This window comes from Varroa destructor, unplaced genomic scaffold (assembly GCF_002443255.2).
Source record: "Varroa destructor unplaced genomic scaffold, Vdes_3.0 BEIS01000977.1, whole genome shotgun sequence".
Classification (NCBI taxonomy): Eukaryota; Metazoa; Arthropoda; class Arachnida; order Mesostigmata; family Varroidae; genus Varroa; species Varroa destructor.
The window spans coordinates 1-54,136 of record NW_019212430.1 but is presented as its reverse complement, the minus strand read 5'-3'; the positions used below and the strand labels follow the sequence as shown (position 1 = coordinate 54,136).

The 54,136-nt window shown below is 40.7% G+C and overlaps 2 protein-coding genes across 7 annotated transcripts; both read right to left on the bottom strand.

Moving 5' to 3' along the window:
* Nucleotides 1–2,416: 2,416 nt before the first annotated feature.
* LOC111255196 (uncharacterized) lies at nt 2,417–25,147 on the bottom strand. 6 transcript variants are annotated; one of them, XM_086976478.1, is made up of 10 exons: nt 25,007–25,147; nt 24,527–24,636; nt 19,225–19,388; nt 15,514–15,715; nt 15,164–15,340; nt 14,199–14,504; nt 8,523–8,781; nt 7,109–7,315; nt 6,719–6,890; nt 2,417–2,512 (listed from the first exon to the last, which is right to left on the bottom strand). In XM_086976478.1, exons 3-10 carry the CDS (start codon nt 19,258–19,260, stop codon nt 2,438–2,440), a joined length of 1,434 nt encoding a protein of 477 aa, XP_086832604.1. In that variant the 5' UTR covers nt 19,261–19,388; nt 24,527–24,636; nt 25,007–25,147; the 3' UTR covers nt 2,417–2,437. The 6 variants fall into 6 exon arrangements, with proteins under 6 accessions (XP_086832604.1, XP_086832606.1, XP_086832601.1 ...); XM_086976480.1 differs by lacking the exon at nt 2,417–2,512 and adding an exon at nt 2,563–4,055 and having other exon boundaries at nt 7,167–7,315; XM_086976475.1 differs by lacking the exon at nt 2,417–2,512 and adding an exon at nt 2,572–4,055.
* A 1,777-nt stretch (nt 25,148–26,924) lies between these two features.
* On the bottom strand, nt 26,925–36,411 carry twin (CCR4-NOT transcription complex subunit 6-like twin). The gene is made up of 7 exons (XM_022816890.2): nt 36,285–36,411; nt 35,138–35,392; nt 33,859–34,354; nt 33,488–33,654; nt 33,120–33,284; nt 32,323–32,999; nt 26,925–31,827 (listed from the first exon to the last, which is right to left on the bottom strand). Exons 2-7 carry the CDS (start codon nt 35,363–35,365, stop codon nt 31,647–31,649), a joined length of 1,914 nt encoding a protein of 637 aa, XP_022672625.1. The 5' UTR covers nt 35,366–35,392; nt 36,285–36,411; the 3' UTR covers nt 26,925–31,646.
* Nucleotides 36,412–54,136: the final 17,725 nt, after the last annotated feature.

Sequence of the window (54,136 nt, the reverse complement as noted above, 5' to 3'; positions counted from 1 at the left end):
TAGGTTGGTAACTGAGCTGCTGACAAGCTTTCAACCAACTAATCGAAAAAAAGCCACATTTCGCTCATGGCGTATCCTAGCGTTTGACATATCACGTGTAGTTTATCCACTGAATGCATGAATAAGCTACAGAGGGCGTCAAGTGATGTTCTAACATGAATATATAACATAGGTATAAGTCGTGATAAGAAAGGCTCCATGACACATAACGTTAAAATGTCAGCATTGAAATAGCTGGCACGACAATAAGAAGATATCAGAGACGACGGACACACCAGATCACCACGACGATAGCACAACCAGTTACAACCTTCGAATCAGAAGGGTCTATGGAATGGAAAATACATTTACCTCTTGTTTACCTAAACTATGGAAATTCCATCCTTTTTTTGACTCCCGAAAGAAATCTGAGAGAATGAAGTTCGCTTGCTAGAAATGCTGCGATCGTTTGCACTTAAATGAAGTATCGTTGGTATCGTGTTTCGGTGAGGCAGTTACGAATACGGCCATAATATGTATACATGATCCATCACACACGAATCGCTCATTTAGTAAACATCTTTTCAGCGACAGAATCGGCCAGAGAAAACAGATAAAGATCATTCCAGAAAAAAGTGAATCGTTGGCCTATTCGGTATTACGGTTTGGCCTTTAGGTGTCGTGACTGAGTGGTAAAAAGACGCAACTGCCTAGGCAGCTTCTATGTATATAGGGATATATAAAGTATATCTAAAAATGCACTACCATTAAATAATTGTTACGCAATTATTACAAGTGCCGATAGTATCATACGCTTCAAGGGCACTTAGTGTTTGTCGCAAACAAAATAGTAATAATAAGACAAATTATGTATCAGAGCCCTGCCTTCTATCGCTAATCGGATGCCTCACAGCATCCGATTAGCGATAGTAAAACAGGGTTATCTAGGTATGTTTATGCGTCCTAGATGTACTGTTAACTTGAAATTTCCAGCTAATAAGCACTTGTTCAGAGCGACAAATGCCCACGAAGAAAAGGGTTATATCACCTTACGGGGACGCTTGGGTCTTATGCTCTGGAAGTGTCCCCTTGCATTAAGTTCAAAGGAGCGCTGTCGTACAGCGGCAGTCAGTGAGTACTTAGTCGCAATCGTGCCGATTTATTTTGCTTTACAGTAGAACAACCTGAACAAAAAATGCGAGGGGATGTGAAGTTAAAGCGTAGCTCGTCATTATTATAGCAACCGCAAGGTAAAGTGTGACTGGAAAGGTAAGATCGACGACAGAACCACATTTCATTCATCCTGTATAACACTTAACAGCCAGGCGGCCGACGAAGTAATACACGGTTGCGGGTTTTACAACACAGCTTTCGCGTGTTAACCTCAATAAATGCACACTTCAACGGTTAGAGTTCAAATGGCTTCTGTGAAAAAGAGAAACGTATAGGAGGTGCGTTATCTGAATATTCATTCAGTTTCTATAGTTGTAAAAAGGCATCTACTTCCACGGGACACAAATCGCGCTGATGAAGACAAACATTTTTAAGAAGAAAACTAAACACACCGATTTTTAATAAAAGATATTAATACCCGTATCTAAAAAAATACATTTCTACAGGATGAGACACGCTGTGGCTCCTTGTCGCGTCGTGTACCCGATAAGCAGCTGACGTTATCGTCACTTATCAGATAGGCCGATTGCAGCCTCCAATACTGTAGCAGCAGCAGCAGTAACACCAAAGTAGTGTTCGTGCTTCAACGCCTACTGGCGGTAAGTAGGGCGATTTACCCATTCCCCGTTTTGCTCCGTTCCCCGTCGGTGAGACAGGTCGTACCCTGTCTAAAGTCCACCCTTAGCAGAACAAGGACTGTGAATGCAGGCATCCGCGTGTACACCACAGAATCATGCTCTTTTGCACTGCACATTTAATAAATCTTGCAGTAGCAGCATTAGCCAGGGTGGTTCGCTTCAGGGCTGCCGTATGCATTGCTTATTATTATGGGATGAATGCCACCAAGACGCATACACCAAGGTCGAACTAGCATTACACTTGTGCCGCGATTGTCAGTCATGAAAATTTATTTATATGAACTATATATAATATATTAACTATATTATAGCATATGCAGTTATAGAAGCTATGGCATAGCATAACAATACTCAGTAATCCACAACAAACGGCCCCCAGTCGCAACGATCGCGATGTAAAGGCATTTACTACCTACACAGAGACCTTTTCCACGAAGTAGCAAAGAAGCTAAGAAAAATATTGGCAACAATTGGATGATTTTGTTAGTAGAAACTTTTGCATGTAAGAGCTCATTATCAGTCTCTCGATATCTTATGTCAAAGCAAAAAAAAAACCCCGCCTTTCATATTACTGTTAAGCATTGCTTCAAAAAGCACAGACAGTTATGATCAGATAGTGATTAATACCTTGCTATCTGAGCACCAGACTATATATACGTGTAAACCACGAATGCAGCGTCCTTTCTGTAGGGCCGATATGAAGCACGACGCAGTACCTGTGGCTGAGAGAACGTTCAAACTAGAGCGGTTTATCGAGTGCAGACCCTAACGCAATATTAGAATCAATTCTGAAAGTACGGGGTCCAAGGTTCGGTAAATGAGACTCCCTTAGTACAAGACGATTATATTAGTAACAGACTCTGATCGTCCGCACAATGTATCAGCGGTTGGTCTTCTAAAAAAATACGCTTTAAGAGACTTTTACAGCATACAAGCGATGTAACGAGCTTGTAAGTACGCGCGACACCCTAAGCTAGACTATATATGGAAAATGTACCGAACACAATTCTATCCTCACAACTCCATATCAGGTCAATCAAATCAGGCCACCATTGATTTCTGGATCATTACGCAATATCAAAAATACTAAATAAAATTTGTCTAGCAATTAAAAACAATAGTTATAAACGGTGGCCCGCCACAGCCGAGAAAGAAATATAGTGTTGTATACCTATGAAATGAGTACATCTATCCAGAGAATAAGTTTTCTGCCGTCGTCTCAACGACCCGTGGAGCAGTCATCTTTATGACACTGAATAGTGAATGTGCTGGTGGTCAATGTGGTAGAACATAAACTGGGAATAATTATAGAATCTTGGATTGCTCGAGGGCAATGAACCTAGAGATAATGTGGCAGACAGCAATGATTCATTCAAAAGCTCACTGACATGTCCCAGCTGCGCTTCCAGGGGGGGTGTCGCTTTTTAGGTTGCCTACCACGTAACGCGTAATACGCGCTTAGATTGTGTGTATACGTGTGCGCGAAAACGCCGGCATTATCCGGAGGGCCAGGTTATTATTTTTTAACCGTTGACAGTGGATGTAACCATTGTCCTTAGTTGTGCGCTCGCTAATATACGGTTCTATGTGTACGCAACAGGGTAAAGGACAAGCCTTGAAGTGGGTTCTTTTGATTAGAAGTATCCGTCATTTGAGGCCACACTGGATTTCTAGTTGATAAACTCTCTCTACTCTAGTTGATAAAAGAAAACCGACGACTAACCACTACTAGTAACACCAATAAGAGGAACAGACTTGATCTTTTATGGCCATCAAAAGTAGGGAATAAGCAAGGATAAAACGGAAAGCAAGCGGTATTTGAGTCAAGTAATTGTTCTAATAAGTTTTAGGCTTGATATATTACAGCTGTAAATAGACATGAACCCATTGGAAAAAAGTAGGTGGTACGAACCCAGGTTGGATAGGCGAAAGGTCCATTCCTTTCTTGCTGAGAGGGCTCTGGGCCTTGCACAACATATTCTACGTTTTGTTTGGCACCGTCTGCTTTTTCATAATGTTGTACAGTTTTATAGCTACTCTTATTTTCCTTTTTTGAAGTAACTGGTGGAGGCGGTGCAGTCCGTTTAGGGCTTGATATAACCTGTCTTCTTCTGCGGACGGGCTTCTGGCCTTTAGCTCGTGTAAGTTCCACGTCGCGTCTTATGATTTTCTTAGCGGGCGGTTTCCCTTTACAAAATAATTTCTGCCATACGCCATACATACAGTCACCGCACATTTTCTGACCGCAGTTTCCCTACTCTTTGACTTTGTTGCAAAAAACAGTCAGCAGGTGGATAATATGAGTAAATATCAATTTCGTTAACATATATAGAAGATAAGTGTAAAGCAGTAACAGTTTTCGTAACAATTCTCTATATAGAGTTTGTTCCCTGTCAAGCTGACATCTAGAGTCTTAAAAATAAGTGTTGCTAAATCTTATTAACGCGCTATAGCTATTTTAGCACAGAAAAATCACGTTCTGATGCAGCACCGAACTACTAAAAGCAGGTGTATTTAGTAGTGGCATGGCCAAAAGGAACTTCCATCCGCGCAAATAGCGTTAAGCATAGAAAGAGACAGCCAGTCATTTTACAGATACAATAGCTTCGCTAAAGAAAGGAATGAAGGTGCTCTATTCCGACCAGTTGTTGATCAAGATGTAGAACTATCCGACGGTTGACTACCACAAAAGAACATAGGAATGCTGGTCCTCATTTACACTTGCGGAAAAATTCAAACGTCCAAACAGATCACGGCGGACGAACGGATGGATGGGTGGAGGAATAAACGAGTAAGCGATTGTTGTACCCTTGCCGGTCTCGTTCCACAGCTGCTGCCAGGGCAGTAGTACCCACGATTCGGGCTTTTGGCAAAACGCCGTTGCCTCTCTGATCCGACGGCGTTTGTCGACATTCACCCTTGCTGTGGCGTCCCGTAACGAACGGACAGATCCACCCGTTACGCTGTCACAGTCAGTAGCAGTATTCGGGGTTCACCGACAGACAAGCAGATGACGACTGTCGTCGTGGTGCTGATTATGACGGGGATGATGCAAGAGACAAGCTCTCCCCGTTCCACGCCTTCTCTCGCCTTTCCTATTCCCCTCCTTCCCGCCACACGATCCACTGCGACCACGAATGAATCACGGCAAAGCAAAGCAAAACCAGCGCAGGCGAACGCGGACCCAGCATGACACCACCTACGATAAGCTTAGCGAAACCAGCACAGGCTCCAGCGTCACCTGGCGGGATCGTATAGCATTTGTCCGAGTTGACATTGTGGATAGACAGGGAAGCGACGTCCATGAGCATTGACAGCAGAGACAGGCCTAATAATGGCACGACTATAAACATCTATGTAACATAAGTATGTCAAAACGTTGCATGTGACACGGCTTAGAGTGAAAATAAGTCCGCGACGAGGCTAGCAAAAGCTCGATTAATTGTCGTAGTCTCCACTCTGCAGTGAGTGGAATTGGTTGCGGGTATTGATCTAATACGAAGCGGTCAAGTAGGCGATACGAGCACAACATTTGAGTGCTATTGTAATTACAGAGGAACCCCGTTGTCACTGCTGCTCGCTGGAATAATTGTGGTATGATAGTCTATATATAGGCAGTTTTTTAAATATGTAAATAAGAATATTTGAATTTAAGAAGATTGAGTTACAAACGCACTGTTGATGACTGACCGTGCTCTCCGTCGAGTTCGATTAAGAATACGTGATGATTTTTTCGCGAAATTTACACGCGAGTCGCACGAAGCTCTTTTTACAGAAATTTAACAGCTGGCGCTCAAATAGTTTGTAGGGGTCAAAACCAAGCTTCCCCGATAAAACATTCGAAATACCGTATAGCGAGAATTGTATGGCCTGTTGCTCCTTATATTCTGGTTTACAAAAGGCTGAAAACGACATATATATATATATATATATATATATATATATATAACGTTGCACTTAGATCGTTTAAAAACGTGAAGTAGGAAAGGACACACGACAACATACGACAAAATGATCATTCTTGGAGTCCTGTAATGTCAAAACGGCCTTTCTATTTATGGTATATCCTAAACACGATTTCATTGAACGAAAATATAACGAAAAAAGCGGGGTTTACCTCGAGCTCCTAATGTACAGGTAATAATCGTATATCGATTATCGAATGCCTATATGGTAAATGAGACTACTGCGTTTTTCGTGTTATTTTGGCCGGCTCCGCGAAACCGAAAAGAGCAAGAGCTTCCCATCGGTAGAAGTATTTGTATATATTGAAACGCCTCTCGTTATGACCACATTATCTCGTTCTCGTACGAAATATAATAATAATGAAGTGCATATATGTGCGCGAAATAGGCATATGCTTATTGATCACTTGATCTGAAATATATTTTTGCTTACTATCTTAACTATAAATTGCTTGTTCTTTCGAGTTTGACATTGCTGGTCGCGTAAGCAATAATTTCACTTTACGGCAGGTATTTCATTGATATGGAACCCCTTTAAATTCAGTCCAGGCCAGCGTTTAGTAAATTACATATCAGCTTTTTAAGATGAAACTAAGGCGAAGCTCAGACAGATTCACAGAAACCAACCTTTTTACTAAAGGTCCGAAATGATACGAGTTAACGTTTACGACCACTAGACCACGACGTCTACCAGAATTTAAAGTTTCGTAAATAAAACAATTCACAAACTGGTATTCAGATTAGTTGCTTGATGAGCTAAACCACTGCCCCTGACGATTAACAATCAATGTTCAAATCACGGCAGCTGTCACAAGAAACTTTAGATAGATAAACTTACGTATCTCGGTATGTATGTTTCGCGATAAAACAACTATAGTCGATTAAGAAGGAATATACTGAAATATAACAATAATAGAAGAAACCTAAGCAGCAAAAAAAAACAGCGTAAAATAATATAATTACATTTACGTTGCAAAGATTAGTGCTCTGGTGTTTGTTTATTCCACCGCTCCTCCAGACATCCTGCAAACATTCCGGCTCCGAATCCTGCTGTGAGTCCTCGAGGGGCGTAAGTATCTCAAGCGCATTTTTACGCACAAGTCCTTCCTGATCGTCCAGTCGGCACATGTAGTACCTTTCAAAGGAATTAAAGCAGAAAAACATTACAGGGCTATCCGCAACTTGTCAGCCTCAGATGAGTAGGGTGATACATAATGTACGCTTCGACAATGTTCGCAAATGGAACAATATCGATACTTCTCAGCCTTCCGAGCGTATTTACCGAAAAGTGTGTCGCTAAACGTAAAACTAATAAGAAATGTGATGGAGTACGATCGGGAACAATTCGCACACCTGTCGTTGTGATCTGATACAAGCTCTATGAGGTCATATTGACTAAAGGCGAGTTCACCAGTAGCGGGTTGTTGGTGATCCTGTAGTGCCATTCCGCATGGGTTCGGGTGAACTACCGAAGTGTCATGAAGATGCAACTGAGGTGCCGGACCGCGAGGTGGTGGGGGTGATCCCGGTGGCACCGCGTTACTTTCCTCTCGGATTTGGCTTAAAACAAAAGGGAAGAACGATGGTGACCGGCTCACAGTTAAGTTGTAACTTGAACACAAAACTAAACTTAGATGGAGACTAAGTAGAATATTTTCAACGGCTAGATTAATTATGATCTCAATGACAAAATTAAGCATTCTGATAAAGGTCATAGCTTAACAAATTAAGTGCCGACTGAAATTGTTGCTTTAATGGCTATCAAGTTGGAACACTAGCCAACTTTCTAGGTATAAATAAATATCGCTTAGATATAATATAAATGATTTTGAATATTTTGGCAGAGATATGTACAGGGATATTCATCCGATCGGGAACGACTTGAAAATGACGTCAAAAAAGCAACTGAATGCACATACGTAGATCTTTTTACAAGAAGTTTTATACCTTTATGGTCTTACGTACGTACAATACCAATAAGGCGGTAAGTTATTCGCTTCATCAAGTTCTTGGCCACTCTTTCGCATACATCTGGTCTTATCCCTAGGAAAGCACACCGCTGTATATTTTTTATTTTGTCTACCGTCCGTGGACTATCGAGGTACATTATGTTTTTAACATACTACCATAAAACAAAGTCGAGCGAAATTACGTACGTAGTTTTGGGGGGCATTCGATATTGCCCCGTCGATAGTGCAGCCGCTTACTGAAATAAGCCTATAATACCGCGATAGTCATGTGGCGGAGTGGGACATATTTCGCTGAAAACACATGCCTTTGCAAACCCGTTTTTAGTAATACGGAACACAATAACCCTTGACATCATCTCTTAACAGCGAATAGCTTCGTCAAAAAGTACTAATGATCGGCCAACATGCGGCTGCACAGGTAGGCTAGTTTTTTTGGGAGACAGTCTTTTTGTAGATAGTTCTGTAGTTTCTCGGTCTCTTCCAAGCGTCTGTGACGTTTGTTCATACACCTCCCCACGGTAAATCGTGATTCGCTGCTGGACAGAATTTTTATGGTCGACGAAAGGCCCAAGAGGAGAAAAAAAAGTGGCTAAAAACTAGGTGAAGCGAAACACTTAAATACAAAAACTTTGTTTGTAGTAAAAAAAAAGGGATTTATGTAGGTATAATTGGTAGGAAATTGTTTTTGTTGGCGTCATTTGGAGGTTGCTCCCGACCAAACGGTTGTCTCTGTACATTGAAGTTAGAACCAGTGGTAGTTTGCAGTTATTATGATGTATACGCACACGCGCATTTACCTTATCCTCGACGACGTTCCATTGAACGGAAGAAGTGGTTGCACCAGACTTCCAGTGATCGCCGGTAGCGATAATTTGCGATTGAGTTGAGGCTGTTGTGCTTGCGATACAAATGGATCAAAGGGTGTGGAACCAAAATTATCGACTGACATAGAGGTTGATATAGTTGAAATCAGTGGCGGAATATCCATGTCGAGTAAACAACCTTCACTTGTATTTACAGGCTCGGGAAAGTCGACATCAAGCAGACTTTGTACATCTGAAATAAAGCATTTCTTACTATACATGTATGTTTTCAGATCGATCAATCTTCATAATGTGAATGATAATGTACGCGTTAAAATTGGTTATGGGACTATTAAAAAAATATTTAATCTGGACAAATCTCGAATCTGTTATAAATAAGGAACTAAAAAGAGCTTCGTGTCCATGTATCTCCTATTATCTATCTACTAGAGCTTCATATTAGTCTTATTAAGCATTAGCTTTATAAGGAGAGGCGTACAATTGCTTTGTTGTGGTACGGAGATCTGTTTCAGAGAAATTATTTAAGTGCTTTACATCAAACATTATCCATGAACAAGAAGTCGACGTTGAGCAAATGCCGCACATAATGCTGTGGCTTCCGGAACTTGGCAAATTCACTTAAATAGGACACCAATAATAGAAGATCGGACGTGAAACGCAAGCTGAGTCGTGTGTTTCGGTGCTGATCAGGCTTATCTTTCAAATAATATAATATGGTGAGAGTGGCAATTTGACAAACGAAGTTTCCCCTGTAAAAGGAGATACATTATGTTCTTTAGATAAGAAATATCCACCTGTATTTGTGTGAAAGCCACCTCCGATCTCACTCTATCCATATTGCTTATCAATTTCATATTTCTTTCGAACTAAGATGTAGAAGCCAGGTGAACTTGGGGATATAGATACTAATGAATATTAATTCGATAACGTGCTTTTTATGACACGTTTGTGACAAAACCATTTTGCTTGCAATCTGTTTATCCTAGGCCAAACGCAAGTTCTTGCAACATCTTCTGTAGTGTTTCTTTTTTAGTGGTAACCCACATAACAGCTTACTAACAGCGTTGACCTGATCAAATAAGCCAGGCACATTTCCTCCTCTCTGTAACGCTACGCCGCCGTTACTTTGACGTCTGCCAATGCAGCCGTGCGAACTGCTATTAGTACGACTAATGAAGTGAGTGAGCTCTCATGTTGAAACTAATTTCAAAAATCCGATCGCCAACAAACGTTTAGCTAGGAGTTCCGCTAAAGAGTTTTTTACCGGATCTTTCATCTGGTGTTCTGGATATGGGCATGTTTTAAATTCATTGTATCTAGTCAGCGAAAATGATTCTCATGGCCGAGCCAAAGTGTGCTCGAACCTGTTAAACTGGGTTTCGTCAGTGTTCTGTTATTATTAACTAGAACTATTAAGCAGAAATTACCACTCGTCGACAACACCTATCTCGACAGAACGGGAAGTATTTCACGATACCATTCATCTGTCGATATAACACCATCGACAGTATTGAAAAATTGCTCAACTCGATTAGAAACAAATCAGCCCGTAATTAGTTGTAGACGGAGTGGTTACAGTCTAGAAATGAAGAACGACAGCGCCAACGGTACAGTTTAACGTATAGGCATTATCAACGCTCCCAGTGGGACGAAGTATTAGCTAGACCGATTTGGACGACCTGGCGTATAGTTACTGATAGACTCCCTCTGGGTTTAGACTGCCTTGAAACTATCAGAGCCTACGACAAAAAACCGGTCTTCAGTAAAAATTAGCCAGTTATTTTTATAACTTCCGAGGTGAATGATAAACAACGTTTGAACGTTGAACAGTCTAGAATGAGGCTGGGTCAACGTGACGGTTCATGCAAACTTACGGATTGCTACAAACAAGTGCCGTTTCAACAAAAAAATGATACCTTAACATAAGGTCTAGTGGCGAAATATTGTACTACCATCTACTTTGGACAGATAAAGGAAATAATCATCTTATAAAACGCTAATAACCACTTAGAATTCCGTCGACCTGCACAGGTTGGCGAAAAGGTCCGCACCTTCGAAAAAACTACACGTTTACGTTATATCGAAGTTTGATTCCGTTAACTATTAGTAGAAGTGCAGGTTCTGTTAACAACGAATCGAAGTTTAGTCGTCCGATTGACAATAATAATAATAACGGTGTCTGCCTAAGCATCACCTGCAACGGTTTTCGCACGTTCGCTCTATAGGAAGGATATGTACTAGTTATCTGCTCGATAGACAGCCATCATTATGTCAACAAAAACCATAAAAATGAACGTTCGAGCTGAATGTTCACGCCGAATGACATAGGTCTACTAGGTGACTGTGGCATGCTGTCCACATGAGACTTTCAGAAACGTAGATCTACTCAGCAAGACAAGGTCTTAGACTTCACGCACAGTACCAGCCTGTGGTAAGGAACTGTCAACACCAGGTCTCTAAACATTGAGTACAATGGCTATCGAGACGTTACACCTATTTGTTCCATATACATACGTTGTGTCGAAATAGAACCGTCCAATCAACCAGTTTGGCCAAAACTTTTGCCAAATTTTACTTTTCTTTCCGAGAATTAGCAATTCTTTCTATTTTGAGAACATCACAAACGAACAAATCGGCGGAAAAGAAGTCAAGTTGGCCTCTCTCGTCGTATCTTGTAATCGAACAATAACCAGGTCTCGGCTGGACGGCGTTCGATCTACCCTTTTTGCCAAGTTAAACAATTTCAAGCCAAAGTTGTTGTAAAAATCAGTAAATATCCAGATCATTACGAACAAGTGCGTCAAGCTAACTGAATCATTATTATTATTTTCAATGGCGTAATACATTTGACATTAAAGTGTGCGCCAGTTATAGGGTCCGGCTGTCTGTGTCATCAAGATAATCCAGAGCGACTGCTGACTTCAGCTTCGTCCAAAATATTTGGCCGACGAGGAACTATAGCGTATAGAGACGACAATGTCCTGTTGGTAGTTATTGTCCCTGCAACTGGCCGGAACGCTCGAGCGATCCTAAGATTCGGATTTCCATTGACTACTGCGCAACCTCCGCCACCGCATTCGACTGACCGGCTCGCTCTTGTCCTATCGCGCCCGGCAGTCGTCGTTTTATTGTTTGACTCGGTCGTCGTCGTCGTGGTGGCGATGCCTCATCGTTGCTAATGTGAACACGTTGGGTCGTCTACCAACAGTAGCAACCGACTTTGAAGTTGACAAGTAGTAGAATCTGCTGTAGTAGAGGCTGAACTGGCATGGAAAGCAGAAGAAGGCGCACCATATACAACCTCGGCCACTCAGGAACAAATAGCAAAAGGTGTGACTATCTCCAAGACATGTGAACCACATAGCAGCATATTCCATTCAACAATACTCCGTTTAATGTAATAAGTATTGTGAAAGAACAATGAAAAACACCGCAATAAAGCTGAAAAGATCGCGATGTATTAAAGAGAGCCAATAAATTGAAGGGCAATACTAGATATTAACCTTTTTACCTGAGAAATTCTGTGTCTTCCAGGAAAATGCCCACCCGAACGACTTTCTCAATACAACAATTATTCATACATGAAAGGAAAAGGTGAACGGAATAACTTTATTTATAGCACCACGTAACACATTCTATCGTCAAGCAAATACATTACAAATAATATGTATATATATACACTTGTGTAATTGGCCTTGGTAATATTAAGGAGGCCTCTTTTTAAAAACTTGGTGCTATCGTTTAAGCAAAGATTAGCTAAGCTAAAAGTCCGCCGCCAGCAGGCTCATATATTTAAATCAATCCTGAAAAAAAGAACGCTTTATTACCAATTGAAGGGATGACATATATATCTGGCGAGTATATTTTAGGCAACTTTCCCGCTTTGATCGCGTAAAGTTCATATTGCTTTGAGAACCTCAACTTGTAAAGAGCAGGCTTGTATGCCTATTATGCGGCACGGTGATTTCGCGTCTAACCTGAAGCGGAGATCCGATTTGCCTAACGCTCTAGCATATCAACCCATTCATCAACGAGTAAGGGAACAACGTGGCAGATTTGGATCCAGCTTTCTTCAGCACTATTATTATGACACGAATCCTCATCAGGAAATTGATAAAATTGACTGGCACGTCAGGTTCATCAAGTTATCCATTTTAGGTCTGAAAGACGTATGGGTATGACTAACCAGCTAATACCGAGCCTGAGTATGGTAGTCGAAACACATTCTGTCCTGTCGGTCAGTGCCCCTCGTGTGCGCTCCTTGCGTAAATTGCTCCATCACGCTACCTACTATAAGTTGTGCTACTAACATCTGACAAGCTACTTAATATAAATTGTCCCACTTACTAATTTATAAAGCGCTAGATGCAACTCCATAAATAACGTCAAAAAAAAAGACAATCTCTTAGCTATTTAGAACGAGCGTTCTCACGTATTTGCCTAACCAAAATAGTTCAAAACTATAAGAAACGACATGGTATCTATATTAAACTTTTCAGAGGAACCTTCGTTATATCTTTTGAGATAAATGCAGATCACTTCGTCTAAGATCACAAATGAATTTCAAACAGGTAGATAGAGATCTTACGATAGTGATCTAAGAATCGAGCAGCATGTAAAGAAGCATCTATGCACTATGGATCTAAGTTTCGCACTCAGACGCCGAAAACCTGCTGCTTGGGTCGTTACGAATAACTTTAATACTACCTGGTATCGTTTTTTGCGTTCGGTTAAATCTACTATTTCCAATACCGTACAATGAAGCACACCCTAGTTGTTTGTTAAAAATTGAAGTTCCATAGTTTTCTAGGACATTTCTTCAGGAATGCAGTCCTTCAGTGACACAGTTGTGTTACTGAAGTACTGAATAAAGAAATATCGTAACGCTTATCACACGACGACAAACTCTTAATGTCACTCTTGACGTCTTGCAACGAGATTATTATTCTCAAGTCTTTTCTATTGTTCCTACATAAAATACGGAGGAGGCGCTTCACGTAAACGACCTATGCAATAATAGATGAAGTTCCTGCAACTATTTGTTTGGTTTACACATCCGAAGGACGACCACAGCATTGGTTAACTACTTTACATTGAGCACGAAGTTCAAGATGGTAATGACTCACAAACCCGGATATGGTCAATTAGTAGAGTGTGTAATTTTTGGGGCTCAAATTTATGAAGAAAGATTATTCAACTAAGGTTCATTTATGATGCAGCTCGGTCAAGGCTGTCCCACAGTTCGATATATTACGGTTCATTTTAGCAATTGGGAAATCTATCCTTATTCGGTATAGGTTAGTAAATTAAGTAAAACGAATTTCTCGGAGACTGACAACACTTATATTTTTAAAACTGCTCTTAAATGGCTTTCGTGTAACTGAAGCTGTTGAAAATAATCCATTTTCGGTATGCTTTATAACATTCTAATCCATAAATCTAAAAAGCCATAGAAAAGCGCAGGATAAGGAACCTAACTTCTATAACAACGCTATATTTTTAAGGCTCCGACTGCTCTGACTCCTGCGTTGACATCTCAGCAGATTTGAGCCAAAGTCTACCAGCATCAAGACCCGTCGCTAATTCTGTACCGGTGCATTTGGCCGCTTACGTGGAAACGATGATGAAAACTAATGACTAGAGACTTACTGTTCGATGCGATGTGGTTCTTTGATGCAGGTGCCTGGAGCAATAAGTCAGTACCAAATGCTCCTGGCGAGGATGGTGGAGTATCGAGGCTGATTAGTGTCCCCGTCGCTACGACATGGCTTCCTCCTCCAAAACCGTTCTGGCCGCGTGGAGGTAGCGGTGCCTGTTTCTTGCTGTTAGTTCGAGGTGGTTGCGACAAGGCCTGATTCGTATAACTACCGTAGCCCCCGCCGAGGCCTGACGTGACGAATTCGCTGTTCGCATTTGACGTTGATGATTTACTGCTTCCACCAGAAGTAGATTTACCTGTCGAAGAAAACATTCAAAATCGAAGATAGAAGACTTATGCATATAAGTGGCACGATGTCCAGAGTTCCAGAACATAATGTATTGCTTTGCTTTTAATTTTCACTGTGACATGTGTTGGATGCACTGGGACCAAGGAAAAACAAAAGGGAAAACGTACTCCGGTTCCATCCAACCAAACAGCGAGTAATCCTATTTTAGCAACCACTGAGCATCATAAAATATACATTCTAATTTGTAGGTTGCAATTTTCAAGTTCGTATCAATGAATATATAAAAAGGTTAGCTGTTCTTACAATTGCAATAGGACATATCAGTGTTTGCTTGACCGTAATCAGTGGACTCCCAGTACCTTGATCGGCAGTAACCTTCAGTCGCAGGAGAAAAATGTTTATCGTACGTCGATCGGACGCTTGACTTTATCGAAGCAACCATAAAATAGGACGAGTAGAACACTAGCTGACCTAAATCGGACAGTGGTAGTAATTTTATTGATAACTAACCAGCATTTATTTTTACGAGTTTCTTTTAGATTTTATCGACTGGAGATGTCTAGATCTTAAGCATAGTAAAGATGCTTCTTTAGGTAGAAGAAAACCTCTTTCTAACAAAGAGTGTTAAGAGAGATAAAGTAGTGAGTCTGCGTGTACAGTACTGACCGAAAATTTTAACCCTTCTCAAAGCTTTAGCTGTGTTGATATGTAAACCCTTGTGATTAGTATTTCCTTTCGACAGGGTTTTGTGCGCTGGAGGCGTGGGTACCGCCGGTGGAGGTCCTACAGATGTCTTCGATAGCGATGTTGTACGGGTAGGAACATAGTCGACCCTGGGCGGAGCTAGAGCAGATCCAAACAAAACAGACAACAGTTAGGCTGTTTTAATGCACTGCTGTCCTACCAGTCCGCATTGTAAGTGAGGTGCAATAAGGTTACACATGACGGAATCAATTCTATAGCCAAAAATAGTTGAAATTTCTCGTGTGCACAGATTTATGTGTGTACACACTTACGTGGTCTTGGAGGAGCTTTTTTTGTCGGTGTCTCGACCATTTTTGGCCGGATGACTGTGGGTATCTTCGCTGTAGCCGTACTCCGGTTATTGTTCCGATCCCCATTGAAATGGCTACGATTACTGTGATGATTGGCATTGGGCGCGTGACTAGGCACCGGAGGAGGTGGTGCCGCGCGGCTGGGCTTGCAGCTCGCGGACATCTACAAGACGACAGCAGCAAAAGCACGAAGTGACCTTGTTAGGCGGAGTAGTTTGAGTTAATTATATCAATAGTTTCGATTAATTTAACTTTCATAATTTAAAAAACTTATTTAGAAATAATTAATCAAGATTTCTCACAATTATACTGGTGAGAAAGTTTCTAACTAAAGTTTTTGGCAATTCGAGACGTATCTGTATTTAATAGAAATATAAGCACCACCGTTTTTAGTATTCTCAGTGTGGATTATACTAGTGCAAAAGGTAATGCTTAAAATCTTGGTTTAGTGTTGAATGCGGACAAGTATCCTAGGAAAGAGGATTTCACGAACTGCACACCTTGTACGCACTAAAACTTTGTACGGGGTATGCCGCCAAATTGGTCAGCCGGAGCACGGAGGCCATTTTATCGTGCTCATTACCCTCATAACGAACTTCTGATGTTATATATTATATACATATACAGCTTCGTAACCATTTGTCTAGCGTGTATATATACAACCTTCCGACATATGATAGATCGGATTGAAATTTTCATAGCGCATTGTTCATAACATGGGCAGCATATTTTGAGCACGTGCCATACGACCTACCGTTGGAAGGACAGCTTATGTGCCTAACAATAGCTGAACTTTGTTTATTTTTGTCAGAGACTATTGATGCAGTACACGCGACGTGTGGAGAAACTTTTATAGCAATAAAATTATCCCATACCGATGCCCAATAAATGTCTGCGGCTATTCTATTGCAGATCATCATAACAACTAAAAGTATTCGACCAACAGACAGCCGAACCACTGACATATAGATATCAATAGCTTTTAGACATACAAATAACATTCAATTCGGTTAATATCATAATGCAAAATCCCGCTAATTTAGACACCCAATTTTATGACAAGGTCAGATCAGCATTGGTCAGTTAGGAAATCTGCCGCGTGCCTTAAAAAAGTTAACCCTTTAGACCGATGACCTTTAGACTGAAACGGAGTATTTGAAGGTTTGTTTTCCGTTTTCGACTTTAGTAAATGGGACGGGGCATGTGATCATAGCGAATATTTAATTCAAACAAAGTCAGCATAATAATACACGAAACTATCCCGACCAGCTGACCAACACTTGAACAGACGCAGATACCTAGGTCGAAATATGGTGCACCAACCTTTTTTAAGGCCGCAAGTACACATCGATTAAATATATTTGCATCGTAAAATTCGTAACTTGTCTTAAAGCTAAGCCATTCCATGTGATCAATAGCAATAAAGGATCGAACGACTTTATATCGGCAACGTCTAAGAAATTCGTCGTTTCTATGCATGAGGAAGTCCTTTCCAAGTCGTCTGCTATTTCCTATTTACCCTCCGTACATAATCTAAATGTCATTTATTTTGAAAACGTAATTAGATCATGATCGATTCGCATAACGTTTCCATGCAATCCATATAACACTGCTGGGCTTTATGCTAGTTTAATGAGACCTTTTCACCGATGGATAGTTCGTAGCCAGTATGACATCGAATCAGATAGCAGACGGGATCAACATGTATGTTGATCGTCTCCGCTACCATTCTTCTACCATGAATACCCACATTCTTTAGTGTTTGCTTTTACAGCATACTTCTTCTACATCAACCCTGGCGGCATCCTCTTATGGTCTTCCGAGTATAACCGCTAGCTGCCTGTAAAGCGAATTGCTGATTCTCAACTTTACATCACTTTCACAGGGCTAACCACGTAAAAAACAGCATTCATCTTCTGTCCATACACTGTATAATTGTCGAGCACGAAATCAATTAGATAACTCACTATCTGTATTAGAGACTCAAATAGGGACCACTTAAAGATTCACTTGCCTACACATAAAACTTAGCCGTTACACAGGCCATCTTCTTTCATCCAAAACCTCATCCCACGCTGCTCTATAACCGCAATATCATTTATTCCGAGCAGAAGTTGAAAATTAGGCGAAACGATAACCATAATCTGCGCTGCCAGACAACGTAACGACACTAACGGCAGACCTTTAGCTTTGACGTCGCACGTTCTGGCGTAGCAGACATAAGACAATAACATCCTTAGGACCTGGCGGACTAATTAGCTGCACTAGAGATGCACGAACATCTTACTCACTAAGTACCAGGTAGTCATTGGTTCTTACCCATTGCAAACTTATTCCTTGTGCCTCATTGAACTTCAACGATGATGGCTTGCGACGATCATGATTATAATGATAATGATGACGACTGTTATATTGATGATACCGCACTACAAGCGCTTACATTCATCTCCACCACTACCACCACCATAGTACAATCTTTCTGTTATAGAATGATTGCAATCTCTATTAACCAATACTCTATTAAATTGAGCGTCTCAGTTGAGCTTCATGTTATTAAAAGCGGCGTCTGATGATAGACCCGCTAACAGTCGTTGCGTACAACATTTGAGCAGTGCATGCAGTACATATGAGTAGTTCTGCCTCTAGTCGACCGTAAACGAACATAATTGGGTAATAGATTATTAGGTAGCAAATTAACCATTACAGCTTAACTAATTTGACATGGGTCTTCAGCAGTTGCGAGTCGTGTACCAACGTATACCATACGTTGAGATCGAAGCTATTCTGCGGTCGTTACGAGGAGCAAGCGATGAGACGGTCTGATTATCCATGCGACTAACACTATTATCCTTCATGTTTCGACGAAGTTCACTGTACAACCTCTGCTACAACAAGGTGTCACGGAGGTGTCCTGGCTCTCCCTCTAAATTTATCTCGGTTCGGTTCACGGCCAGCCCCAAACCTAGCGGCGTGTAGAACTGGGCTAGACCTTGCTGTACTTAGAATTTGTTCAACCCATATGTTAGTAAGTCGTCTGCATCAAGATGATTTCAGCCACCTTTTTCGGCTTTTGTATTTGAGCAAGGATTAATCTATTCAGCAAAAGAAGCCTTCAAGACCAACCTTTGGAACCGAAAACACAGATTTGTGAAGATCGCTGAGAATCTCTTTGCTCCGGGCGCGATGAAGAACAAATTGAAAGAGACGAACCGGCAAAACAAGTATACCGTGACTCGCTTTGCCGTACCTAGGCAGGGAACCGGGTTTAAACGAACTTAATGATACATGTAGGTGCTCCAAACGCGCAAACACTTATATAGCTATATGTAGCAAATCTTAAGCTAGTTTATAAAACTATCCTAACACAAGTGGCTTAATTCGTAGAGCAATTTGACTCCAATGACTGAAAACACCGTTCGCAAATATGTAACTGAGCAATTTCGGCGACGTTGTAGTTACAGATTGGTTACAGCAGCTAAGTTTGAAAGCCGTAAACCGATCAGTTATAATGCAACCTCACTAAGGCTCAGTAACACTGTGCAGCCGTCTTCTCCTCCGTTTTTCACTCTTTGAAAAAAAATCTGCCAATAACAAAGTATAAGATACGGGAAAAATATTCTCGCGAATTTCATCACGAGGCACCTTCAATCAAATAAAATGTTATTGGCTCACCTCGTTGTTTTCCATTGAAAGCTTCATGCGTTCCATTTATTAGTACGATTGACCGTATGCGTTTACTCTCCATGAATGATGCTAGACGAAGTGATCTGCTTTCAAAGCTACAGGAAGGGATACCATGCCACACTCAGCAGTTGTCCAGAGAAGTATGATATCTACTAGAACGTGATTCAGAAGAAAAGTAGTCATTCAAAGACCGTTGCTGGTGGCTATCTATAGCCAATATCAAATCGCCATACGCCCCTTTTTACTCAATCCACTCATCCGCTTCCATCCGTTCTCGGTCGACACACTCTCCGTACTTTTCAGTGTTATGGCTACTAACAATGATGGTGACTCCGTAAAAGGACTAACATAGCGACTCATGATCGTAACAACAAACATCCGATCAATTTTTTTACCGTTATTAACGCCGTTCTAGCTCACTGTAGCTCATTGACCGCCTGACATAGCGCCAACATTCAAGCCACAGTAGAAGAACTGTTAGCTCGTTGAAAGATATAGAAACGAAGATTTAGCTGTCCCTTGTGGCAACTTAAAGACTAAGCGAATTTTTGTGACGATACGAACGAAAAAAATGAGAAAGCATTATTTGTATACACTCCGAGCGTGTTATCGTGTACCTACACATATACGTATGATCTTTAACTTGTGTTGTTAGTCATCAGGTGAGTCAGCAATGAGTTAATGGCACGACGGAATCTTTTTCCCGAATTAATAGAATTCGATCGGTACGACTTCAGCTTGATTTCTACTCTGATATGCATTTGAAGCAAGATGACGTTCGGCAGTTGCCGTAAACGCGCAGTGGACTATTCTAAAAAAAAATTGACAACACAATATTTTTGCTGGCACTAATAACTCACAATATAACCGCCCACACTTGATCATATCCATAATAATGTTTGCCCAAACACCATTAGCTGCTCGACCGCATTTCCTCGTACAACAAACAAGATCAGTCAGGCGTATGCTCAAACCCGACAATAGACAAATTTGGAGACGGAGGAACGTATCAGTTCTGCATTTTCAAAGCTGTCTACGATAAGAGCAAATATTATTTACTACAGTGGCCTGCTGCTGCATACGATTCTATCCGAATACCGGCAAGTTTGATACTAAGTAACTCTGATTGAGTCAAGAAAATATAGCCCATGAACCGGTTCAATGTTTTGTTAGTTCCGCTTGTGGATGGCTTTTACCTATCAGCCTTCGCTTCGTTGCGTTTATATCACTGAAAGGCAAGAACAAAACGGTAACCATGCGCAAAACTTAACTTGTTTAGCCGACTTTCATCCCAACTGTGAAAGCTAACGCGCAACAGCTGTTCTGCTTTTAAAACTTTAAACATAATTCGTAATGGGAATAGGTCGATAAAGTGCAAAAATTAACGAGGCGAAGTAATCGTTAAAATTAGTTTACCGGAAATAGCATAGTAAAGTAAACTTAGAAACCATGAAGTCGATGTAGCCATTACTCTCACGGTCATCCTATTTTCCCTACCACATTCAGGTGGTAATGACGGATACCGTATCAATAGAAGTGGCATTTGGCGCCTTAACAGCTAAATCGCTTATCAAATGAACGCGATTTAGAAGCTAAAGCTATTCTTTTTGTAATGCAAATTATCTGACCTAAGCTGGCCTTCAGCTATAGTTCCATTTTGCCAGGGCTTTGGTGATTACTTGGAAATCTTTTGGCCTTAAATATGATTTTTTTCAAGGGACAAATGAAACAGCAGGATCGCCATAGGAGCACGATGTTTTTTATTTGTTGTCGTTTTTTTTTTTATAAAGTCCTTTCACTTTGCAACGCTTAAGAGTGACTGACATCGTTGTTGTTGTTGTTGTTGTTATTCATGATTTCTATAGAAATGCACTTAAAAAGACGCGTATTAAACTCTCATATTGCTTTACCCTTTGATTTAGTGCCAAATCGCTCAAAAGACACAAGATTTACCACAAACTGAGAAGTTTCTTTCAACATTTTATTTTTGTAAAAGTGAACCCTAATATTTCAAACACAAAGCTTTATATATAATGAAATAGTTCACTTATGTTATTAACTAAGGCATTTTCTATGTTTGTAGAATTCCGCGTTTCACAATCTGCGCATGTCGATACCTACTATTCTTTTTATACCAGATGCTAGGTTGCGTATCTGCACGTTTGCCGGCATATCTCGCCCCCAATATCCGACTCATTTCTTTTGTCAATAATAGCTTTAGTGTCTGCTGACAATTCTGCATCTGAGAAAGCTTTTCACTCACAACCTAAAGTCTTCTTCAATAGCTCATTATTCTTTTCTTAGAAGGTTAACAGCGAGTGCATTATACGCCCCAAACTTCACTAGTACAATGTTATTATGTGGTACTCTAAAGCTTTTACCCATTAACTTGGTTTTTGCTTAGGTTCCTCATGCAGATATTTTGAATATTCCATCAGTCGATTACAGAGCGCTCGATGTACAAACTCAGCCCTCACTGTTACCTCAACAAGTGCTTGCTTCGAAATACCGCTCTCGATCTGATTAGTCTTAAGCTGCGCAATTCGATTCCATTCGTTTCAAATAACTCCTTGCAAAACTACAACAACCAGCTACTTATGCATCATAGATGAATACGACGACCAGCTCTTTTTCGGTTAGTTTCTATTGGTTTAATGTTAGAATTGTTTTTCTCTCATGCCACTTTCGCCAACTAGTCTAGATTTAAATAGTACTCTATCTATCTATCTTCTTAGCAGAAATATTCTTTAATATTAAAAAGTACGTGCAAAAAAATTCTGCTTTCACGCTTTGTCACCGACACTGACATGCCACAATAAAATACACTGAACATTTTCCAAAATTTTTAAGATCTCGGAAAGTATTAAAAAACTACAGCACTGGGCCGCAGACAGATCTTTAGATAACCAAAAAAATCATAACAATATTTATTATCTTATTAGGTTGTAACAGTATTTTCGTAGTCTGGTTTTAGTTTTTTGGGGGAAAATAATTTTTTCCGAACTGATTTCTTGACTGTTATTTAAATGCTAAATGCATATGCTATAATAACTTAAGCTGAACTTTTTCAAACGCAAAATTATTTAACTTTCTTTCGAACTATGATGTCACATCTTTGTTTTTCTTATTTCCTAATAGGTATCATGTGTTCACAGGGTACATCTTCTATGTGTCTGCTATACAACTAACAGGCGCATTATTATAAGCCCATTTGTTCTCCAATAGTGTCCAAAACTACATAATCCAGGCCACAGATTTAATACCACTGGCTACATTATCTCCTTACGCTTTCTCCTGTAAGTTCCTTTTCCTAGGCATAAACGCGCACTGCCGAATGATGATTAATCATTCGATGTATATATATATACATATACACATATATATATATACATTATATATATATATATATATCCAAGCCGTATTATTACAATTAAATATTTACAGCGGATAAGGTCAAGCAAAAGAATAAGGATCAGAGCGTATTGAGCTGCTGCTTTAGCATAGCAAGAGGAAATGGAATCACTTGCAGTACAGCATATTATACTAGTGCTGGAGCTCGTAGGACTTATGTTAGGAAGCGGTTTAAATTTACTTCACACACCAGCGCCCTGAAGTACACTGGAAAAATAAGCAAGAATACTGTAGCTTATATTCGACAAAGTTTGCTAAAAGCTTTGTTAACCCATACTTTATGTAAGTATAGGTCAAATGGAGTCTATGGAAAAATTATTCTTGACGGAAACCATCGCAGGAGGTGTTGCTTTTGCGGCACTAGATAAGTCGGACTTGTTGCTAACTGTTGCAAGTAAGTTATCACTTATTAACTGGGTACTGACAAAAGGAGGCTATATGTCTGTATATGCTTTGCTTTCCGCACCAACGGCAAACTTCCATGTTACAACGTACCAATTTAGACTTTTTTACTGCTTTTTTTTTCTATTTTTTCAGTGTTTTTCTTCTCGTTAGGCGATCTGAATGTCTTGCGTCCCATTCAATGCCAATACGTTTTAGTGAGTTGTCAATATCATTTATAGCTAATCTGTTAGCTGTAATCAGTAAGTACCGCTAGATGGCTACTCCAGCAACGGATAAATGTAGTGTCCAATTTAAATATTATTTTGAAATAGGTGCAGCATGAACTGCTTCGTGTGTGGACATTACTCACGAAGAATTAATCGATAGTTGGCATAGCACACCAATAATATGGCTTCTATCATATAACAGTACATCACCATTTCGCCTATAGGGACGCGTGCAGCATCAGCTGACACTCCATCAATATCGAGATGGCAAGCGATAACCAGCCACACGAAGGCTTGGGATGGAACAAACATGTATACGAGGAACAGCGCAACGCCACTAATGGCAATAGGAGAATTAGTGGTAACCGAACAATATCAAAGAAAAGTCCAAATGTCATCCGTTACCCCCACAAGGTCGCTCCCCCGTATTTATCCATAACGTCTGCTGGCTGCTGCTGCTGCTGATGATGAATAAATGAGCTGTTGCTTGCAACCGCTACCACTGTCTGTGTTATAGTCGATAGAGACGTTCTTGTCCGCTTACGACTATAGCCTTTTCAGTCTGTAGTCTGGCAACAGAGGCCGCCATCATTAGCATCACAGTCAGCCTTTTAATCTCACACAATCGCCCTGAAGCCTTTCTTTTACTAGCCCACTAGAAACAGTTGAGCGACGGCCAAATGGCCAAAGCGCACGTTTACATTCACATATGTAGGCACTAGTCAATAATGATTTCGACTAACGAGAGACTGTGTCGAAGTCCACTGCGTAAAAAGTGCAGCCGTGCATAATGGTAAAAACCTAGTAATACGATTCGAATTCTGTATTCAAATCTAACAACCAACTCAGCAACGCCGTTTTATCGGAATCCGTATATTGGTGGATCAGAGCACTTATATATATACATGATGCTTAATAGCTGAAATAACTAGTAAGTTGAGCTAGTCAGGGGAGGGTGGCGCTCGTCACTATAATACGGTAATTTTTTCTAATTTTACCAGAGAATCATCGAGTCCCACTTCTGATCGTTTTTGAAACATGGTAGGAATATGCGTGCATTGCTAGAAGCTATCTGCCGCCCTTTAGCCATTAATTGTATATGGTTTTTCTATGTAAGCGCGTACATTAATCTGGAAAACGCCGAACGCCATTCAATGGACGGGCAAAGGTGCACCTGTCCACGATGGCTTTACTCAATTTATAAACTAAAGTTGTAGTTGCGTATTTATATGTATATATGTGTGATTCTATCTCTATTTACAACTTACCTCGAGCACTGAGTGTCGTCAGTAGCACAAGTTTTTCTTAGTTTTGTGCGGGTCGGCACGGAAGACAGAAGACCTCCTCTCTCTGTTCCCGTCGTAACTCTATATGATATCTAATAATAACAATAACAACTGGTTATTATTAATCCCTGAATGTAGCGAACACAAGTGCAACACTGCTCTACACCACACTTCACTCCTATATTACATCGTTAAGGGAAACCTAACCCCGATACTCTCAACAACTGTTGCTGCTGTTGCCCTTACAGCTGCTCAGACCTGGAAGATCGCCTACAGCCAGCAGCTGGCCAACGAACAACAGCAGCAGCATCAGCAGCAGCAGCAGCTAAAAACAACACTTTGTTTGTCCGTCCATCGCCAGCAGCAGCACCAGCGACGACTGCTGCTGCTGCTTCCATCATCAGTAGTAGCAATGCAAAAACTGTTCACCGCCGCCCTTCTGCTGGAACCCGACTACACTACCGTTAGCAGCGTCGCGACGAGCGTCACCACTTTTCACATGGGACCGCGACAAACAGCAGCGACAGTACAGGCACAGCAACCCGCATCAACCGTCGCATATTGTCAGCAGTTGTCGTCACAATCTTCTTTTGTCAAACCCATTTGACGACGGAAGGGGCGGCCTGGCTTTGCTTTACTTCTGTCGTCTGCGCCAGCGGCAGCATAGGAACGGCCACCATCAGAAACAGAACAGAACACCACCCGACGTTTTGCCTCGTAGCTAACCTATCAACCATCCATCCGTTCCTCCGTTTCAGCTGCTGTTCTCTGTTTCTCGACGGCTGTCTAGATTTATCCGTTCACCGACGAACACAAAGTAGCAGACGACGCACTGTCGGACAGACGCAAAACCATTTATAGTAACTTTTTCCCCACACGGAACTTGTGTAACTGGTCCAAAGTTACTAGACGGTTGTTGATTGTCTTCGTGGTGGTGCGGTGATAGCGTATTGCTCTAAGGATACATAGTGGTCTAAGTCCTAACCTTGAGTAGACACAGTTCGTACCGGATGCCAGCCGCCTACGGTAGAGTAGGGCAAAGGACTCGAAAAGAAAAAAACCAGCTGTAATTTATCAATTACATGTTACTCGCCAGCACTGTGCCCGTCTTTCTCTTAAGAGTAACACTATGGTGTGAAAGCTGGACACTACCACGGCAAGAGTCTGTGGTTCAGCCCAAGCGGTGTGTTTTCTTGGGGGTGCCCTTGAATGGATTCTATAGAAAATAGAGAACTGCGTTTTTTTTTTCTTTTCTTTATATTGCGTAATTTAAAAATGACTTCTAAAATGTTCGCTCCAGATGTTCGGAGTAGTTTCGGACAAATGAAACGTTAAATCAAACAATGCGACTGTTGATAAATGAAAACGTGTTGTAATTTCTTAAGATAGGTAGTCAGATGAGACTGTGAAGTTTTGCTGAAAGTGCAAGCACAACTTAATTTGAAAATATAGCACTTACTATTAAAACGTTGGTTACCTCAACAACTATTCTGGTTCTTGTTTCGCTACGTGTATTTGCAGGTTTGGCTGGTGCAGAGCGCTGATCTTTACGTAAGTTGTATCGAGCCAGCAGACACGCAATACCAATTCTAATGGTGTAGTTTAATAGACGGATTCTGTCAACTGTATGACACAGGTAGTTTATAAGGAAACAAATGAACGGTAGGATTTCTTAGAAGAGATATTTATTCGATTTCCAGGCGAGAACAATCGCTATATTAAGCGCTTTAGCCAACTTTGGCTAAAGAACGCATAAACTTTTTAGACAAAACACTTTATACGTTCAGAGCAAACACGTACATCATCTCGGAAATTATCTTTGTTTTCATCTATAAAGATGTGCAGTGTATGGGTGTCGGGCCACTTTTCGATGCTGACTACGTCATACCGTTACAAACATATTTATACTAAGTGGGTGTGAAGATCTATAATGAAAGTGCGGCTTGCATTTGTAGGTACTGAAAAATAAATTTTGACAAAATGCCGCTTCCCATTGTCATCATCACCAGTAATCAGCAATTTATAGGATATACACTAAATAGGCGCAAGGCAAAGGTCTTAGAATTTTTATCATAAAAAATAAATTGGAAGAACAATGGACTCATAGTTACCTATCAATAGTGGAAAAATAATTGTATATGTTTTATACCCATCCCCGTATCTAAGGGACGTCGTTTGACGGTTGCATAGAAATGGAAGCGGAAGTAGCTTTCCATTGAAAAAAAAAAGTGCCCTTTTGCCTAAATCCAATTTCACGGTTATTCAAGTTTATGTGAAACATCGCCCGTATACAACAGTATAGTGTATGCTGTGGGTATGAACTGTGTGTAGATCAAGATATGATTGTAAACGGTTTACGTACAAAAATAACTCCACTGAATTTATTTATGTAATAGACAATGTTTGTGTTTTTTATTTATTTTACTATGTTTTTAATAAACAATACATATGCTTTTTTGTTTTTTGTCTTTCTCTTTTTGCCCATCCACCATTTCTCTCCTCCTTTATAATTCCCCTGCCTCTTGCGTTAATTGTCACCGTCTTTATTAAAATTTTTTCGCCAAGCTCGAGTTATATCTTTTAATAGCTTTTCTAGATTTCTTATTATTGAAATTAGCTCGTTTTCGAGCGTTGTTGTTTTGTGTCGAGAACGCGGGCAAAAATTGATGTCCTTATTTTGTCGGATCTTAGTTAACAATAAGAACTGTTCTCGTTTCCCAACGTCAGGTGGATCAGACTTTTTTCATTATATATCATTTTGGTTTCTTATGTCTGACCCGATCAATGCCACCCAGAGACCATTACAGGAAGTGCAGTTAGTGGTAACCTGAGCTCAATTATTGTTATTAACTTAGCGCTACAGATTTCAAGTACAACCCGTAAAGGAGCAGAGACAGTTAGCTAGTTACAGTTCCCCACTCTTGCCTTTTGAACTACTTTTCTTTGTATACGAATGGATGGTACACACATGCTAATAAATTTCGATGCAAAATAAGATGTGGCCAGGATTACGTCACTCCTTCTTTGATACTATTTCTATATTATTGACCTCTTGAATATATATATATATATATATATGTATATATATATTCAAGAGGTCAATTTTCTGTCTCGTTCACACAAATAAGGGACATTAGGCGAGCATCTATATGTTAGTTTTAGCGTATAAGAAAGCCACTTTTGTTCTGTCGCGTCTTATTTACTGCCACTACTCGTTTTTGATTATGATCACGTATAGTCATCTGTTTAAATATGAGAGAAGCAATTGGGAAACGTAATTGTTACACACAAGGGCTTATTTCAATGATAACATAAAAGCATTGTATACAGGTAAATACTAACGTAAGTGAACAGAGATTAAAATAGAAAAGTACCAAAGCTTACAGACAGCTAAAAAAAAAAAAGAGGGTATTCTACAAGTTTTTCGCGCATATCTAAAGTGGATAATTATTACTCAATAATCCAATCAAACCTATTGGTTAACTGGACTCGAATTTTAGAAAAATAAAGTTTCAGAAAAAAGGCTGATTTTCGGCAGGCCGACAATATTAGTAGATTATCTACACAGTTATATCACACTATTTGGCTGATAAATCTTTTACGTGTGGCAACAAAGACTGCATGGACGTTAATTTAAATCAGGCTTTGAAGTGTAGCAAGATGAGAGCAAATGGAATTTGTTCAGTGAGGTTTTTCATTGATATTTAAAATAATCCTATGGAGGGAGAGCTCACGCGGTATGGTGATAGAGATCCTATTTGACACAAATAGTACGGTACAGAATATGTTCTAGACGACAAAAACTAACAATGTTTCGTATGTATATAAGCAAATAAGTCACGTACATTCTTGCCTAGGAAAAAACCTAAGATTCTCATACTATGACCCATCTTTTTAACTGCGCTCATTAGCTATTTAATAATAAATGGTAAGAAAGGTACACTGTTATGGTATAACCGAAGACAAAAGTGTCATACAACTCGAGATCATCTCGCGGTACTGCGGGACTTCTACGCTATATGGAAGCGAAATTCAGGCCAAAATGAATTGTTTCAATACGCCAATTATACTACCGTGTGTATATTTCGTATTATAGAAATAATTTTGTTATAATATGCCGCTAAACATCTCTCGAATTGTAATTTTGACGCGTACTTCACTTTACCTTATGCTTATAATAACACATACATGTATTATTATCTATATGTACGACATTTTTGCTATCGGTATTTTAAGCCACCACGTACGTTCTCCTGCGATGCTTTCATCAGGAAATAAAGCGCAATCTCGGTCTTTTTTCAATACCAGTTCGATACCAAATCGAGCTCACCGAAAGAAGGTACAATATCGATTTTTGTGAGCGTCGGCGCCTCACATACAGATCAAGACGCGGTCATTGTTTCATTTTTTATAGATACAAAATTACATTACTATACGAGATGTACCGCTTAGTATAACATCGCTGGGGTGAACACGGCGAACGATTAAGCGACGTTAGGGTACGACTGCATATGTAATAATATACAACAACATATACCCTCCCCCACCCCGCCTCACAGACAGACAGACAGACAGACAGACAGACACGCGCGCGCTTTCTAACGTCAACTTTCCTTTTTTTCCGAAACAAAGGAAGAGAGTACATGCTTCGGTGATAGTTGATAAATAATGGGGCACAACAACGTTGAAAATGCTACATAGACATACACACTCCTCTATTCCAACTCCTTTCTCGCTAGTTTCTCTCTGCTCTGCTCTCTCAACAGGCGCAACTGCGGACGCTAGTCTCGCCCAACACCTACCTCCATGTCACTCGCTTTACGTACTCGAAAAGTCGTCTCGACGGGATTATAAAAACAAAGAAAACGAAAAGCATTCGAGAATAGAGCTAACATAATATTGGTATTACGGCATAGGGAATTGCGATGTGTCAATAGTCAATAACGTACGCCGTGTTTTTCTGGCGAAGCGCGCTTCATAATCGCAGTGAGTGACTACTCAACAAGTAGTTCGTCTTTGTAGCAACTCGATTAAATAGAGATCCTTGATTCAAGGCCACTGTTACATTATTCAAAGCCTTTATGGCCTTTAAAGCCTATTTCTGCTGCCGTTAGCCTTTTGTTGTCGGACGAACGTGGCTAGTCCTGAACATTCCTTCAATGCTCGTCTGCCATGCTAAAAGATGGTGGCTAAAATTGGATATAGTCGCGGTCACGACCATGGGATGGGGGATAAAATGAAGGGCAGTCTCTTTTATAGCTCCACATAGGCTGTGTTTTCCTTAATGTCCAAAACTTCCCGGTACATGTCTTTGACAGCACGAATATTTTTCCTTATGATGTACAAATCGTCATTTTAGCCTTATTTTACATTTTTCACACTCCGCTATCACTATGAGACCTGTTACACCGTCACGTAAAAGTATTTTTTAAAATTCACGCACTTTTGTTGATTTTTTTAGTATCTCTAATGTAATGGTGAATCTCAGGATCGTTTTCGGCGTTCGTTCTAGATTTTCCTATCGATTCGATCACTCGACTCATCACTAAAACGCACACTAGTAATAATCACAATAATACAACAATATATTGTACTACTACCTAAGTCATTAGTGTCAGTCACATTTTAGCTGGTCGTTTTGATGAGTCCAAGTGCATCGTTCCAGGAAGGTACAAGAACAAATTTCGAGGAATACGTAGTAAAGGAAATTGAAAAAAAAAAAACAAAAACAAAAAACTTACAATAACTGACAAACGTACCAAGTCATTTCCAACCAAAAGAGTAGCATCATTCTGATGGCTGCCGCAGAATCGCGTACATGGAAATGCGCATTAACGCATATAAACACAAAGAGATAATAATATACAACAATCAATTTTGAATTAAATTAAATTAAATCGCGCTTCAGTTAGTATGGGGAGCAACCGACAAATTTGTGTTCGTCATATTTCACTTAATTCGCTTCAGCTTATTCTGATGTTGTTGTTGTTGTTGTTGTTGTTGTTGGCGGCTCTTCTTGATCCTCATGACTTCTTCTTACTTAGAAAGGGGACTTTTTTGTGCATTAGATTAAGTGTTATGTTATGTTTACCCCTAATAGCCTCTGTAATAGCAGTCGTAGTAATTGATGATAGGTTGTATAAGTGTTAATTAGTTATTTGTTAGGTGATAATTCCCACAATTCGTCGGTCGCTAACACAGATGATATAAAGAACGCGAGTAGCCCATTATCTTTTCCTTCTTGCTTTCATCTGCTCTCCTCGCCGCAATCGTTTGCGTATTTCTATTTGTGTGCTTCATAGAAGCTTCACACACAGCCGCCGCTGCCGCCGCCGCCGCCGCTGCCGCTGCCGCCGCCGCCGCCGCCGCCGCCGCCGCCGCTCGGCTCTAACTGGTCTGCATCGCCATCATGACACTTACTGGATGTTCGCACTATGCCAATATCCCGCCACTCATCAAAAAGTTCTTACACGTGTTAACTTCTGATCTTCGCATTTTTTCGTCATCTTCAATCCATAAGCTCGTCTCGCCAAATTTAACAGGTCAAAGGTTCTGTTACAAATCAATTCTCTTTTGAGTAGAGCGCCACTTGCACCACACCTACAGAACATACCATTCCATGATTTGATGATGCTCGCCACTCAGTAGTAACACCATCAGAATTATTAGCAACGGGTAAAGTAATAGAATTCCCGTACTCATGCTAAACATTTGCGCAAACACATTTTCTTCCCTGATGGTCATTTCATGCCTCACACGGTCTGCAGTACGATGGATGGATCAATGGATGAATAAATGGAGGGTCGCGGTAACTTCACGACGATCGGCTTGTGTCGGCTATAAAGCGTGACGTGATATGCTGTGTAAAAGCGAATCCGTATCAACAGGGTAGATGCACGCAGACTGTTTTCCACCAAGCAATACATTGGCTACTGTAACGCGCTGCCCATGAGTGGCAGACACCGTCGATCGCAGTTCCTTTAATGGCTGTCACATGTTCACGTTAGATGATCTCGGATCGAATGCTTCATCACGTAGTTGTCCGTTACATTCCCTTGTTATTGTTTGTTGTTTTCGGATAATTTCTAAAAGGATGTATAGTCTACTTGAAGAGCTGCAGTTGCGCTACGAGCGGGATGTGGTCAGATGGGATCTCCTGATGCGGGCACCCAATCACCTTGTTTTCAGCGAGCCATTCGGGGTCGAGTGGGCCGAGGATACCTGCAACGGTAATCTGCTTCTTCGTGAAGAAAATGTAGTCAATCATTCCCTGAAAATCGTACCTGGAAACACAATACGTTCCTCTGTTAATTTCAGCAACAATTAGAATTACGGCAAAGGGCGAAATAGTGTCGTTGTAGGTCTGCATTGCATCGGTATTAATCAAATGAAAGTGGAGTGCTCGCTTTTGCATAAAATAATAGTGATCATGACCTATATTCAATATAATTTAGCGTTGGTGACAATTCAGTCATTCGTCCTCCCTGTATCGCTGACCAGGCGGCGACGCGCTATGGCGGTTTTTTACTTCCTTAAATAAAGTGATAAAATCGATCGTCAAATACGACTGTCGATTTTATCACTCAAATGCCCAGTAGTCGCAACTGTTGCCAACTACACAAAATCAAGGCCAGCAATGTCCTTCTACTACCAAGTACTAGACACTTTTTGTTTTCAATAAAAGCTAGTACCGAGAACCGGTACAACAGAACAATAGAACCGGTTGTTTGCAAAATCACTCTAATTAAACTGTTTTCGCTCTTTCGTAGTATACTCACGTGTAATTCGTGTAGGGCATGTCATTCTCAGTGTAGCCTTGTTCGAGCTGGAACGGATGCGTATAGGAATTCGCCCCAAGCTGACTGTTACTGTCTACGGTCATTTTTTTCAAACAGGACCGGTATGAGTTCAGTTCCTTAAAGTCCGGGTGGTCACAAGCAATGCGACCGTTTCGCAGGTACTCAATGACACCAGAATCTGGCAGTGAATTGAGATCCCCCGTAAGGATAATCGGTATATCAGTGGTCTTAGCAAGTGCCTTGCTCTTCTCGTGAATCGTCTGCAACTCGTTCATCAGCATCATCGTCTGAATGAGCTTGACGTCACAGTACTCCGGATCCCAATGGATGTGAGCAGTACACACAAGCACAGGCACATCGGGATGTTCCTTGAGCTGCAGCAGAACAGCCAACGAAATGTTGTCCTTCGTCATAACACGATTGAGCATATCGTCTGAGCCTTCTGCGTTGGCCATTGCTAACTGGTTGAACTCGATCAGGTGTTTATCGAGTACACTGAACTTGGATGTCTTATAAAATATGGCACAACCATCGACGTGCTTGCGATCCGTCTCCGGCATCGACTTAGCGCGCGACTTCGGTGAGAAAATGCCCTCCCATCCTTCATGCTTCAGCTCCGGCTCAAAATAGTTGTAGAATTGTTCGGTCTCAACCTCCTGTATAAGTAAGTACGGTATAGTGCAGTGCGAGAGAACAAATGGTACAAGCACACGTTAATCATATCCTAGTATAACATTATGAAAATATCGTAATATATATATACGCTGTTTAATGACCTGTAACGTGATGATATCAGCCGAATTGCTTCGAATCTCCTCCATGATGCCCTTTCGGCGATATTCCCAGGTGAGGGCCCACGATGGACAGTAACCATACATCGTCCGCGTAGCGTACTTATCACACAGCACGTTGTAACACATGACGGTCAGTTGGGTGAATACCTACAGGCCATTCCACATGCATACATTATATATAGAACAACAATGCAACAGTTTATAAACAAAAGTTTTTGTATAGACCGTTTTAAGGTTATCTTTATCCTTTGTAAGAAATGCGGCTCGTAGTTTCGTTGAAAACTTAATTTCATCACAGGTCTCCGTGTGTGCGGCCCAATCAGCTGATTCGCTTGATGCGTATACCTTACCGACTTTCCCTGCGGCGGGTCAACGGTCTTTCTAAGCCAATGTCGTGTTGGAGCGCCACTTTGCGACGCAGGAAGACTATCAAGGAGGTACGTCAGTAGCTTCTGCGTTCCGTTCGGCTCCGAATACAGCGAAAGAATGTCCGGTGACAGCGGATTTCCCTTTAGCCCTATACATAGAAAAACAAAAAAGGAGCAAAATTAAGCTCGACGGTTCAGGACCGCTTTTTACTGTTTGGCTGGTTTGCAGTTGTATGACGCACACAAAAGCATATTTTTGTATGTTTACATCAGAAATGCCTGACTACCCCACTGCGAAAATGAATAACCCCGCAGTTTTTCTGTTATGCTAAAGGCTCCCGATAAATACCAACCCAGTGTAATAAGCTGGAATAGTCGGCCTAGTTCATAGGGCAAGCTGTGCAGTAGATTGTTATTAAGTAGCAATTCGCGCAATTGCACGAGGTCACCTAGCTCATTGGGCAACGAACGAAGCTTGTTCGTGGAGACATCGAGAACGGCGAGGTGGACCAGACGACAAATGTCTACAGGCAGTCTCTGAAGTCCATTATCGTTGAGATAAAGTGCTGTAAGATGGGTGAATTGCCAGAGGGATGGTGAGATATTTCGAACAAAGCCCTTAATTTCCAGTTCGGTCCATTTGCTTTTTTTGCCTGATTGTAAATCGTCCGCCTGCATAAACGTGTGGTTTCGTCGCGGAAGCGAGACGCCTCCCGAGTCGAATTTGTTACCACCCGCCTGATTGTCCAGCTTGTTGTTACCAGGCCCATCCTTATCTCGCGCCAGATTCCGTCCGCCCATGCCCGACACCCCATAGAGGCGAGACATACGTTGATCGTCATGCACCACCTGCAAAAGTGCACGGATAGGAACCGTAAGGCATTAGACAGCAACTAAAGTTCGTTTCTCGTCACACTCGTATTCAATAGGCGATCTTGGACAGCCAGATCACTGCGGCCAGATTATTGTAGATGACGTTACGATCCACTGGTTTTATCTTAGCAGACGAAACTGAAGCGTTTTGGAATTTACTTACTAACTGCTCAAGAGCAAGCTTATCAGCCACTCTCGTGGATGTTCTGTTTATTTGCTTTATTTATCTGTAAGATAGTGAATATCCGCGGTAACTGTTAAAGGTGTGTCATTAATTCACACCTGTGTTTTATTGAACATCCTATTAAAACCGAATGCAAGTGTAGTCACCGAACTTCTCAATATTGTTCTTATTAGTAGAATATGTAACAAAACTTGGCTGGCTGGCAGCTCTCCCGTCCAGCTTTTACCCTATAATCATGTAAGCAAGCATAAACAGAACATCTGGTGGCAATTTTCATCGTTTATCTAATCAAATGGCTGGAAATGTCATTTCAGATCGAACTTCGCGCATGATGACCTATATTGGAAATCATGAAGTTCAGCCACGCGCACAGTTAACATTAGCCTTGTACTCGGAAAGATAGCTTGGATTCTGAATGTTTCATATTTGCGTGTAAATACTTGTGACGTTGCTGCTGCTGCTGTTGTTGTTGTTGTTGTTTGTTGTTTGTTGTTTGTTGTTGTTGTTGTTGTTGTTGTTGTATGAAATTAATGAGGAAAAACAGCAGCATCAGAATGGCTGCAGGCACAACGTACGGGTGCGGCCGGCGTTGAGGGAGGCGTTCCACGCGGTCGAGTAGAACTTTTTTTGCCCTTTTTTCGGCCTCCTCTAACGCTGACAGCATTGCGCTTAGGGAAGCTACGAACTGTCGACCCCATGTTTGTGAAAGGTTTCTGCTGCTGGTGATGATTCGGCGCCACATCGGCTTGCACCGGAGAACAAGCCACCACAGTCATTACACGTCGCTTACCACGATCCCTCATAGAATTCGTGAGACGTGCTTTTATTCCCTTGACGACCACGTGAAGTACAACAAGTTATTATTAACACTTTGATGAAATATACCTTGTTTTTGTGTAATCAAACGATTGCTATACGGTGACGGTATAGATAAAAGTGATTAGTTTCAGGTAGCGTTCCTCGTCGTGCACGCAGTTCACATCTGACGTAGGCCAGCCGTTCAGGTGTCAAACGTGTATTAGATATAAATGCAAGACTAGTCTATACCGAGTGGCTACCAAGCCAGTTCGTCTCTGACGAAGACCAGCAATGTATGGGAAGAATTGACGATTTTAGGGTTTGTATGGCAGACTCCGAACAGTGCGAACAGACAGGAAATGTAATGGGCTGGAAGCTAGCAAGATACACACAGGAGCATCTGCATAGTTATGTAATTATTATTAATATTACTATTATTATTATTCTGGAGGTGGAAGTGGCGATGACAATAATACTGGTTGAATGATGAAGATGATAGATATAATGAAATCTTAGCCCTGACGTGAGGACGATCGTCACTTTGTGGAAAAGTTCTTCGAGGCAGTCATAGCGGTTACGAGTACACAAAACAGATACATGTAGATGGTATAAGAAGAGGGCTCCAAAGGGTCAAAAGTTGTGATTCTTCTTATAGCTGGTACTTTGGAACTAGCGCGACCCCACTTCGTTTTGGTACGCTAGTGACGGTTTCGTTCTAAATTAGACATATTCTGCTCGCCCAATACAGAGGGGCCAATGGCAAGAACAACAACAAGTCTGTCTGCAAGTGATCTACCTGACGGCCAGAATATTAGTCTGGAATATGAGAAAACGTCAATATTGCATAACGATACATAGGCTCAGACGGATCACATTAGGTTCTGAATAAAGGCATAGAGAAAAACAGCAGAAAAAGCTACTTACGTCGAGCTGCTGCTTTCGATTAGTAAATTCAAAAATTTTGACACCAAACTGGACATGATCAAACTCTGTGACGACTGGCCCTTGCTTCGGTAGGTCTGGCAAGACACCTCTGATGGCTACAGGTCGTACAGCGTAGATCGAATTGAATGAATGAGTCAAGAGAACGAGCCGATGGTTTGTGGTAATGGTTTTCAGCTTTTGGCAGTGTTCGAATAACCATTCATTTTATGGGCATTTATTCCTTACAGGCGATATTTTTGTACCAAATAAACCTATAACTAAACTGGATTATGCAAAACCGTTCATGTTTTGCGTAATCTAGCTTAACGTGTAGAATAGATGCAAGCTTCTACTATATAATAGTTCTGAATCTAGACTGCCAGCTACTTAATTTTCTTGGTTGGTCACGTTAATATATATGGTTGGCTAGTTGGTAGACGATTATCAGTCACTCGACCAAGATTATACTGTCACCAAGGATGCGGGATGCTACTCCTCATCCTCAACCTAATCTATGATGTTTTTTTACATTAAATTTTTACACTAAATAACCTCGTTGAAGCAGGGATATCTATGACCTAGTAAAATATCGCATTTATTTGGTTAACTCAACGAGATACTACTTTAAAAATTCTAAATAGTTAGCATAGACAAAGTAGTTCGACAATGACTTGTGCACCATACAACTGCATTGTGTCTTTTTTACATTTAATGTGTATATTTTTATGTTTTATTATGTGCTCGAGGAGACTATGCTGTACCATTGGAACCAATAGCTTCTCATCAAGTCTCGCAATCAATGAGATGTGCCTTCAGTTCATTGGAGTATCATTACTATATGAATATTAAATAGCCCCATGCTTAAGTGCTTGCATTGAGCTATTGCCACCATCGAAATTATGTGACGGTATAATTATTGTTGTTATTATAGTTATTATTAAGACGTGCATTTGTTTCGCATGAAAAAAATCGATACATTCGATCGATATATACCCGATGGCGTAAGTCTGTTTTGTTTGGACCCTCATCATAGGATCTCTATTAATCATAGGATTTCTATTAATAGATAGTGAACACGCTTCTGATACGGCTTAGGCTGAGCTAATTATATACGACGGATTAGCAACTATTGCAGCGTCTGGCCACGCCTAAAATTTTACGTTTGCGTATTGTCTTTATGCGTTTCACACGACAGGATTAGTAAAGGAAATGCGCGGCGTACGAGTCAACAATACTCTATGTAATATCTGTGATGTGAAGATCTGTGCTTGTATACGTATTCGAGGAATACGACAAGTAAACCATACATAGCATTTCGACATAGGTCTGTTTTCTACTGCTGTGCCCTGATATAGAAAAGTTTTTATGGAAAGGAACAAAAGTCATGTATTTAGTCACATCGTTTAATCAAAAATCATTATTTAACTTCATACAATAATTAACTTAGTGAAAAGTTAATAATATATATATATATATATATATATATAAAAGTTAAAAAAGTTTTCCTTCTGGACAATTGAGATGTAAGGATTACGATCCAGCAAGTTTCTATTCCAGCAAGGATCTATTCAACTCAGAGGTGCTATGTTGGATTAGATTGGTTCAATTCATTCAGTTGGGATTTCATTAGATGATAGGATAATAATCACGATAAAAATAATGTCTACCTACCAATAAGGTGTAAATGATAAACATAGAACTATTACGGTGCGTTCCAATGATTTTTTTCTAACATACAAACGAGATTTTTCGTTTTTGGAACATGTTACAAATGGTTACAAGCGCCACTTAAAAACTACGAGGCACACACTTTAAGCACGTGCAGCACTAGTGCTTCACGTTCTATCGTCACATAATAGTCGCGATTTGTAGTGATCGCACTCGGGGCGAGGAAGTACTAGATTGTAGCGAACGAGGCGGTACATGCTTGTTTGATACGAAACTTTCGAACAGCTTACGCATGACGTTACGCAGACTGTAACAGATAAAAGTTTCCAAAATAGGCGATAAATTCGACGTTTGTTGCGAGAATCTGTCTCTTCTCCAATTTGTTTAATGACATTATAATTGCAGTCTTGGGGCAGTATTTTGGAGTAAATTCGAGCGACGAAGACAACGAGATGAAAGAGTAGAGGCTCGTGGAATAGTCTGCTCTATGTCTGTAGAAGATCCTAAAGAATCCTAGCAACGCCGTGGTGCAGATAACCATGCGTTATACCAGGAACTCTAGGAGAACAGCGTCATTATAAAAGCTGCGTCGATTATCAGAGATATTCTGGACACTTTCGATGCTTGAACGATGTCAGGCAATGGTCGGTGTTTGGGACGCAGGAAAAGGCAATTTGCGGAAATTGCTCCCTGGGGTAATTGGCAATACGCACACAGGGTTCTGAATTGTTTCGTTGCCCATTTGTCGTAAGACGTCGACTGCCGTATGCAGCCTCTGTCAGAGGCTGTTGGTCATAATGAATGGTGCTTTCCATTGTGCAAAGCACAAGTTCTCAACTGACGTGAACGCTCAAAAGCAGCACAGATTTCTTGCCTTATTGAATGTCATGTAGTTCTGGTAAGATATGACTATCTCGACAACGTGCTTTTTTTAATTGTATGTTTTGTTTGGGATTTTTTTTTTACTATAAAAACTCTATTTCGGCTAACCTAGAACGTTTTCTCTCATACAAAAATGTTCAAAGCAAAATCACCAATCCGTATATCATGGGGAGGAAGGAAGGAAGGAAGGAAGGAAGGAAGGAAGGGAAAAGCAGTTGTAACCGATGTAAGCTTGCTCTAATATACATGCGTGCTCAACGAAGCTTCTTGTGCTTCCAAGCTAACCCAAATACCGTTTAATACTGTACTGTATTGGAAGCTGTAGAGTTGAGCCATAACTGATGATTATTTGGTAGCTACCAAGCTAGCAATTAGCATTAAATATGTCTATTTCGTTTCCAATGTATTTATAGTTTTGCGCTGGCCTCTCGATTTATTCCAGTCATGGTTCACCTTATAAACTCTGGTAATCTATGCAATAATATATGTATACTAAGGTAAAAGTTATGCCCTTGCAAATGGCGAATTTGCCCTTCGGTGGTTTTGTTCATGTTAAACGAATTAAAGTCTTTGCTGGTTTTATTGGGGGAAAGCGTTGTCCGGTAAAAGTAACCTCCCACACGCTTTCGGATCTAATCAGGCTTGGCGTTCTAGTAGCATTAGAAGTTGTAAGACTAGAATAATTCAACTAGATCGGCGGTTTGAGAGCTGGGTTCGCGGATAGCTGGTAAGAGTAGAGATTTGCATAGGTTCCTGCATAGATCTGCAGGAACTGACAACATCACATGCGTCCCAATCGCCTTTGTTGTGGCCAGCCAGTAATTATTACATATATCATTCCAAATTTAATATTACTTATTAAACTTGTACGTGGCAGGAACCAAGTGCTCACGAAATATTTCTCGTCGTTATTGTTGACACTTTTATATTGAAAATTGCAGACGGGGAAGAGCGGCATTTGGGACGCGGTTACCTTAAACGCGGTTCCACCCAAATGAAGGCGATAGCAATTAAACATTTAGACAAAGACCAGATATTCTTGGGGCTTTTCTCTAATTTCGAATGCGTGATTTAGCCTCTGAAGAGGGGACTTCCATGTTTTTAGCAAAGCTGACAGACGATTTGTTTACAGTACGTGCACTTGGACATTGTTCGAGCAACGCGTCGACTGAAATTGATAATACATAGAATGTGGAGAGTAAAGGACAAAGTCACATGGTCATTTGCAGCCAACAGCAACAGATTAGAGCTAGCAGATAATACTGATTTAAGACGTCGATCTGAGGTGAAAGACCAAGCTTACAGAAATTAAGTTGACAAAAAATGACGGAACGTTTTACGGCGTCAATAAGAATCGAATTTTAAACACTGACTTCCTTTCAGGGTTGGAAGCGTACTTTTCGGAGAATCCATACTGCACTAATAACATATAGCCGTTTTAGCAGTAACTAGCCAGACGAACAAATAATCGTAAAAAAGACAATAGTAGAAGTTACGAAAGTAATAGATAGTAATCGTATAATGACTTACGAAGCTGCGGTTCCTCGCAGTGATGGGACTGCGGCCATGATAGTACTGGCTATGGTGATAACCCCCTGCAGACGACATCGTGGCGTCTCGATTTCGACGCTGTCTGCTAAAAAGGCCGCTCCAGAAGCTGACCCTCCTGAATTTGGCCCACGGTAAGTGTTGTAGTCCACGGCGGAGGATCCGTCCTCATAGGAGATTCTCTCAAGCTCAGTTGCACCTCCGCAGCTTTTCTTCTGTACAGTCGCACCTGCGTGCTGCTGCCACGCTCCTCCGCTGCACTTTTCAGACGCAGGTCGCTTAATTGCTCGTCTGATTAGACCTGCCTTCCTTGTCGTATCCTTGCGAGATATCCCCCTAGGCGATAGCCTATCTCCTATGCATGAAGTAGTAAATTTTGTAAGATCACTCTTTTCATCGTTCGCATTTGTATAAGCGTCAACTTGAGCAACTTAATCTTGGCGGAAGTAGGCTCGCGTTACTGTGATTATTCGCTCTTCACCAAGAAGCGTCGATAGTTAGTCAGCTTGCTTGTTATATGATAATACCTTCATAAGACATTTTATAAACCCGTGGTACTTTAACAGTTAAAAAATTTAGTCGAATTTTTCTATTCATGGTATTGAAGGTCGATAACTCCGTTCGGTTTGATTTCATTTTAGCTTGTGGAAACATATAATAGTTCGGCTTCTAATCTGTGAATGATTTATCCAACCTAACCCATAGACACCTAGGCTAAAGTGTCTTGAAAGTACTTGGAAAAAGACAGTTGAGCGTAACCAACAACGGCATGAAAACGAAGATCATCATGGTTTTTCTGCGTCTGTGAATATAGGTAATTAGTTCGGAATTGTCAGCCAGCGGATTTAAAAAGCCGTCATGCCCATACAACCAGAAACAAGAACAAGGACACGAGGCTGTACGCACAAGGAACTTCAAATCATTTTCATATTAATGACCGGTTCCGACCCCTAACACTCTTCGATAGCGCCACATGCGAATTTGGAAATGTTTACAACTTGAGAAGTTCAATGAAGAAGAGTGCATTCCTTGGTCAAGTCCAAATCCAAATACAAGCTATCTATCTATTTTCACGAAGCATACCGAATTACATAGAGGTTATACTCAAACACATACACACACAAAATGGAAGTTAACTAAAGCCATCGCTTGACACTGACGATTACTACAGAAGCACACGAACGATTGGTATATATTATACGATACTCACACGCATAAATAGGCTTCCATATTTTGCACTTACAGGTGTTGACCCACCAAACATCCACCCTGTCGTGGTAATAGTTAGGTCGCCGAAATTTATTACTCCAAACACTGTTTGACGCGTTCCTTATCTGCCTCACTATTGCACTGACTCGACCACTAACAGAGCCACATAAACTCATCACAACAACAACAACAACAACAATAACAACAACAACAGAATAGAATGTCCTCCTGGTGTTGTGTTTTAGTTTTTCTGCGTGCTTTCGAGGTCTTTTCATGCGTGTTTTTCTCTACAGTCACTCAGTAATTGCACAGTATCCCGGCCATCATGAGAATTTGTTAACACGTAGATTTAACAGAATATACAACGGCGCTTACAAAAACTAGAAGAGAACTGAACGGACACCTACCGGTGAACGGAGCCTTGGAGCTAAGCTTTAAACAATAACCGCAGCATCAATGAAACACTATATGCACAGATATAGAAGATTGATAAACGCTTGTGCACGAGTAAACACTGGCTTACGCAGACACAACTACTAGAAATGCACGGCGACGACGACCACACGGACTGCCCCCAACAGCAAACTCCGAATCCAACTCTTCACTATACGCACTCATGAACCGGGCCAGAGAACCTTCTCTTAGCTGCGCCATAACATACTGCTACTGGTTGTGGCAATAACTGCAGTAATAGCCAACCTCGTAAGCATAAGGACACATGGCGGTCTAGGTTCGGAAGCAGGTGCCAATATGGCTTTGCTTCGGACTGGGTCTCAGCCGTTTGGAGCAATAATTAACGACGGTATCCGACGTAAAGTTCGTAACATTTATTTTTTTTTTCTAATAGCAAACCTGTTCCCTTGACAGTGTAATGGTAACGCGTCTATTAAGAGTACACGGTGGTCAACGTGCGAAACGGCGCATAGACACGCTTCACATGCGCATAGAGACCTAAGTGTCTGAAGCAATGCTTAAGAAGAACGCAGTAGCGGACATAGAACTCCAAGAATGCTTTCCTTTGTTGTAGCTAGTACATGTTACTGCAATAGCAAGTTATTTTGTGCGGCAAGAAATGCCTGTAGAGATTTGCAAAAGGCCTACTTTTCCTTCTCTTGACTTTTCGTGCTTTTTACTGCTGTACGCGGCTATATCGGCCGATAGCTGTGGCGATGCCGCGTCCGCTGGTGTTGTCGTCATCGGCAGACGGGCGTACCAAAACTCACTTATGCCCCGCCGAGTTCTATTTAGCTGCAGTAGGCAGCGGCTCAGCAGATTTGGACGTAACGGTGAAATGATTTGTCGAATAGCGCTATTAGCACTCCTAACTGTACGAGTGTTGGACTGTTACTACTTGAAGAAATAGTCCATATTTGAATTCTAAGGTGCTGTACGTAAGTTTTTGAACAGTCGTTCGATCATCTGCGTAGCTGGTCGCTCTTTCTTTACGAGACGAACCTGATCCTTTTTTTATCCAGCATCTGCAAAGGGCTATCAAGTCCGAACAGCTTAGGGCACCTTAGTGATATTTGCTACTAATAGTCAGATCGCGAACCAACAAGGCTAGCTGACTAAAAAGCCCTACTGAAGCCGTCTTCGTATTACATCCTAGCAATGGTCTTTGCCGTGGAAAAGTCCCTGTTCATTAAGGCCCAGTCAAGTCCGAGCGATCGACGAAGTGCAGCGGCGAAAACAACAAAGTTAACGGAGCGGAAGATCGGGTGAGGGGGGTAAAGATGGATATAGAAGAAAAAGCGAGACAGAGAAATGAGGACCATGACGTTAAAGCGGAAGGAGAGGTGTATTGTGCTGATGATAAACAAGAACGATCCGCGGAAACCTTGCCTGCGCATAGTGATGTAGCAAGTGTTACAGGGTTGCCACGACATCCAATTGTTGCAAAAGCGAATGCAGACGCAACGAAAATGCTGCAACCGAGTGCCAAAATGACAGGCGGGCAGGAAGCCGAAAACCTTATCGGTACTTGCAATCATAGTCGCAGCAGCAGCAGCAGCAGCAGCACCCGCCATTGTATTGTTGTTGGTTGGTCCCGTAGTATCCATCTATAATACATATCTGTTGGCACACATACACCCAGACACACTCACAGCAATCACCACGCACAAATAGACGGCCAGAACCAGTCAACAGCCAGCATTCGACGTGTAATGATCATAACGTTTTCAACAACGATGCAGTTGCTTCTACAGTTGGTGTTGCGTGACACAACAAACAACCGAGAAAAGAAGAAGGAGGCGCACTGCCAGCCGGATTGCCAAAAAGGCAGGCGAGTGGCGGACTTGTGAAGATGATGGTCAACGCACTTGATGCATTTCAACAGTGGAAAAGTGGACAAAACCCATGAAATATTAGACAGACCCTGTTAGCTTTTGCCACATCAGCAATGCAGGACAGGCAGTAGCCAGGAAGGTACAAGATCCGGAACACTTGTGCTACTTTTACTATTAAAAACTTATTCCACCACTGCTACTTATGACGCTGACCGTGTTTACGGTGGCGCTGCAGAACGCATCGTGGCAGATACATATATACACATGTGCATATATAACATCAAATATAGAGCTATTGTTACCGCGAGCTGTTTCTCTTATTAGTTACTGACGTTTGTTCCATTTTCCTTTTAGAAAGATCTACCAATAAAACTGGCCATGACAGCTCAAAAATTGATGAAGGGAAAAGGAGGTGGGGGCGGGAAGGGGCAAGTGTGTTGTCTCTGTATTGTTAGTTACCTTGACATTTTGCAGTAGTAGTTATGATAGTAGTGGTAGTAATTGATACACCTACCCTAAATAATGTGGCAACATTTAGCCTATCTAGCTTTAGGCAAGCGTTCTGGAACTATAAAACATAATTTATGGCCAATAAATATGGTGTTGGAAGTGTTTTGTTGCTTTACCCCAAGGTAGCACAAAAAGTAAAGTACTTACTTACTTACGTTGTTGCGCAGGCACTCGTCTAAAGAATCTGTGTTTTAACTGACAAGTAGTTAATCGTTTAAGTACTATCCATTGTTTTCGTCGTTCCCTATATAGTGAAATAATGATGTGCTATACGCCTCACAAGAGCTTTTGTAATCGCATGCCGTACTCCTGCCGTTTCCATCAGCGTAACCAGTGATATGTCGTGTCCACACTTGCGGCGCTGTTGGGACAACGAGAGCACAGTTGGTGTCACATAGAGCGTTCAATTTAGACCCAGTTGGTCCAGCGTTAAATATTATCTTAGATTCCATGTGCGTCTACCCTGCACTTTTTGCCTCGTATCTTTTTGGACAAAGACTCACGTGAAAAGTATGTATAACGCATAACCAACGGAGGTCAATGCAACTTAATGGTGTCATTTTTAGATCCATAATCCGTCAGACACCAATAAAAAAGCAGGGCGAGTCAAAAAAGTACAGAATGGCGTAAAACGCTTACAAATCTGCCGCAAATAATGCATGCATAGCGAGCATGTATGCATGTTGGAAACGACTACAAAGGGTATCCGATGAGTTATTCGTAGTCCGATGAGTTACCAGTAGTCGCAGCAGGTGGATAGCCAAAGCTTCCAATCATTACTTTTTGGCACCTTTTCTGTTTGCTCATAACCAGCCAGTCCCATGTATAAGGCAACATTTTGTAGTTGACAGCAGTGCCTACGTATACTTGATATAACTACACGACAACTAGTGTTGACTAATGACGACGAACTTCAAAGTTTTTGCATGCGTTATGCAAATGCTCCTGATGCGCGTGACCGACTGACTAGCTTTTGTCTGTTTCTATTGTAAGTTAGTTATGCACTTTAAAATCAACTGCTGGAAGTTACTCTTTATAATTCATCATTCGGAACTGCTGCCAACTGGCGAGACGGTAAAAATGTGGCAGTAAAAATGGAGTTGAGTTTTCTTTTTATGTTGTCAACGGATGCAACGTTTACGTCGACCTCGACCCTTACCACAGACAAAGAAGTCTCGCCGCCACGAAAAGCTACAAAGAGAGCGATAAAACCAATCGTTTTTTTTTTTTTTTTTTTTTATTAACCTGTCAACTTTATCTCGAACTATGTTTGGGCAAAAATCTACATCTGGAGTACCTTCAACAGTTTGTGTCGCAGAGGTGTTTGTTTGCCTATGTCAGCAATTTCGCAAGATGACCGTCTCCATTCACAATCTTAAAATATTTCCTACATTAAAAAATAATAGCAAACGTTGACAGTGTCAGTACCCATAAGTAAGAGCGAGGGCTGACTTTTTCTATCTATTATACTATCGATTCGAAAGTGGACGAGAAAGCAGACTCCACTGTATTATTTATGTATTCATATAGCAAAATGTCATACAGTAGTAGCATCCCTGTATACAAACTATACCCTGGATTGTTTGCACAGTACCTAGTATAAAAAACATTTCAAGCTTTATGCCTGGAACTGTGTTACGGCTACGTTAGATAGCCAGCCCAACAGCATCGTGTGCTATCGATTTAGTATTCAAATGCGATTTTCTACCCTACATCTCTGGGCTATCCCAGTGATACACGAACGACCCTTAGCCTCTGCCCCTGGGGCTCGAGATGATGGCACGTAACGAAGAAATAGACCACTTACAAACTGCGAATCAGCAGCACGGGTACCGAATCAAGAAGATATTGAATAAGTTGAATTTTCTAACATGGGAAAATACTAACTAAACGATACGCTGATCTAGCGCAGCAGCTTTGCCGATATACGATAAACTTCTATGAAAACGTGGAACTGATTCTCACTTACTGCACTGAACGAAACTGTGATGATATTAACAGCAGGTGATACTTGCATACATGTGTTTAGATGCTAGACACGGTGGACTAATGTTATTGCCATTTCCATTGACCTCTACGACGAAAACAGTTAGTTTGTAATCAAATGGAAAAACAGACTCGGGCGTGACACGGCTGTCTTCACAGCATCAGCATAGACATTATAAAATGGTCATTTCAAAAAGTAAAGATGAAAGAAAACTAGGTGCTAGAAGCAGCTGCGGTGATTCGGAGACCGATTGATGAGCCCATCTTTAGAGAGACCCGTCTGGCTGTTTCGACGAGCCTGTGTAGTCATCGCCTTTGCTGAGACAACGGTCCTTTAGCTAAACATGACGTTTGTATCCCAATGCAGCCAGCGAGATTGATGATGTGACACAGTCTCCTTATCTTTCCTTGTTCACTTACATCCGGCAACGATTGTGTTGACAGGACACTCTTCGTCCTGCACCGACAAGCAGGACACTGACGCGATGCGAACTTGATGCAGTCAGCCCCGTTTGATAATGGCCACCATCAAGATCGGCAGATCTGCTTGATATATGGTCATCGGTCGAAACGAATGAAAACTTATCCCTGCAGGTTACGACGAATATTGCCGCCGCTGGACTACCTCTGCGACGTAACCCTAATGGCGTATAGTCTTCGCGAAAAGTATACCCTGGCCAATTTATTAGTTTCATTAATTCAATCAAAGTTTAATTTACAGAATCGTTACAATTATATTGAGGATAAAAGGCTACAATCTAATTCAGTCGAGGCTTGTTTAGGAGCGTTGAGCATGTTCCGACCTGTGAATGGACCCATTTTGGGTGCATAATTTGCATATAACTCTCATCATTAATGGGCTTATTGTAATACAGGTTAGATTCTTCGATTCATTCTGGGCTTCTCGTCTTTAATTCCAATTCAGGGGGAGCGTACTGATACATGTGGGAATCTAGAGTCAAAGGAAGGCCTCAATGTAAGCATGACTTAAATCTTTTCCAGCACAGACATATTGGTATCACTGCTTCCCTCGCTGGAACGCCATTAACAACAACCTGGAAAATATTAATTAATATATTATAGCGTCTAAATAACCATATTATACATATGGTAAAAATCTCTAGAAAGAGAATTGCGATCAGCATTAAGGAGCACAGATCCTATCGACGGCACCATACCAATTTTTGCCAACTGCCACCCGGAATGTCAAACACCTAGCGAATACGCTCATTCAACTCGAATCTTCAACATGGCGACCATTAACGTTTAACACAGCGCGTTGTCTCGCCCTTAACATGGCCAACATTTTCCATTAATCCATGCGCAATTATATCATCAGAATACTTTTTACCAAACATTTCAGACTACTTGTGTGCAATATGTGTCCTTCCTGCTGTTCCTGTCCAAATAGGGATAGGATGTCTAGTTCAGATATAGTCAATGCCATGCAATGATCATTTTTCATCGAGGGTCACCATAGGGGTTGCTTCTAAGAGATATATATGATTATACCCTAGTTCGATCACAAGGTGAACGTCAAGAGCTCCTTGCCACTTTAATTAGAATTTTGTTAGGTCAAGAAGGCTACATTACGCTTTCTCAGAATATCTTTATTAAGTTGAGGTAACCCTGAACTGAAAAACGTAGTTATATTTTGTGCCCCATAAGCTGCAAAATGTCATTTTGCTATAAATACAATCTCGTCTCGTACATTTAATGTTTCATTTGTTCGATTTCCTGATACAACTTCATCAATCTAATTACGCCTTGTTTTGGGTATACTTCTCACGGATTTCTATTAAATATATGTCAAGTTTATTTGTTAATATCGTCGCCACACCAACTAAAGTATGCTTTCTTTACTCAAGTAAGCTCATAGCCTACTCTGTAGCTGTGAATTGTCCCTCTCGCCTCTGCTAAAAGTACTGGTTTTGCAGGTTTATCCAGCACAAAATACCCTGTTAAAGGGTACGAATTAAACAGACTTTTACAGCCCGCTTGAGACGCTTCACGGAAAAAACTCCGCAAAAGATACAGACAACTGTCCTCTAGAAAAACATGTTTCTTTTCCCACAAAGCGGAATCATGCATACGAGCGATAAGCTCACCTATGATAAATAAACCGCCCAAACTGTACTGCGTCTCTCAGCCCAAGCTTTGCCGCGTAAACATTGTATTACGCACCTAATTTGTACGTGGGGCTGGTAACCGAATCGTCCGTGTGCCCGAACTGGGGCACGTAAAGGTTGTGTCACAAGAGTAAATGTGCTCAAATTAGGTTAGGTGAAATTTTCTGAGACTGCAACCTGATGCCTGTAAAGTTGTCCGTTTTCTTTTGGGCAGCACTGCCGATAAGGTGTGATATGAACCAAATAACAGTCACGTTCCGATAGGACACCAAAAATACCCATAAATGTGCTTGATATGGGTTAAGTAGTGTCGCAGGCATACAGAGTAGGAGCTTAACAGTTTTCAGTTTAGGAAACATTTCTAAACGCTTCATCATGTGGAGGAGTGTGTTTAACTTGTGCTGCCTTGATTACCTTATACACACACATATATTGTTTTGTATCTATCAAGATTACGGGTACATATAATAACCGTAGTAGAACGTGTATGGTGTCATATTTGCAGTTTCGAACCTGTTATTTCTTCCAGCAGAACGACATACTCTGTGAGCGGGTTGACAGATTACTTGCAATAAATATTAGTATGTATAATATGATATTAGTAATATATTTTAATAATAGAAAGTGGGATTACTCTACTAGGGTTGTCAATCACCCCCTGGACCAGGGCTAGAGATTAATAATAATACAAACAGGGTCACAAAATAATTGCGCCAAGATAACCGGGTTATTAACATATTAAACCAATTAAAGACGTAAGGTATCATAGATCGCCAGCATTATTACTGCAGCGGATTAGCTACATCAGAATTGGTGTCACGGGATTTCAGGGGAAATGCAACGGGTAGAACTTCATTTTACATTTAGCTCCCTATAGCAGGTGTTTGTCGTTTGTATATCGTTTATGTTGAGTGTAGAAGAGTAGTGCCTTCGGTGGAACCGTAACGGAGCAGTAGTTGGTGCGTACTTGAACCCGAGTTTAGGTTCGGCTCGATGAAATATGTAAGGTTCACATAAGTTATATCTGCGGTGAACCAAACGCGGAGCATAGCTGGTGAAATCGTTCATTAATTATGTGTAGCTATGAACACCGTCTATGTGTCGCCTCCAAACTGCCCCCGTAAAATGTTTTCTTTGAAACGGCTCTCCGCGAGTCGCCAGAGGATCATCCTTGGGTGACCCATACGTTGGTCGTCACCGCCCAAATCAGTTTGGTCAAACTGTCTTACAGGCGCCTTGCGTCTTTGCCATTGATAACACATGAGCAACATTTACTTGGCTGTATACTAATAACATTTAAAACATTTTCGAGATATATGCCGTACAGCAGCGGATTATTCTTATTTCGGCACCTACCTAGGCTGTTAAAGTGGTAAGTGGGTAACCAGTCTGTGATCTGTGATATTAAAGCAATTGCACTATTAACCCCCCACGTGTCTCCAAGGAATGTCCTCTATGTAGTAGGCAACGTCCTTTTAGCCTACCCGTATGTTTATCCGGTTCGCTTATGTGTTTGTCCGAGCCAAAGTTATTTCGTACCCATGGTCGAATTAAGCTCTTTTTTTTAAGTTTTTATGTTTTGCGCGTAGGACAAAGTTGATTAAACGATAACTAAAGTTCCAACATTAAACGAATCCGTTTGTTAGGTTATAGAGACTAGAATTTATTAACTGAGTCTGCTGGCGGACGTATTAAGGCAAGCTGATCAAACAACTGCAAAAGGGTAGCAGATTACTTGAGACAGATCATTGCTATAGAAGAACCGACAACGTGCACTTGGCCTATCATTTTCGTTAGTTTAGTAAACGAATCAAGCTAGGTAAGTTAGCCAATGGCAAAACAGACCTGGTCTTTTCAGTGTATATATACAGATTTGATGCAACTAAGGTTTCTTTAGATGTTAGACGGATTCACAAGTGAAAAGTATGACCAGAATTAAATAGTGAATTTATCTGCACTAGATGCCAGTATATATTCTTTGGAACATGAAGGAGACAGCCTTTTTTCTGTTGAAACTTGGTACAAGCATTAGAGTACCCGGCCGCTTACGTAACCCGACGTCAGTTGAGCTAGTTCGTTAATAAATTGCCGGGTTATTGTGATAGATAGTTTCTACAAAAGCGCACATGTTGGATGCACTAGTTGAATTTCATTTGCCAACCGTGCATAATAAACACCATGCCAGAAAACTGTTCGTTCTCCTGATTCAGGGAAGATATTTGGTGTTTCTTTCAAACATTTTGCGTCCTTTCCTGTCTCGCTCATCAATAGCCACTGTCATAGGCGAAGCTTAGTTTAAACTATTCCATCGTCAAAAAGGAAAGAACGAACGAAGCAAGCTTACCCTTTGTGATTTTTCATTTGCACAATTAATTTTAGAGAATTGACTATTTATTAAGAAAAATAGAAAGAAGGAAAAGATATGAGAGAAACGAAGCGACAAAAAATAGAACGCGAAAGCGGGCAAACGTGCGGGCGGCATCTTACAAATAAATGAGACAGGTTTATCAGAAAAATCACAATGAACACCTTTTTTTTTTTTTAGATTTTTAGATAACAAAAACCTAGAGGTTCGTTAAAACAGTCATGCATGTGTTAGAGTTGTTTCATCAGGTCGCATTTTGTTATTGGTTCAATATGAGAAGAAAGAAATTATAAATATAAATATTAATAAAATTATTATAATTATAATAAAATAAATTTATATATTAATTTATTTTTTAAAAAACCTTTTAATTGGAAATTAAATATACTTTTTATACTAATAAATTTTTAATAAACCCATCAATATACAAAAATATATAAAAATAACCAAAAAACATCAACAAAATGTCAATATCAAATAGCTATTTCTAAACTTAAATGATTTTTCTTGAGTAGTAAGTACCCTGCTCTCCGTCCGGGATAATAACAGTAAAAGTTTCGTTTCCATTCAAATACGAAGACGGCCAAAGACAGTAACGTATTACGCAAGTTGGCTTTGACATTGAAGCTGATTAGCATTGGACGAAGAATACATATGACCAATATTTATGAATCTTAGCCTCGACTGGTCGTGTTAATCCTATTTTTGAATGACGCTTTAACGATTTTATCACCTTCTCACTTTATAACGACAATACTTTTATTATTATTGCAGATATTGTACGGACTTCAATGTTTGTGGGTCGAGAATCGTTTGTATCTGCAAGGCAGAATAGATAGCGGATAGAACGTCGCTACAAACAATCCAATGTGTATAGGCTCTTGCACAAACGGTTACGCACTGTCACTCATGTTCTAACTGTGCTTTGTTGATCTTCAACGTTTTATAGAACATACATACATTTATATAGAATACAAAACGGCGCCCCTGATTCCACGTACGCATTTTCTCGTTGATCAGAATTGTGTGTATGTGCACATGTCCATTTACCGGCGAGAAATCATTACAGGCCCCACAAAAAGAGTCGAACACCATTCAAACGTAAAACTGTAAGTGAAAGTGGCAGGAAACTACAAACGTTTGTTCATAAAGAATGAAAGTGACTATAAAGTGTTGGACAGATAAATTCTACGTACACGTATATATGTACATAGCAGAACTTCCAATGGCGGAGGCCAAATTCATGAGAACATCATTTCCAGTGAGTACTGCAATATATTATTGCCCTCCTATCGGAATATTTCCATCAAACTCTTTCCATTATCTCTAAAAACTACTTACGTGAGAGAAAAGTATACTGAATGGGCAATATGCAACGTTTAAGTATAGCAATACCTGTTCCTATCAGATAAAAAACAGAATTTAGCAATAAAGGTCACATAAAATCTATCTCCTACGTTTTATAGGATAAACATCTGTATGGCAAACTATGAACAGTTTAACAATATATATATACAATATCACCATCATCTTCATTTTCGTCGTCATTATAGGCTGGCAGCTCTTTTTTATGCATTTATTGTAGCAGGGTGTGTTTGTATATATCTGTTCGTATCTTACTACTCTTTTTCTTCAGTTGTACAAATGAAATGACATAGCTACGGCTCGTTTTAACGTACCCTTTGAATACGAGGCCCTTTTTCCACAGCAGAAAACGCACTGCAAGCAGACGCAAAAATATAGCTTCCCTACTACCGTAAATCGTCGATAGTCTTTGTAGATTTATTCAAATGCTTAAAAACGTGAAAGGTAATCACCACTATTATCACGTCAACAACAATTTAATAACAATTGCCGCGCAGCAGAAACAACAGAAACCAGGTTCTACTAAAAAGCGGAACGAATGAAGCCAGTACAGAAAGCGTGCAGCTGTTGCCGAATCATCGGCGATCTATAACGTAGCAAAATTCGATTGTTCTCGTTCGCCTTCAATCGGAAAAATTAGTTATAGGTTTATGGTATCCACTTATAAAATGCGTGTTGTGGATCTAATTCTCATGGCGCTAATTTGGGGGCAAAATAACCGTACAATTTAAGCACAGAATAGCCATGCAATTGGCTTTTATTGGACAGGTGTATGTATCGTTGGCAATCGTGCGCGATTTTTCTAAAGTGGTTACGGCAAGTTGCGCGTGCCTATATTTTCGTAACAACTACGTAAATATATATTTAGAAAGCGTAAATTTTGTCCAGCAGAAAAGCTCTCTTTATGAAGTTCCGCTTTCTTCGCGCTTAAAATACCCATTTTTCAACTTTGAAAGCTTGTGTGATGTTTAGCCAATCGGGTGTCAATGGATAGACCCAACAACCATGCAGGCTGCGTCTTGAGGTGCTGTGTCAGAGACCAATATGCTAGCGAAGTCGGTTTACTAAAAAAGTGTAGTCATAGCGCAAAAAGCTATGAAATAGCCAGCTTTCCTCGCTCGCTTTCTTCCATCCGTCAGCAATTTCAATCTATTATTAATTTCACCTGTCTGATGATCAATGGCAATAAACACTGACTAAGCCGACAAAGCTGATTGATCTTCAGACTATTTGTACAATGTTTACCACAACAATAACAAAGACACGATAGCCATCTATCGACATTTGGAGCTGAAAAAGGTTTTCCGATGAGCATCTGAGTTCCGAACTCCTGGATTCATTTAAACCGAAGTCAACCATTTTTTGCTGATTTTTCGTAAGAAAATCTGTGCGGAACGTGCATCGGAACGAAACCCGCCCACCGATGACAGACTCTGAAATACGTACGCATTTCTACGTATAGTTTCATTATGTGTAAGTTCCCTGCTGTTTCATATTTATAGGAGTCCTTAAGTAGATATTTTCCGACCTCTAGAAAACCGACAATATTTCAATCTTTCCATTTCACCAACGGCGTAAATAACGCCACGATTTATCATGTTATTCTCAAACATATCTGCTATACATGGACGAGAACATTTTTAATAGAACAGCACAATCGTCATCAGATGTCGATTTTGCTTTGCTAGACATCTGACGTATTAGTCAATTGATTTGTGGCCCTTGTTGACCTAATCAGGTTCAGTCTACCAATGAGGCCTAGGTAGCTCCGATATTTTCTTTTTGTTTAAACACATGCATAAGAAACATATGTTGTCTCTCGAGCCATACGTACAAGCTTCTAGAATTTTTGCGCAAATGCCTGTTCTTCTGTCCATTAAATATCATTAATGTTATTATATA

Excerpts from the sequence above, each read along its gene's own strand:
- LOC111255196 (XM_086976475.1), bottom strand. The coding sequence starts at position 19,260 with ATGGAACGCATGAAGCTTTCAATGGAAAACAACGAG. Across the intron at positions 15,716-19,224 it reads TTTCAATGGAAAACAACGAG|ATGTCCGCGAGCTGCAAGCC; the intron begins GTGAGCCAATAA and ends GTCGTCTTGTAG. Across the intron at positions 4,056-6,718 it reads CTAATCTTTGCAACGTAAAT|TCAAAGAGTAGGGAAACTGC; the intron begins GTAATTATATTA and ends TTTGCAACAAAG.
- twin (XM_022816890.2), bottom strand. The coding sequence starts at position 35,365 with ATGAGGGATCGTGGTAAGCGACGTGTAATGACTGTGGTGGCTTGTTCT. Across the intron at positions 33,285-33,487 it reads ACCCGCCGCAGGGAAAGTCG|GTATTCACCCAACTGACCGT; the intron begins GTAAGGTATACG and ends AATGGCCTGTAG. Across the intron at positions 33,000-33,119 it reads CTGATATCATCACGTTACAG|GAGGTTGAGACCGAACAATT; the intron begins GTCATTAAACAG and ends TTACTTATACAG.